Source organism: Castanea sativa, chromosome 7, assembly GCF_040712315.1.
Source record: "Castanea sativa cultivar Marrone di Chiusa Pesio chromosome 7, ASM4071231v1".
NCBI classification, from domain to species: domain Eukaryota; kingdom Viridiplantae; phylum Streptophyta; class Magnoliopsida; order Fagales; family Fagaceae; genus Castanea; species Castanea sativa.
Genome location: NC_134019.1, coordinates 5,367,858 through 5,427,922, shown reverse-complemented (window position 1 = coordinate 5,427,922; position 60,065 = coordinate 5,367,858). Strand labels below are relative to the sequence as shown.

General features: G+C 33.2%; 3 protein-coding genes and 1 pseudogene across 3 annotated transcripts; 2 read left to right on the top strand and 2 right to left on the bottom strand.

Moving 5' to 3' along the window:
• Positions 1-23,638: 23,638 nt before the first annotated feature.
• On the bottom strand, positions 23,639-34,923 carry LOC142642412 (putative disease resistance protein RGA4; annotated as a pseudogene).
• Positions 34,924-37,225: 2,302 nt separating this feature from the next.
• LOC142642062 (2-methoxy-6-polyprenyl-1,4-benzoquinol methylase, mitochondrial-like) lies at positions 37,226-44,836 on the top strand. Its single transcript, XM_075816414.1, has 9 exons — positions 37,226-37,380; positions 38,197-38,292; positions 40,095-40,221; positions 40,321-40,382; positions 41,242-41,400; positions 41,521-41,665; positions 42,629-42,700; positions 43,154-43,262; positions 44,376-44,836. The coding sequence occupies exons 2-9, from the start codon at positions 38,199-38,201 to the stop codon at positions 44,475-44,477; spliced, it is 870 nt and encodes a 289-aa protein (XP_075672529.1). The 5' UTR covers positions 37,226-37,380; positions 38,197-38,198; the 3' UTR covers positions 44,478-44,836.
• A 1,819-nt stretch (positions 44,837-46,655) lies between these two features.
• Positions 46,656-48,314, top strand: LOC142642690 (large ribosomal subunit protein P3). The gene is made up of 2 exons (XM_075817102.1): positions 46,656-47,035; positions 47,958-48,314. Exons 1-2 carry the CDS (start codon positions 46,838-46,840, stop codon positions 48,120-48,122), a joined length of 363 nt encoding a protein of 120 aa, XP_075673217.1. The 5' UTR covers positions 46,656-46,837; the 3' UTR covers positions 48,123-48,314.
• Positions 48,315-50,795: 2,481 nt separating this feature from the next.
• On the bottom strand, positions 50,796-51,734 carry LOC142642069 (zinc finger protein ZAT10-like). The gene has a single exon (XM_075816420.1). The coding sequence runs from the start codon at positions 51,702-51,704 to the stop codon at positions 51,156-51,158; it is 549 nt and encodes a 182-aa protein (XP_075672535.1). The 5' UTR covers positions 51,705-51,734; the 3' UTR covers positions 50,796-51,155.
• Between the last annotated feature and the right edge of the window lie 8,331 nt (positions 51,735-60,065).

The following is a 60,065-nucleotide window of genomic DNA, read 5'->3' as shown; positions in this document are numbered from 1 at the left end:
CTTAAGTGGGTTGGCACCTTATCCAGGCCATGTGCCACTAGGTTTCATGAGATCTCTAGAGACCTACCCAAAAAGTCTCATAGGAAGTGGCACAACTTCCACTGACACATAAGTGGCATCCATCAAGAATGCGTGCAGGACACCCCATCCCAACAGGTAGGGAGTATGGATCCATTAAGAACCTAAAGCTTAACCTCCAATAATCTGCAACTTAGTTAGTGGCATCCATCAAGAGTGCGTGCAGATACACCCCATCCCAAAACATAGGGATATGGATCCATTAAGGGCATAAAGCTCAACCTCCAACAATCTGCAACTTAATTGGTAGCATCCGTCAGGAGTGCGTGCAAATACACCCCATCCCAACAAGTAGGAATATGGATCCATTTAGAGCCTAAAGCCCAACCTCCAACAATCTGCAACTTAGTCAGTGGTATCCATCAGGAGTGCATGCAAATATACCCCATCGCAACAGGTAAGGATATGGATCCATTAAGAGCCTAAAGCTCAACCTCACCAAGTTCTGCAACTTAGTACTGTCTCACACCATAGGGATGGACTCATCACTAATCTCCTTACCGAGATAACGAAAAACACATAACAAACGACAGTGTCCACATGGACCACTAATGACCTTTACCCATTTAACTTCTTGTGTGGAATCACCCATCATAGAGGTTGGGCATTAGCCATAGTGTCACAACTTGGGTATCAATTGAATCCCCCTAGATGCCTCACTCACCAGCCTTCTTACTAGTGGTTTGGTCAAAAATTTGGCCTTTTGTTAGGTTCTAAGGATTTAGGATCTAAATGTTTTAGAACTTCAATGTGTATATGTTGGCAAACCATGATCAAAACGTTTAGTCTAGATTTGGGCTACTTAAAGTATATTTAATGTAAAGTTAGAATCGAGTAATTGCAAAAAATTACTATTCACTTTCTGCAAGGCTCAATCGATCGAAAATTAGACTCAATCTATCGAAGCTCGTGCAGATTGTTTTTCTGTAGAATTTTCCAACTCAGCCCAAGCCCGTTTGACGTGTAGGGTTTTATGTTTTGCCTTAAGTATAAAAAGAAAAACCCTAGCCACGTTTTTAGGTTGTTGTTTATGCTATATGTGTGAATCTCTTGTGAGATCTAGAGGTGTTTGCCTTTATACATACTTAGGGTTATCAAGATCAAGATTGATGTTGAGAGCTTGGTGATCATTTCAGTTGCTGTATAAAGAACTTAAAGAAATACAAGTGGTATAGTTGTGGATGCTATGGATTTGAGAAAGAAGTAGTCTATGGACTCGGAGCTATCACGTGGCAGTAAGTTTTCTACTCGAGGTAGCAATAGGATGTTAGTGGTCTAAGTTGCTATTGTAAAACTTCAATTCTTTCATAGTGGATCTGTTTTACATTAAGGATAGCTAGGTTAAATCCTCTCCAGGACCGGTTTGGTTTTCCTAGGTTATCATATCGTGTGTTATTTACTTTTCCGCACTGCTTTGCATGATATAATTTACTTGTGTTAACCTAAATTTGAATAATTTACCTAAGTTAATCACTTGGCTAAATAACTAAGTTAAACAACTTGTGTTTTAAGGGTATTAAAGCAGGTTAGCTCTAGTGTTTAGATCATTTGATCTAAGAGTTGATCCTTGCCACCTACTGTCATTAAACACAATCACTCTCTTGTGATTCCACCTCACTTTGATGGGAATAACTATGCCTACTGAAAAGTAAGTATGAAAGCATTCCTAAAATCTATTGATGAAAGAGTCTGGAATTCTGTTGAGTACGAATAGGAGAAGCCCACTACTCCAGTTAGTGAGTGGTAAACTTTTCAGAAAGAAACAGCCGTTTTTAATAGCAAAGCCATGAATGCTATTTTTAATGCTGTTTCTATGGAAAAATTCAAGAAAATCTCTAATGTTGAGGTTGCTCATACTGCTTGAAATATTTTCCAACCTGTGCATGAAGGTACAAAAGCAGTTAAAATCAATAAGTTGCAGTAGTTAATATCTAGATTTGAAAGTATTAGGATGTCTAATGATGAAAGTTTTGATGAATTATATGCTAAGCTTAATGACATTGTTAATTCTGCTTACAATTTGGGTGAAATCTATGATCAACCCATGATTGATAAGAAGATACTTAGATCTTTGACTGAGGACTTTAGAGCCAAAGTGACTGCCATTACTGAAAGCAAGGATGCAGACTCCATCCTTGTTGATGAACTTATAGGATCTTTCCAGTCCTATGAGTTAGACCTACTTAAGACAAACAAATCCAAATCAATGGCTCTTAAGTCAGTTGATGATGTTGAAGGGAATGGATTTGATGATGAACTCTTTGCAACAGAGATTGCATATCTTGCCAAGAACTTTAGAAACTTTCTTAGAAACAACAACAGAATGGCAAGAGGTAAAAACAATGTTGAACCTAGAAATTTTAGAAGGAATGATCCCACTAAAGTGAACAATACTGAAAAACCTAAAGAAAAAGTAGGTCAAACCTCTAATAATTCTATGGGTCAACAATGTTTTGGTTGTCAATGGTATGGTCATGTGAAATTAGAATGTCCTACATTCTTGAGATCAAAGGGTAAGACTATAGCTGTAACCCTTAGTGATGATGAAGTTTCTGATAATGAGTCTGGTAGTGATGAGGATGGAAACTTCATTACTTTCATAGCTACTGCTATAGTTGATGAAAGTGTTGTGGTTGATGAGAACCCTTCTAATGGGGAACTCTTTGAGAATGCTGATTTGCAAGAAGCCTATAATAAGCTTTGCAAGGTTTCTACAAAGAATTCTATGAATGTTGATTTAGGCTTACAGAAAATTATTTCTCTTGAACTTGATAAGAAAGCTCTTGAAATTATTTGATGCTAATGAATTGCTTGATAAGGTGAAGACTGAGAACATGTTGTTGCTTGACAAAGTTAAGAACTTGGAACTAAAATTATCTGTTGCTAGAGAACAAACAAATAGGTCTGCTAGTTCTAAACTGAATCACATGTTGAGCGTTCAAAAGTCTCCTTTAGAAAAAAGTGGTCTAAGTTTTGTAGAAAGCATCACTTTGTCTGAAACTCAATCCACAAATTTTGTTCCTTCTTCTGAACCTCCCGTGAGCGAGATTATCAAACCAATAGAAGTTACACCTCCTAGGAAGATTAGGGTTGATCTCAAAGAGTCTAGGCCTAAGACTCCTAACCCTCCTAAGGATAAGTTGCATGATAGACCTGCATGGGTTTGTCATTTTTGTGGAAAGTCTGGGCACATTCGTCCAAACTGTTTCAAGTTGCAAGCTACTAAGTGAGTAAATAAGTAAAAAGTACCTAAGCCTCAAGCACAAGATCCTATGGTACTTATTGGTGAATTGGTAAAGGTTTTAAGCCTTTATTCCAATCTTGGAGTTGCTCATTATTCTAATCAGAATAATAACTCCAATGCTAGAGTTGCATCTAAAAAGTTTTGGATGCAAAAGGCTCAATCTAATTGAGTCTTTCTGACATGGTCCTTGTGTTTCATCTCTCTATTCTTTGTGACCCTTCTTCTTTGTTATTCTTGTTTTCTTTGTTTTTCTAGGATTTGTATTTCATATCATTCATGCATTTCATGCTAGGTTTTTTTTTTTTTTCAAATTAAAAAAAAAAAAAGTGTTTTGCATTATTTTTCTTGGATTTGAAATCAAGGCTGGCCATATTATCTTTACATAACTTGTTTATGTAATTTGTTTAACTTGGATGAGCTTATTTTATTGCACTTTACTAGTTTGAACTTTGTAGTGCATGTTGTGTGGGAAAGGTTTATAATTTTTGATAATTTGATCTTAATCTTGAAGTCACATGCTTTTAATTGTTGAACTTGAACTTAATGAGAAGAGCATAAATAATCATCTCACCACTGTTTACTGGCCAATCATGAACACCTTAGTGCATATCATAAGATTTTGTATTCAAGAAAGTGTAGCACATGCACAAAAAGAACATAAGGTGTAGCCTCGAATTAATGATAAAATTGGTGTGTACATTATTGGGCTAATCAATTCACAATGAAATAAAATTTGTGTGTACATTATCTTGACTATTCTAATAATTTCAAAATCAAATAAAATTGGTGTGTATATTATGAATCAAAATAAGAAACTTACATGATTGCAAGCTTATTTTCTAGAAGATATGGGAATTATATGATGTAACTCATTAAGTGATAGTCTCTTTCAACTTCATGTGATGAATTTTGTAGAAATTGAGATTGATTACTATCTACATATCACTTCACATGTATCTCAAGCTTTTGCTAGATACACACACTACACAAGTTACTCTTTGTTAAACTTAATACATGATATTGTGTGTGATCTTGTTGTGACCATCCAAGTTTAAAAAATCATTGATTTTAATGCAAAATGTGTTTTAAAGTTTGAGATTTGAGGAAAATTGATTGAAAATCTTGTTTTTGGAAGATTTGGGTTAAATTCAAGGGTTTTTGAAAAACTTTTCATCTCATACTCATGCATTTCATTCATAAAACAATGTGCTTTAAGGTGTTTCTGCATTTAAATGCTCTGTTTTTCAAAAAATTGAATTTTTGAGATTTTCGATTGATCGAAAGTGTTATTCGACCGATCGAAAATGCGATAAAAAATTAGGTTTGGATCTGCCTGGCTCGATCGCTGCTCAATTGATGCTGGATCGATCGAATATGTTTTTCAATCGATCGAAGGTATTTTTCGACCGATCGAAAATCGTTCTGAGTGTTTTTTTTAAAGGGATTGTTTCTCACGTGTTCTTCACTTATTCCAAAAAAAAAAATTCAAACACTCCTCACTCTATTTTTCTCGACCAATCCAACCTAAAGCAATTTTTGTCGTTTTCTGCCTCAAATCTTCAAGGGTGTTTGTCTTCAAGTGATTGTAAGTCTCTTTTACCCTTTGTTTTTTATTCAAATCACATCTTTCATGCCTTTTAGTTGGAAATTTCGAACCTAGGGATTTTGGGATTTTTGTTCAAATCAGTTGTTTTTAATCAAGTTTGTTTGATGGGTTTTTGTCCTTGCATGTTATTAACATGATTCCCATGCATGAATTTGATTACTTTTGTGATTTGGAAAAAATTTGAAATTCTAGGGCTTGAAAGTTTAAGAAATTGGGGATTTTGTTCAATTGGACTCAATTTGATTAAATTGACTTGTGAAATTGATTGATTATATCATTATATGATGATTTCTATCTAGTGTAATGATTAATCAATCAATTTGGTTATTTTTTTAAAAAAGTGGGTTTTCAAAATTTGGGGTTTTTGTACTAAAACTCTATGTTCAAGTCAATTGTTGGTTTTTCAAGTATAATTGGACCTTTCTCAATGCATTAGAGCATGCATCATGTGTTTATTCTGTTCATGCATCGTATAGATTGTTCATTTCTATATTTTTGTGCTCTAACTCTGTCTGATGCATTCTGCCCTTGGTTTTTCTTTGTTTTTGCTCTTTTTTGGTTCTTCTATGTCTATCATTTCCTATCTCTTAGCATCATGGTTAGGAAGACCACCACCTCTTCTTCTCCAGCCTTTAAGAGTGATAGGTTTTTAATTGAGAAAAAACCAAGAAACCTTTGAGAAGCTGAATATATATAAGAAGGTGTGGACTAAGAGGAAAGTAAATTTTAGATGAGCTAGATTCTGAGATTCGTAGGGACTTTGATCGAAGGGGTTGGTTGCCTCTCTTAGATGTAGATTATCCTCCTTCGGCAGTTCTGATCAGAGAGTTCTATTCGAACCTCTCTATTTACTCCACTTCATCCAACATTCAATTCGTGAAGGATTGGATAAGAGGAGAAGAGTATACCATTACTCCTTAGGTAGTGACCTCTGCTTTTGATGTCCCTTTGGTACAACAGTTAGTTTATCCCTATTCTGAGTCTCCTCCTCTGGACGACATCATGTTCCTCATCACTGGTAATACCATTCAGTGGAGTACTGATCCTCGTGTCACCTCTCATGAGCTTACTGAGCTCAATTATCTATTTTTCCAGATTTCTTGTCATTCCATCTGGCCTATTTCTTATTTGCACACCATTCCTATTGAGTGTTGTGCGTTTTTGTATGCCCTTGTGACAGATGCCCCTATAAGTTTTCCTACTCTTTTCATTCAATCCTTGGTTAAGGTTCATAGGAGTAGTTCTAGGTCACATGGTCTTTTCTTCCCTGTTTTCATACATTGGATTTTATTACACTTAGGATTAGAGGGTTTTCCTACATCTAAGCCCATACACATTATAGCTTCCACAGGTACCACCTTTCTTTAGCAGAGAGCTACTCAGATGAGAGAGAGCTCTAAATGCCCTAGAGTTGAGTCTTATTCAAGTGTTGCCCCTCCTCCTCCTTCTTCAGGTGATCCCACTACTGAGGAGTTTTTTGATTCGACTACTGTTGCTGATCCTCCACCTTCTACTTCGGATGATTCTAGCATTCGTCGTATGCTAGACACTGTCGTGACCGTTCAGGCGGCTCATGGTCAGCTTTTAGTGAATGTACTCACAGAGCTTCAGGCTTTATGTGCAGAGTTGGCGAGTATTCGGCAGTCGCCTCCACCGCCTCCTTTTGATGATGAGTCTTGATTGCCTTTTGGCAATTCGTTACAAAAAGGGGGGGGGGGGGGAGTACATATGGATGGAGATAGGGGACTTTTTTTTTTTTTTGGAGCTTTAGATTGTATCTAGGTGCTTCATCTTGTATTTTTTTTTTTTTTTGGCTGGTGATATTTTTATGTGATGTATATGTTAGGGGGAGACATTTTATTTATTATTTTTGTTTCTTGTTTCACACTGTGCTATATTGGCTATTGATTTATATTATGAGGTTATTCATGATATATGTCTTTTATTTTATGTTATGTGAAATCAAGAGATTATTGTTTAACTTGTATTTTCCACACATGCGTTTATGTGTTTATTGGGTGTTGCAGGAATATACAGGTTGATTCAGTCGTGCTGCTATCTATACTTGCAACTGATAGATAGTGGTTAGGTTGAATTGTTTTTGGTTGGGCAATTTTAATGTAATGGGCTTTTTTTGTAACTTTGAGCATTTTGTTTTATTATGTGTTTTGTCACAGATTGCCAAATGGGGAGTTTGTTAGGTTCTAAAGATTTAGGATCTAAATATTTTAGAACTTCAATATGTGTATGTTGGCAAACCATGATCAAAACGTTTAGTCTAGATTTAGACTGCTCAAAGTATGTTTAATGTAAAGTTGGAATAAAGTAATTGTAGAAAATTACTATTCACTTTCTGCAAGGCTCGATCGATCGAAAATTAAACTAGATCGATCGAAACTCATGCAGATTGTTTTTCTACAAAGTTTTCCAACTCAGCCCAAGCTTGTTTGACGTGTAGGGTTTTATGTTTTGCCTTAAGTATAAAAGGAAAAACCCTAGCCACGTTTTTAGATTGTTGTTTATGTTGTATGTGTGAATCTCTTGTGAGATCTAGATGTGTTTGCCTTTATACATACTTAGGGTTATCAAGATCAAGATTGATGTCGAGAGCTTGGTAATTGTTTTAGTTGCTGCATAAAGAGCTTAAAGAAATACAAGTGGTATACTTGTGGATGCTGTGGATCTGAGAAAGAAGTAGTCCGTGAACTCAGAGTTGTCACCTAGTTGTGGTAGTAAGTTTTCTACTCGAGGTAGCAATAGGATGTTAGTAGTCTAAGTCACTATTGTAAAACTTCAATTCTTTCATAGTAGATCTGTTTTACCTTGAGGATAGCTAGGTTAAATCCTTCCCAGGTTTTTTACCGGTTTGGTTTTCCTGAGTTATCATATCAAGTGTTATTTAATTTTTCGCATTGCTTTGCATGATATGATTTACTTGTGTTAACCTAGATTTGAATAATTTACTTAAGTTAATCACTTGGCTAAATAACTAGGTTAAACAACTTGTGTTTTAAAGGGTCTAAATATAAGTAAGTCATCAACATATAAACAAATAATGACACCTTCATTATTATTTAACTTATTATATATGCATTTATCCTCATGACCATAAATCACAAATCCATGTGAAAGTACCATATATCAAAATTTTCAAGTCATTGTATAGGTGCTTATTTTAATCCATACAAGGATCTAACCAATTTACAGACTTTAAGTTTTAAGTTATTGTCCAAGGACAACACAACCCTTGGGTTACTCCATATAAATTTTTTTTTTTCTAATTTACCTATTAGAAAAAAAGTTTTAATATCCATATGATGTAAATAGATTTGTAAATAGATACAATGACAGACAACATTCTTATAGATGCAATTCTAATAACCAAAGAATAAGTATCAAATAATCAATATGATACTTTTGCTTATAGCCCTTAGCTACCGAGTATGCCTTATACCATCTCATTTAGTTGTAATTTTCTTTTAAACACCCACTTGAAACCAATAGGCTTAATCTTGGATGGAAGCTCAACTCATTCCAAGTATGATTAGACATAATCTAATAATTTATTAAAAGCTTCCAACCAAAATGGTGCATCAACAAATTTAATTGCATCATAATAACTTACATGTTCATCTTCAACAATATAGGTAAGAAAATTATTAGCGTAAAACTTTTTCTCCCTAGTTCACTTACTTCTTCTCAATTCTTGCACATCACAACAAGATCATTAGAAGTATCAAAAGGTTCATGAAACATTTTCAATGGAAACTCATACTGAAAGAGTATTTTTAAGATTCAACAACAGTATTAAATTCTAAATACATCACTATTGCTTAAAATAATTCTATATCATGAACTATAGCAAACATAACCAATAAAGACACAATCACATATTTAAGTATCAAGTTTCCTCCTTTTAAGTTCATATAACAAGATCTTAGGCAAGTACCCCCACCCTTTGAGGTATTCTCCTTTTAGATTTGAGTAACATCTTAGGCAACCACTTCCACAATTCGAGGTATACCAAGTTAGGCTTACGTCATTCTCAACTTCTTTATATTTTATAAAAATTTCCAATATCTCATCTTTGGTTCCTAATACACAAAGTTAAGTAAATATAGAATGGTCATCAACAAAGATTACATAAAATCTTTTACCACTACTAGTCATTGTCTGTTTTAAACCATCCAAATTACTATGTACCAAACTAAGGAGTTTGGTTCCTCTTGTTATAGATTTGCAAGGTCTTTTTATTTCAAATTCACGAAAACATATCCACCATCTCAAAACAACACACTAAATCTTATCCACTAGCCCAAAATATTAGTTGGATCATTTTATATATATATATATATAAAGAAAATTTTAATTATTTTCCATAATTTCTCATTTCATATATTTATATCAAGAGAAGTAATAATAATAGCATTTGTACATTGAGCCAATAGCCTCTAGCTACTAGAAACTACTTAGGAATGTCCATAAATTCACAAGAATAAGACACTCAATATTTTTGTAAAACTTGATATTTAATACAAATATTTAATCATTCACAATTTCTTTTTCATACAACTGTAAATTATTACTTGAAAACTTTGGCAAGGAAGATAATATTTAATTAAATTATTGTATCATTGTGTCTTCATCATACAAAATGAGTGCCAAGTTCACATGGCATTATTTTTCCCACTTAACAATAGGAATGCCTTCCCCATAAGTCTACACCATTTTTTTCTCTTTCAAAATTGTACCAAAAATAAATTTTTATCTCACTTCTCATAAAAATTATTGCTATTTTTTTTTAATGAATTCCAAAAACATTTCTCAAGACACATTTTTCTTCAATCTCATATTCCTTAGATTTCAATAGGCATAAAACAATTTCACAAAATATAATAAACCTATAGTATCACATAATTTATCACACAAATTGCAAATGCAATGAGTTAGTATATATCCACATTTCAAGACAACGTTGCATAATATTATTCACATATTAATGAATCAAAATCACGTTTGGAGGGACATCATTATTTTTCTTTTCAAATTCTTTAGTCCACCAACTCATTTAAAAGATATAAGTAATTATATCTATAAATATAAATACTAATATTTTTTCTTTACAAACATAATATCATACCACAATATAAAATATCATGATCAATAACTTGTTTATCCATTTTGAAGCATGAAATTCAATCTTTAAGATTGATGGAAATATTTTAGTGAATAAACAGGTTTTGATACAAAATTAATATCTCAGATAATTAGCAATAACATAAAATAAAAAGGAGTTTAGAACGATATCATAGTGCTATCGAATTACGTTGCTAAAGCGTTGTCTTTAAAAATAAATGCGTGCAACTAGAGTAAAACTCAGTGCAACTGGTTCTCTCGGCCAAACAATCCCCCATGATTAGACTATAGTGTCAACCATTGTGGTAGATGAACTTCCACTCACGAAGGTTCAAGAACAACCCTCTATTGCCTTTCCTTAGAATAAATATAAATTGTAAAAAAAAAAAAAAAAAGTGGGAGAGACATAGAATAGGATGTGTATATCTAAATATAGAGTAGTAAAATATGACTTATAAGAAAGGGTGTGATGATGGGTATTATATAGGCTATTTATGACGATAATAACACATAGTTATTGGTAACTAAAACCCATAAAAACCCAACGGCTATATTATCCATTATTACCCAATGTCTATTTCTCTCATAATTGCCAACAGCTATTTTACTCATAAATTCTCAATGGCTAGAAAATAAATAATAATCAAAGTATTTGACACACACACCCACACCAACATATCTCGTATAAAATCATACAATTCTTATGTGTAGTTCTACCCATGTTGCTTCTGCTAATGAATTCGTATTTGCTTGCCAAAGGAGTATTATTGAATAATATTTTGCTTCCTCCCCTAGCGGTTTATGATTAGTTTTGATCATCACCTAATAATTGTTCTTACTTTTCCACAGCTACAAGTCAAAATTTATTCAACACATTGTGGAAGTGATATCACAAAAAAAATGAGTTCAAGGTCCTCAAGCAATGATGAAGGCTTGGTAGGAATAGAGGTTTCAGTTGATAAATTGATCCCCTCATACTTAAGCTTTGGGAACAATGTTTTTATGATAGGGATTTGTGGTATGGGGGGATTGGGAAAAACAACTCTTAGTAGAACTGTTTATAACAGGTACTCTAGTCATTTTGAAGGTGCCTACTTTATTGCAAATGTTAGGGAATCTTCAAAAAACGGTGGTTTGCCTAAATTACAAAAGCATCTGCTCTCTCAAATTTTGAAGGAGAGACAATTTGTTATACACGATGTTTTAGATGGAGTTAAGATGATCATAACTAGTTTGTATGATAAAAAAAAGTTCTGCTTGTATTAGATAATGTAAAATAAGTAGAGCAATTAAAAATTTTGGCTGAAGAGCATTACTAGTTTGGATTGGGGAGCTTGATCATGCATAAAATATATAAGCATAATGTACTAAACCCTGATGATGCCTTAAAACTTTTTTGCTTGAATGCCTTCAAAAATGAGCAACCCAAAGAAGGTTCTTACAACTCTCTAAAGATAATTTGGGCTCCTTTTTTTGTTGGAACAACAATAGATGGATGGAAGCGGGCATTGGATGGTTTTGAAAAAATTCCTAAAAGTGAAATTTTTTATATACTTAAAGTAAGCTATGATGGCCTAGAGAAAATGTCGAAGGTGATACTCTTGGATATTGCATGTTTCTTAAGAGGAGAGATGAAAGATCATGCATTAGAAATATTAGAGTATTGTGGTTTTAATGCAAAAACTAGAATAAAAAAAACTTGTGAATGGATCTCTCCTAACCATAGGAGAAAAAATATTTCGTTGCAATAGAGGTTTATTGCAACAATTTGAAGTTCATTACAACAAAAACCTCCAAATGCAATATTAAGAGATTTTGATGATTATCTAATGGATGATGCATGTCATATGACTTCTAATAATGATGATAATTTTGCTTATAATGATCAATCATACTATTACAGTAACCAATCGCAACAAAAAATTTGTTGCAATAAATTGTAGCAAAAATATTTTTTGTTGCAATAAAGTATTTTTAATAATAATACAAATATTTTATTGCAACAGAACTCTATTGCAACGAATCTTTTGCTGCAATAGTCTATTGCCACAAACTTCATCACAACAGTGGGCAACAAAAAAAATTTCGTTGCAATAGAGGTTTATTGCAACAATTTGAAGTTAATTATAACAAAAAATTTCGTTGCAATAAGGTTTTTTTTTTTTTCTTGTAGTGATTTTTAATTTGATATTTTATTAGTAATTTCACAAATTTGTATCAAAAATTTCTTTTTCTTTTTTCAATGTTTCTTTAATATATATTATGAATTATAATTATGGGGATTTTTAGTTTTTTTTTTTAATTGGAAAGTAGGATCTTACGATTCTCATATCGATCCTATGATCTAATCCCCGAACCCTCTTACCAATCTTGTGTAGGGTCTCGATCCTGATAACCTTGGAAGTATTGACTAATTTTTCAAATCCTTTGACTAGTTAAAGTTGGATTTACACAGAACAACATATTGTGTTGATGCAAACACAATAATAATTAAAATAACATAAAGAGAAACCAAATGATACTTCTGAATATTATTAATTTGAAAATAAAAATGCACAACACTATTTGGATTGAGGCGTGACACTCACTTTATTTAAGGAAATTCAAACCCTTGGTTGGCTGAACTTTGTAATTAATGCAGACCTTCTCTAACTTGTCTTCCCTAGGATACAACAGTTCAACAAATGTCGTATAGCTAGAACAACCTATGCACGAAGTGTTCAAGCTCAAACTCCACCAAAAAGAACACCATTCCTTGCCCAGTACCTCTTATTTTTTAGTGTATAAGAATGCTTGTAATTGCTTGATTTTTTTTTTTTATGTAACGTTGTAACTTGTATAGGATATGAGTGAAACTATTTATAGGCTCAATGAGCCACACGAAATTATTACTCAAATTAATCTAATTAATTAGATCCATAATCTTGATGTAGTGGGAGTTACAAGATTAATTGCTAGACATAAATCTGATGTGTTGGAGTTACACAATTAAATGGATCAAATAAGGAGTTTCTCAAGAATAAATAGGCCCAACAGCTAATCCATTAAGTGGGTGAATGACTCTTCATTTTCCATAATAAAAATGACACTTACTCACCAATGAATAAGGAAATTATCTCTAATTGTATCTAGCCTAATATTTGCTCCAATAAATACTAAACCATTAATCACCACAATTAAAAAGAATAAAAAAATCTCTCTCCTTTTCAATGTAAGATTAAACATTTCATCAACTCTTTATCTTCCATATTAACTTGCATATCATTATAATTATATATATTATCATATTTTTTCATTTAATTAAATAATTTTAAAATGCTCCAACACATTATTTTAACTTTTAAATAAGTCATTTATTACCGTAGTTATTATTCCATTTCCATTTTTTGAAACCGGAAAGGAAAATTTACTCCCCCATACATATTTACTCATTTTACTTAAATGCTATTAAAAATGCTCCAACAAATTGTTTTAACTCTTCACTAAGCCATTTATTATTGTAGTTATTATTATTCCATTTCCATTATTTGAAATAGGAAAGGCAAATTTACTCCCCCAAATAATTCTTGGTATTGACTAGTGGATCACAAATTCCACCCTAAATTTTTCGCTCTTTAAGTATCAGTGCATAGCAATCACTACGAACACACCCAAAAAAACACACACACACATTAATTTGAAATCTTGAGAAGATGGGCAAGCACTCGCCAGTTTATTGTATTCTCACCCTTCTTGCCTTTGCTTCAGGTACAATTATCTTTTCTATACTCTATTTATGTTGATCTGCACATCAAGTATCATTTGATTTTCACTTGGTTTTCCAAAATAAATTAAAATTTACAATAATTCATATAAAACATAATGGGGTTTGATAAGCGCAGGCGTATTCCCCTTACGCTTTACATGAGAAAACCTAACATTACAAATATCATGACAAGAATCAAGGATCTCATATATTATTGGAGCAACCACAGCAGTAGCATGAGATAGACCAACTAGAGGCTTGAACACATTATGTGCATCCCCTTCCAAAATGAAGTTGTATTCCAAGATCTTTTGCAAACTGCAGACCAGCCTCAAAAGCTTTTGCCTCAACTTCCAAAGGACCCAACGGAGCACTCACTTTCATGGACATTGCAGCCATCACCAATCTGTGACAATCCCTAACAACAATTCCAATCCCTGCTTCCCTCTTTGCCGAAAAAACAGCCCCATCAACATTCACTTTATACATATTCTGCGGAGGTGGACACCAATGGTCAATCTGAATCTGATCCGCCTTAACTAACATTTTTTTGGCACCAACATACTCCTGCAAATACTGACATGACCATTGCAATAGCTCTAGTTCCCCTTTCCTTTTTCCTCCATTGTGAACTTCATTACTATTTGTCCAAATACTCCAAGCAATTGCAACCACCAGCGCTAAAATATTTTCCTCACAATCATCCAACATCATCATTTTCCATAACAAGTCAAGAAATGAAGGGAATAAACCAATAAAACCAGGTTGGAAAATCCCAGAGCATTTCCAAATATTTTGAGCTCTAGGACAAGACCAAAACACATGTCCCGTGGTTTCTGAATCCAAGTTACATTCAGCACAGATATCCTCAGCTATAATCTGTCGGTTTTTCAGAATCCTCTTTCTAGGTAATATGCCCCGACATGCCCTCCACACGAAATGTCGAATCTTATGAGGCACATCTAATTTCCAAACACACTTCCAAAACCTCTTCATATTACTCTGATCCAAACTAGAACCCGAAAAACCCAAAGGAGAAACAGCCAAGATATCAACAGCCACCTTATAAGCACTTTTGACAGTGAACAGCCCATTGTTAGTCTCTGCCCAAATCAGCTTATCTGCAGGTAAGCGCGTGCTCAATGGTATACACTTAACCGTATCCACTTCCCAAAGTAAGAGGAGTTGTTCAATTAAGTCTAAATTCCATCAAGATTTATTGTTCAACACTTTGATTGTTCAATAATTAACAATAATAGTATCACGTCCCAAGCATGATTTAAAGAACTGTTTTTATATCAAGTTACAAATTTACCCATATATCTATGGCATCTATTAATATTAATACTTCTTTATTCCTTGTCATAACCTAGTATGTGAACTGTTGTCAATGGTGGATGGCAAGCTATGCTCTGAAGAATTTGATCAATCTGATGCTGACTGCAAATCGAAGAGTGTATCCAACAATCCAAATAATTTTAAATTATGCTTTGAGGACATAGGAAATCCCAGTCCCAAATGCGATCCATTCATGTGTGATACCAAGTGTGTAGCAAAATATGGTGTAAGTAAGGGAAGCCATGCACTTTGTATTCCAGTCGGACCAGCAAGTCCTAATCAAATTTATGTTTGTCATTGCGTCTATAATTGTTTCTAGGCATGTAAAACTACATATATCAAATAATAAAATAGAGTTAAATCTCGATAATTATGGTTGTCTCATTTGGTTATCTTCTACCGCAAATTGATACACTATACAATTTAGATCTTGAAAATTATTTTTGCCTCAAGTGGCTATCTTTACTCACAGAAAAATGTTTCTTCATTAAATATGAGCTTCGAACTATCATTTTCATCGTCACAAAGTATCACCCTGCATAAGTCTAAGGACATAGCAAAATCTTATAACATTTTAAGAACACCATTGCTTTAAAATTGGGTAGGTCCCAAAATGCTCCCTTTTTATTTGTTTCATTTTATTTTAATCTATAGTGGGTTGGTATCTCATTTGTTGTGAAAATGTTGTGAGATTTTATTGTGGTCATAGAAAAATTCTTTGGCATTTAAATTTCATGATGCAGCTTAGTATTGAGGCTAATATATATTACCAATTAATACTAAGAATATTAAAAAAATTTACAATATAAAACTAACAAGCTCACATCCCGGCAATCTCAAAAAAAAATTTAATTAATATCTATTTATGATGTTGTTGAAAGAAAACCAAACAGGCAATCACATTATTGTCACGTTAGTGTATAAGTATTTTTTAAAAAAATAAATTTGTAGTAAAGGGAGCAATTAAAAAATTTGTATTAGATGATGTTAATAAAGGGAGCAATTAAAAAATTTGGCTGAAGATCATTGCTGGTTTGGATCAGAGAGTTGATCATCATAACAACAAGAGATGAACATTTGTTGGTCCAACATGGAGCGCATAAAATATATAAGCATAATGTACTAAACCCTGATGATGCCTTAAAACTTTTTTGCTTGAATGCCTTCAAAAATTAGCAGCCCAAAAAAGGTTGCATGCAACTCTCTAAAGATGTTTTGGGCTCCTTTTTTGTTGGAATAACAATGGATGAATGGAAAAGGGCATTGGATGGTTTTGAAAAAATTTCTAAAAGTGAATTTTTTGATATGCTTTAAGTAAGTTATGATGGCCTCAAGGAAAGGTCAAAGGTGATACTCTTTAGAGGAGAAATGAAAGATTGTGCATTAGAAGTATTAGAGTATTGTGGTTTTGATGCGGATACAAGAATGAGAAATCTTGTGAATAGATCTCTCCTAACCATAGGAGAAAAAATATTTCATTGCAATAGAGGTTTATTGCAACAATTTGAAGTTTATTGCAACAAACACCCCCAAATGCAATATTAAGAGATTTTGATGATTATCTAAGGGATGATGTGGGTCATGTGGCTGCTAACAATGACGATAATGTTGTTTATAATGATCAATTGTACTGTTTCGTTAACCTATCGCAACAAAAAATTTGTTGAAACAATATTTTTTGTTGCAATAAAGTATTTTTAATAATAATACAAATATTTTATTGCAACAAAACTCTATTGCAATGTTTTTTTTTTTTTTTTGGCAATAGTCTATTGCCACAGACTTTATCACAACAATAGGCAACAACAAAAATTTTGTTGCAATAGAGGTTTATTGCAACAATTTGAAGTTAATTACAACAAAAAATTTCATTGCAATAAGGTTTTTCTCTTGTAGTGATTTTTAATTTGGTACTTTATTAGTAATTTCACTAATTTGTATCAAAAATTACTTTTTTTCAATATTTGTTTAATATAAATTTATGAATTATGATTATCGGTATTTTTAGTATTTTTTTTAATTGGAAAGTAGGATCTTATAATTCTCGTACTGATCCTATGATCTAATCCCTAAACCCTCTCACCAATCTCGTGTAGGATCTCGATCTTGATAACCTTGGAAGTATTAACTAATTTTACAAATCCTTTGACTAGTTAAAGTTGGATTTACATAGAACAACACATTGTGTTGGTGCAAACACAATAATAATTGAAATAATACAAAAAGAAATTGAATAATACTTTTAAGTATTATTAATTTGAAGATAAAAATACACAACACTATTTGGTTGGCTGAACTTTGTAACTGGTGCAGACATTCTCTAACTTGTCTCTCCCAGGATACAACAGCCCAACAAATGTCGTATAATTAGAACAACTTATGCACAAAGTGTTCAACTCAAAACTCCACCAGAAAGAACATCATTGTTTACCCAATACCTCTTTATTTTTTTTAGTGTATAAGAATGCTAGTAATTGCTTGATTTTTTTTTTTTTTTATGTAACGCTATTACTTGTATCGGATATGAGTGAACCTATTTATAGGCTAATTGGGCCTCACGAAATTATTACCCAAATTAATCTAATTAATTATATCAATAATCTTGATGTAGTAGGTGTTACAAGATTAATTGCTGGACATAAATCTGATGTGTTGGAGTTACCCAATTAAATGGATCAGATAAAGAGTTTCTGAAGAATAATTAGGACATAAGTGGATGAATGACTCTTCATTTTTTATAATAAAAATGGCATTTACTCACCAATAAATATGGAAATGATTTTTGAACGTATCTAGCTCAATATTTGCTTCAAGAAATATCAGACCATTAATCACCACAATTAAAAAGAATAAAAGAATTTCTCTTCAATGTCAGATTAAATATTTTATTAACTCTTTATCTTCCATATTAACTCCCACATCATTATAATTATATATATTATCATATTTACTCATTTTAATTAAATAATATTATAATGCTCCAACACATTATATTAACTTTTAATTAAGCCATTTATTACCGTAGTTATTATTTCATTTCCATTTTTTGAAACTGGAAAGGCAAATTTACTCCTCATACATATTTACTCATTTTACTTAAATAATATTAAGCGAAAACACTATTTTGGTCCCTACGTTTTAGAGTCACAGTCAATTTGGTCCCTATTATTTTCAACTTATAATCAATTTAATCTCTACCGTTAATTCATTAATGAAAAATGTTTATGTGACAAACGATATGCATTGTTGGCACACTAGACATCTACACGACAAATGAAATAATAATAAAAAATTTATTTATCATTTAAAAATGCCACGTGAACGTGAAAAAAAAACAAATTATTTCTCAAATTTACGTATAGAATTTTTTTTTAATCTCAAATTATTTCTTAGCCTCTATTTGGTTGCCAAGAAAATGGAGGAAAACAATTTGTGACAGCACCATTGAAGTTTGGTCACATACACCTACATATACAACACACGATTTGCAAGACCCACAAGTTCCAAAATGAAAATTCCACGGCCCCAAATAAACCTCAATCGAAACCCACCAGCCACCAACACATTTTGTGGATCCAAAACCAACCGAGGAACCCATTTGTTGAGAGGAACTCGGTCAAGTACGAACCATCTTCGCCGTTGATTGTAGATCCGAATCTGGAATTTTTGTTCTCGTACAACATTGTCGTTAAGATCGATTGATCTCGGGTCTGAAGGAAAAATGTCTGTGAGAGAGGGGGAAAGAGGGGCCCTTGTGAATTGAAGGTGGTAATATGGGAGATTTAACAATGGCTTGAAGAGTGGCTGAATGGTTCCTTAGTTGCTTGAGGTTTCTAATTGCAAATGTTATTAAACTTGAATCAGCAAGTCTTTGAAGGTTTGAGAATTGGGTTTAAAAAAATAAAATTAAAAAACCTCAATCTAAACCAGGCGGAAGCAACAAAGTAGAACCAGGCAACCAGCCCTGCATATGTTTTCATCGGTTTTTTATTATTATTATTATTTTTTTTCTATAAATTAAAGAAATTATTATTTTTTCATTTAAATGCTTTTTTAATTATTTAAATGCTTCTTTAAAAATGCTGACGTGGCATTTTAAAAATGATAAATAAATTTTTTATTATTATTTCAGTTGCTACATCGATGTGTGGTGTGCCAATAGCACACCGTTTGCCACGTAAGCGTTTTCCATTAGTGAGTTAATGGTAGAAACTAAATTGATTGCAGGTTGAAAATAAGAGAGACCAAATTAATTGTTACCAAAATGTAAAGACCAAATTAACTGTAATCCCAAAATATAGGAAATGAAAATAATGTTTTCGCCATAATATTAAAAACGCTCCAACAAATTGTTTTAACTTTTAATTAAGTCATTTATTACTGTAGTTATTATTATTCCAATAATTCATATAGAACATAATGGGGTTTGATAAGAATCAACACTGTGATTGTTCAATAATTAATAATAATAATAATAATATCACGTCCCATTCCCAAGCATGATTTAAAGAACCGTTTTTATATCAAGTTATAAATTTACCCATTTATATATCAATGGCATCTATTAATATTAATACTTCTCTCTATTTCTTGTCATAACCTAGTATGTGAACTGTTGTCAATGGTGGATGGCAAGCTATGCTCTGAAGAATTTGATCGATCTGATGCTGACCGCAAATCGAAGAGTGTATCCAACAAACCAAATAATTATAAAATATGCTATGTGGACATAGGAAATCCCAGTCCCGACTGCAATCCGTTTTTGTGTGATACCAAGTGTGTAGCAACATACGGTGTAGGTTGGGGAAGTAATGCACTTTGTATTCAAGTCGGACCAGCAAATCCTATTCAAAATTATGTTTGTCATTGCAACTATAATTGCTAGGCATGTAAAACGACATATATCAAATAATAAAATAAAACAGAGTTAGATCTCGGTAATTATGGTTGTCTCGTGTGGTTATCTTCTACCGCAAATTGATACAATATACAAGTTAGAACTTGAAAATTATTTTTGCCTCAAGTGGCTATCTTCACTTACAAAAAAATATAATTTCATTAAATATGAGCTTCGAACTGTCATTTTCATTGTCACAAGGTATCACCCTGCATGTCTAAGGACAAGCAAAATCTCATAACATTTTAACAACATCATTGCTTTGAAATTGGGTAGGTCCCAAAATGCTCTCTTTGTATTTGTTTCATTTTATTTTAATCTATAGTGGGTTGATATCTCATTTGTTGTGAAAATGTTGTAAGATTTTATTGTGCCCATAGAAAAAAATTTTGGCATTTAAATTTCACGATGCAACTTAGTATTGAGGCTAATTTATATTACCATATATGTTGGGAATATTAAAAATTTTACAATATAAAACTAACAAGCTCACATCCCGGCACTCAAAAAAAAAAATCTATTTATGATGTTGTTGAAAGAAAACCAAGCAGGCAATAACATTATTGTCACATTAGTATATAAGTATTTTTAAAAATAAAATAAAATTTGTAGTACCTTTAGCATTTTTCTAATCAATTTTACAATAAAATATTTAAAAACTGTAATTAAAATGAACGACCTTGATACCGCAAATAACATAATATATGAATTTTCTAATTAATTATTTTGTATGTAAAAACTTTCATATCAATTTATAAAATTTATATAGAAAAATTTGTAGGATCCCTTGTTACTTGTAGAAGAATGATCTCTAGTACTCAAAAGTCAATTGTGACCTATAATTAATTGGTACTTTAGAAGTAATGTTTCTTACTCTCAAATAATAATGGGTTCTTATAATTTAAATTGGAAAAGTTAACAAATTCTCTAAAGACATATATTAGTAAACCATTTTAGGAAAAATTTTATGGAAAAAGGAAAATAAAAAAAAAATTAATATTTTAACAGCTTTTTCATTTTCCCATAAAAGTGGTATAAAAAATTTATTAAAGTAGTTTATTAACAATTGTCCTAAGGGCACTCATTAATTAATATGACCCTAATTAAATTTATGACGAGACATAGCATTTATGTCAAAGAATGAAAAATTAGTATGAAAGTATTGAATAATGACTAATAAATGCCCAAAGTATAGGGGATAGGATGTATTTAATGCGTCATTAAATAATGTTTTATACTTAGCATTTTTCTTATTAATTTACTATAAAATATTTAAAAATTGGAATAACAATGAATATAAATATAATTGACATCGCAAATAACATAATATATGATTTTTCTAATTAATTATTTTGTATGTGATAACTTGCACGTTAATTTATAAGATTTATATAGAAAAGTTTGTAGTGTTTTTAGTATCTCTTGTACGAGTATGACCTCAATACTCACAAAGTCAATTGTGGCTTGATGTAGCTTTAATTACTTCCTAGTGAATAGAAATGTTAAGGTTTCTTTATTAAAACAAAACAAAACATTTAAAAAAAAAAAAAATCAATGTTATACTTATTCCTCTCACATTATGGTGAGTCCCATTAAGTAGATTCACGATGGGATCCACACCTACCACTCATGTGAAAGAGCAAAATACCACATAATTGTACTTTGAGAATGCTAATAATTTTTCTTCTCTTGATTATACCACTTAAATCTCAATCCATGTAAAATGATTGAAACATCTTTCTAGAACACTCAAATGTCACACCCTTTCTTGATCATACAATAAAAATTACATCTTTTTGTTGTATAGCTGATGGGTTTTATAGGCCAAATTAGGATGGTTGTGATTCATACCTTTTTTTTTTTTTTTTTGCAGAAATTGTGATTCATACTTATTTGTTCACCGTTGCTCGGAAATATTTGTAGAATTATGTAAATGAAGCTATTTTTTTCATTTTATATTTTTTTGTTGAACTTAAATACATTATTTTAAATGAAGTACATTAAGTTTTTCAATTAAATTTAAATACCCAGTTGTATTGACTACTAAATCCTAACACTTATCTTTTTTAAGGATAATGAAATTCAATAAACTATATTTCTATATTTTATTTTCAAAGAAACAAAAAATCACAATTTCAGATATTGTACTCAAGTTTTATGTTCAAGAAATTTTCCGTGTAAATTTTTTTACTATTATTCAAATTTAGCAACTCTTTTGGGGGCAATTTGCCTATTACCCATGATTCATGTATTCAATGCTCAATTTTGTACTAAAAAAGAAAATTCCGACTGAACCCATAATTTGAGAGAAGAGTGCAATTAAACCATCAAGAAAGACGTTTCATTCAGCTGCCGCAAATGATGTATGCTATGCAGTTTGCCAAAATGAGAATTTCATGAGTGCTATGGCGTTGAGGCTAGCTACACGAAACCTCATGTGTCCAGCCTACAGCTACCATATTCATAAGCTTTCATTATCAGCAACCAACAGAACCCGTCAAGTCAAGTCTCCTATTCTGTTTGAAATTGGAGAGTGTAAGAGATGTGAGTGGAAGAGAAGAATTTGTGTGAGGGGCCGATAACTAATGAGTAATGTTATATTTTGCCTTTACATATATACGGCGATTTCAACTTTAACATATATTTTGCCTTTACACATTTATATACTTTAATTTAGACGTCTACAACTGAAAAAATTAAAAAATAAAATGCAATGAATTATTCAGTTACTTAAGTTATCAAAGTTCCATTTGGTAATTGCCTCACGGCAATAAGCCACAATATAGTAATGGTAAACATAGTTCATCTCGCTTTTGACAATAAGATTCGGGAATAAGCCGCAATGTACTGTATGAAATGAGTTTTGCAATTCCTTTGGACAATTCTTAAAAATCTTTTGTTCTACAACTTATACAATAATTTGTAAATTTTGTTCTTGTACGAGGACAAGAACAGTAGAAAAGACCTCCATAAAGAAAATAAGGACTTACTCTATCAAGATTGAGATGAGCTTCCCACGATAAAATATTGTTATCCAATACATGCCCTCATCGATAAAATATTATAATAATAATAATAATAAATAACACCACCTTCAATTTGAACCAAAGTTGGATTTATTTATTTTTTTCCTGGGTTCTAAATAACTTCTTATAGAGAACATTGGAGAAAGAAAGTTTTGGTCTCCATTGTTAAATAGGTACATTTTAGTTAAAAATCTAGTGGCATAAACTAATCATAGCCAAGCAATCAAGTGAACATAATTCATTTTACTCCTATATCACATGGGTCTACTTGCAATTCCATAAAGTATTCCATGTATTTTAGCTGTAGCCGTTAACCAAGTCATTCTTACTGTTCTTCACTGATATTCTTCTAAAAAAGGAGCATCATCATAGATAATTAGATTCTTGTAAGGCACGAATAATCCAGGAACCTGCAGAATTTTGTGCTTCCTTTACTCTTGACTTTTCATCTCCCTCTATATATAAAATACCATCTACTGCTGGTATCTGAACTGATGAAACATATTTCTTGTTGTGTGGTGGACCCTCATGCTTCTCAAGGCTGCAAGTTATAGCAAAAGTACATTCAGATTCAATATCTTACAATATAGATATGAAAGTGAGAATTTGGAAAAACAGTGAATACTTGAGAAGAAGAAAAGCATGAAAATTTTATATCCAACATAGGTGGTGGTTTAACGGTACACACATGGAGGAGATAAAAAACAAGAAAGATGTGAAATAGTTATTCAAGAATGGAAGATGTGAAATAGTTCATGCTAGTCTCAGCCATAAATAAATAGAGTTAAGAAAATATCTTGAATTAAGAAAAAGCACAAATTCAACCATCATACAAGTACTTAAAAAATAAATGGTAGGCACTGATCCAAGTTGAAAAAATTTGTACAAGTAAATTCAATATCATCCGAACAATAAGCCTTTTGATAACATAATAGAAAGGACTACCACCTTTCAAAAAAAAAAATCCAATGAGGTTTATAATCCAATATAGTTCAGAAAATTGAGAAACACAAAATCCTAGCTACGAACAAGGAGAACAATCAAGCTCATCAACCAAAAAGACAAAGAAAAAGAGCCTCGACAGTTGAATAGTAGCTTTGATAAATCTCAATAAGGATCTGGTAACATTTAAAAATAAAATAAGTGTTACTAATTTCAGTCAAAGTTTATCAGATTGTATAATTGTATTTGTATCCAACTTATAAAGGAATAATTCTTGATTTCATATTCAGATTCCCCTTTTACGTTTGCATATGGTAGTTGTAATGTTAGGAATCAGAGGTATCCATTGTCAAGAACTAAAACCAAAATCAAAATCTCTAAAAGTTTCACATTTATACATTTGCTAAAGGATATTTTAGTGGGCAAATTTCAAATGGGTTACATTATACTTTTGCTGTGCTGTAGTATTATCCTGTTCTGCAATATTTAAATCTGCATCCACTAAAACCGAAATCCATGAACTTCCAAGAAATTTAACTCTGTACAGGTGGGTGGCCTATCACTCCGTGATAGAGTGTACTGAGGCCTCAATGTGTATCTGACGTGGCAGCTCCTGATTGGTGGCGTAAATAGCCCCTTTTCTGCCAGCTCCGGACTGAGCGTTTTCTCCTATTTTTAACTTGCGAATTTATTTTCTCAAGGCAATAATATTTTCTGCAGGGGCACTCCAGATTTCATGACACTGATGGACATAAAAACAAGAAATTCATAGAAAAGAAGGGACTTGTTTATGATATAACTAAACTAGGTAACACATATCTTTAGTACCATTTGTTTTCCCCCAACTGCAAGGTATTGTTATTTTCTTTGCTTTTATGAGGTATTCAATTATAAAACTCTTTAATCAGAAAAATGAATTCCTGTACTTGTGCATAAAAAGCTCCAAATTTATAGTATTTTTAATTTATTTTTTCAACAGATATAAAACATCTAATTGTCCAAGGAGGCATTACGATTTAATGATATGCTAACTATCCTTAAGCGGTCAAGACTACACCAAAGGCGAATAAAAATCCATGTTATGTAAGTGCCACATGCCAAAAAAGACTTATTAATTAATTCAACCTGATACCTTCTTTGTCTTGGGTGCATTTGTCACCACTAATGGCATGCAGTGAGATACCTGGTGTTTCTTGCTCATCCATTTGCTCTAAATCCATAACCACCTCTCTATCTTCTTCTACAGTACATGCCATGATCACAGTGATTTCCCCCTTGCTGCCCTCTTCCCTCTGAGTGCTTCCTAGAAGCGGCAAAGTGTGCTTCCCCATCCTTTCGTGTGGAAGAGAGTGCCTCAATCTTGGATTAAATCTCTGTGATTCTCTCAAGCATTTGTTGCTGACTTAGTCATGAGAGAACTGACATTCTGTTAAGCTATACTCTTTTGTCCATCCTCACACTCTGATACCACTTTTGTTCATATAGGACCGCATCCTTGCTAATGGTGGCTAGCTTTGGATAGATTACAAAGATCAAAATAAGATAAGATTAATTTGAGAAAATCCTGACCTTCAACTACTCAAAAACTAATTATTTATCTATTTGACAATTATTAAAAAGTATCACAACTCGTTTTTATATTAGATGCTACAATGTTCAAATTCAAAAAATATGCTCATAAGTAATAACAACCACATTACAGTTTAAGATAGAGAGTTTAGGATGGATGTATGGGGTAGGAAAGATGGGTCAAAAAAAGTTTGGACTGTTTGAAAGAAAATAAAGTTTTTGCCTGGTAAATTTTTAGCCGAACTGAAATGGGGTTGCTATTTTGATTCCTTAAATTTTGCTATTTTGCTGGCCATGGGTTCATATCACCAATTCTTAATGTCCATGATATATACAATGTCATGTGTTCGGCTACGAATCCATCAGTTATTAAACTAATGAACGTAAAAAATATCTTTTTTTTTTTTTGAGAAACACACACACATATATAGGGGAAGGGGATGACATAAGGGAATAAACTCACATGCCAACACCAAAACTACATGCAGCTAGTATCGCAGAGTAAGTGATAAACTCCTTCTCAATATTACACCTTACCGATATGGGACTACTCAACAACATTGAGTATCTTTTTTTTTTTAGAAACACACACACACATATATAGAGGGGAAGGGGATGAGATAAGAGAATATATTTAAGTTATTAAACTAATGAATGTAAATAATAAATCTATCTCTACTCCAAGTTACGGTCACATGGTGGACCTAATGCATGACCTCGACCCCCCACCTCTTTTTGCTGCAGCTTCCCTTATCTTATGAGGAAGAGGCAAAGAGATTATTTCTTATTAAAACAAAAGAAGGAATTTATTAAAATAATATTTTTATGTTACCGACCATTGCACTCCTGTCATGCATATCCAAAATGCATGACAATAGAAATCAAATCCGCACCAATACATGTTCTATTACACAATATTATTTAAATACAATTACTATAGAGAAAAGAAACTGCAAGAATAAAATGAACAAGGTGTACTGTACATAATCAACAGTATGCAACAAGCCAAAATGAAGTGCAAAAAGCTTCAAGCAAGAGCTTAATAACCTCACCTTATATAGCAAAGTCCACAGCAAAAACAAAATGAAGTGCAGAAGCCTGTCCAAACCAGAAGCCTGGTTTCCAGTATATAATTCAACACACCCTTGCTTTCAAACATGGTAGCAATCATGAGGGTTGTCTTCTGTTTAAATCCCATCATCTTTGACCCAATTCTCCTCCTATACCACAAGCTTGCCTCATCAATATCATGAAATTCTTCTTCCATAGAACTTTTGAAACCAATTAAATCATCAGAGCCCAGTAATTCAAGAAAATTTGAAATGATGTCGCTGTCTTGTTTCTCAAATTCATTGCCCATGATGAAACCTGTAGGAAGGTTTCCACTTGGAACCACTGCACATGGAAATCACACTTCTTAGACCTTCACACAGTCTCAAATGCTGCTCCTGAATTTACAAAAAGAGCAAAGAGCATATTAGAAAGAAAAAATGCACACATAGAAAATTACACAGAAACACACAGACAAAGAAAGAGCTCCACTCTGATAAGCATCTATAAAATATACTAACATATAAACAAATATTCAAGTGTTAGCTACATATTCATAAAACTATCACCCAAATTCAAACCAATATTATTAGGATCGTAAATGCAAACCAGTGCTCTGAAAACCTTAAAGTGTTAGGAAGAGGCACATCAAAGACTTTATCCAATGGCAGCAGAGCAAAGCCCCACGTCTATACGTGTTGCAGGCAGGCATGAGGGGCTTTGCAATGCATTCATAGACTTGCATCAGTTGGCTGGGCTATAAAGCACCGATGCCATGTGATCCCCCATAAGGCCACATCACAACAAACATGACCAGACATTTTCTCATTGGTACCAAAGATACTAAGCATATCAACAAAACCATGAGATTCAAAACATAAATTACATCCTTCTCTTACATTTTGTTAGCAACCAACCAAGATGCTTTAAGCATTCATAAATTAAAATGGAAAGCCCCATATCCAATTGCTCTATTCCCCATTCATTAATTCATTCGTTCATTATTTATTTTTTCTTATATGTTTTAACAGACACAAAATGATATTTAAAAAAGAATCATACTCTAAATAACATATCAACCGATTAATGACACCAAATGCGGTAGAGAGATTCAAAAAATAACTTCAAAACTCCCACACCATCAGAAACAATAGGAAATCAACCATGTATTTATACATTTACTTAAAGAAAACACAACAAAGCACAATTCATGTAATGTAAATGCCATGGCAGTACGATGTTCATAACCCATATAATGAAAAGCACAACCAATAATCTAGCCAAGCCTGACAATTTTAAACTAAAAAGCAAACAAGTTAAACATATTTGACAATATTAAAGTAGAATGAATCAAGCCAAATAATGTAATGCGTGTGATTGTCACTCCCATTAACCTTAAGCAGACCTACACCCAACATAAAATCAAATGCTGGAAGCATAGTTTTTTTCACTCGCTACATAACACAACAATGCAACTTTCTTTCAAAAAATCCACATGAAAATAAATTGATAAACCATGTTAAGCCATGGCCGTTAAGTCAAATCAACGTTGTGATGTTTGAAAATGGGTTGTCGGGTTTACTAGGTCATGGGAGACAGAGAATGGAAAAGTGAGAAAGAAGGAAAAAAGTATGATCATTACCATTACGTACAGTAGAAATAACCTGTTAAATGATTTTTTTAATTCTCCTTTTCAACCTTTTTTTGGGCAAATTAAGAAGTCATTCTGCCGAATGACTCTTTATTTTTTATTGATAAAGGATCCAAACTCCCTGCTTTAGATGTAAAAAAAAGAAAAACAAATATATATATATACACACACACACTTCTTTTATGACGAGTAAAAAAGTTAATTAAAAAATCATGAGATCAAGCCCAGTTTTAAGTTTAGAAATCAAGAATTGAACTTATGATTTCAAAACTACCAAAGAATGCCACATTGTTAGGAAAGGATGACAATTTTAGGAATTTTTATTTTATTTTAAAAATATATATTGGCAAAAAGACTCCCTCCTCAACCCTGGTTGCAGTGCTTGTAACTTGGAAGAATAAAGGGATTTTTATATCTCACATTCTTGATTCCTACATAAGCACAATTTAGTCCATGTATTTTCAATTTGAATAATTGACTCCTTGGAAATTATGATGTGATTCAAATTAGTCCCTGTAATTTCAATTTGAACACTTAACCCCTTAGACATTATTTTGTGCATTGGTATAGTTTGTACATCTTACCATGATTTTTTTTTTTAATTTAATTTCCTTAGGTGAAATCAGATCATTTTTTGAATCTTAAGAAAAAATAAGAGATTTGTGGGAATAGGTCCTACTTATTAATTGAGACAAAGTCACTACCTCACTACGAATTCAAATGGAAACATAAAATTTTTCCACTTTTGCATTTGTATCTATATAACGCAAGTCAATTTTGTTTCTCAATTGAAGTAGTACCTTCTCCTCACTGAAGAACAGGATGGAGAGATCTCTTATACACACCATTCGTTTGTGTTAATTATAAAGCCAACCAAGACGAAATAAATGAATGCATTGCCTAATCATAAATTGAGTAAGAAATTGTAATTCAGGCTTACATGTTTGTAACATAATATGCATACCTTGCACTCGAATGCATGGCAAGGAACTCCCAGCCATTTATAGCATTGGCCCATGTCTATGCAGTTTCATGCTAGTGATGTTATGTTTCTTCTTCAATTTCTTGGACACAATATTCATGGCAGCAACTCCAGAAGATTTCACTGTAATCTCTTCTGTAAAGCTGAAATTACCTACAATATTTGGAGATACCTGTATCGGTGTTAAAATTACTAACTGTAGACTAAAGCTCAAGATGATCTCGAACTGGAGGACTTTAGAGCATAAGGAGGAAAACTGGCCACAAAATAAAAACATATGATAATGAACAAATACAGTCGAAAGATACGTGACAGCCTATAGCATCAGAACATACGGAAAAAATCTTTCCAACATAATGTCTAAATAGACATAACAGGCCAAAGCAAAGGAACATGTTGGAACAAACAGAGACAAAAGTGAAGGACCACAAACCTAAGTCATAAGTTCCATATATGCAATCTCTTTCTCCATATATGAAATGCTCTCTCTCTCTCCCCCCCACACACACATATATATTTTGCTTCACACTGCAGAATTTTAACCACACAAATATATTCCTTAAGTCTAATTCAATTTTAAAATTCCTAACACTTTTGATTATTACTGCAGAACAATGGCTGCTGCCATTCTAGACCAACTGACATACCTTTCTACTGAAAGTATAATCACTATTATGAGACCCAAATTAATTGGAAAAGGATGCTTAAGGATCTTTAACGCAACACCAGACCAAGAAGAAATCCCCAAAGTTTTGAACATTAAGGATGACAGAAAAGGTCTACCCCTGGATGGAGCCTAAAAGACACTATAACCTTGCTTTTGTCCTGTATAAACTTCATTGTTCATTACTTCTATAAAACCTAGATTTCCCTATGCTTCATTAGCTGACTTGCTTCACAATTACAGAGCCCTCAATTGGTTTTGCATATGAGATTAACTGAGATGTTTCTCATCATAAGAAAAAGATAAAACAAAAAGTTAAGCACATACCTAGGATGTGAGATGTTTTTACCAATTGTCCCTTGTTTCCTGCTAGCACCCTTTCAAAAATTAGCTTTGCACTTCAAAATATCTCTGCATAAAGATAGAGTAAAGAAATTTTCCAAAACATCAGTAGCAAAAAAATATAATAAAATAAAACACTATGCAGATGTCATCTCCATTTAAGCAAGTTATGGACAAACAACTAAAAACATCAATAATTAGAATTTTAAGTGGTTGCACACTTGCACCCAACTGACAGTAAAGATTCTAGTAATTATTTTCTAGCTGAAACTCCAAAAAAGGCCTCCTTATGATTTTGAGGCAATCTCGTCTCATCCCTCTCTCACCCTCTCTATTTTTTTCTTCTTCCTTTTCTTGCTTACTATCCTTTGTGCATTTGTTCTCCAGAGTTTATAACCATATTTAGCTATTCTTTAAGCCTAATCTCAACCTAGAAATCCTTAAACATAATTATTAGTGCAGTATATCAGTATCGACCAACTCGCAATCTCTTCTTCAAACAGCACAATCAAGTTCATGACACCCCAAAATCATTGGAAATGGTTTGTGGATTTATAGTGCAACACATAAGCAAGAAGAAATAAGCAAGTTTAGAACAATAGGAACATTAAAAAAGGAAATACCTTTGGATGCTACCTAAAAGACACTGTAACATTAATCTTGCCTTAGATAGTATGCCCCTCCTTAATTCATTAGTTCAATAATTCAAAATATTTTCTTATACTTGTATGAACCAAGCTAATATTGTAAACTATAAAATTTTAGTATTGCCGATAGACACAATAGCTCATTATTTTTCTTCACATGCCAACTCTTGTTTACGAAGAGAAGGTTGAATCAACAGTGGTTCTAGCACAATGAGAGAGTAAAAAACCTATGCTTGTTTTAATAGAACCCAACAAGTAAAAAAATGTATATTTTAAAAGAAACCCAGAAAATATTTATCTAAAATTTCAAATTTTTACATAAAAACAACTAAAATCAAAACAAATGAATGAAATCCCAATTTCAAAGAAAATAAACAAAATTTAGAGTTTTCGCTTTTATAACACTTACGCTGTCTTCTTCCCTCCTTTCTTTCCATTTGAAATCCTTTTGTTCTTTCTGCAATTTCAGCACCAATCACACATTCAGAAACCCAGATAATGAGACCCAGGCTATATCTAGGCGAAGAAAAAGAAGAGGAAAACGTAAAGTTCTGTTATTTACTTATTTGTAGATTTTTTTTTTTAAGTTTGGTTTTGCATGTGCTTTGGAATTACTGAAATTATAAAAGAAGTTTTTAAAATTTTAAAAATAAAATAAAATCAGAGAAGAGTGAACAACATACCAAGGAAGTGTATGCAGTACTTCAACTTATTTTAAGAGTTGGGATGTGAGAAATCTTATCCCAATCCTCTCCATTTTCCTTCTCGCATCTTTGCTTTAATTTGGGACATTTGTCAATACACAGGGTCTGTAAAGAGGTGAGGTGACTCATCCCTTCGGGAAGTGACGTCAGATTGGAACACCGCTCAATATGTAATCTCTCAAGAGAAGTTAGGTTTTTAATCCACTCCTCTGGCAGAGAGTCCAACTCGTCAAGCCCATCCAAATTCAATAGCTTTAATTTGGAGAGAGGAGGGGAAATGGAGGAGGAAGAGGAAGAGGAAGAGGAAGAGGACGGAAATGAAGAAGCCCTTCCTCCCCTATTATTCATCTCTATTGTCTCTTCCAATGCCTTCCAACTGCTCTTCCACAAATGAAGCCCGTTTTCAAGATTTGGAAATAGTGGCATGCAAGTCATCTTAGGGCAATACCAGAACTCAAAAAAAGAAAGACGCGGAAAGTATGGCATGTGTTGGTGATAGTGATTAGTTGATGATGATGATGATATTGTTGATGTCGTTGTTGCCTCATTCCCCTTATCCACACTCCTCCACCATCCCTTTAGATTGAGGCAAATAACGAGTTGGAGTGTCTCAAGGGATGGGAAAAATGTTGATGGTGATGCCAGTGAAGCAGATATCTCATCATTCATATCCCCATTTGTCATGTACTCCAGACCATCCATTTGCCAAATATCTAGTACTCAGAGAGTTGAGAGTTGATACAACGGTGGCAAATATTGGCACTTCTTACACTTGTATATATGTAAATTAACGAGATTTGTTAAGAATGAAGGCCAACTTGAAACTCTCACACCCATGTACCCGTTCACTCTCAAAGATTTTAAACTTTCGTGTGGTTGGAGGCTATCCATGGAATTTTCATCATCACTGGCATCTACACCATCATCACCCTCGAAATCCCAATTTAACATCAACTCACTGAGACGTTGCTTCTCCTTCAAATTTACAGCCTTGAATTCTAGAGTGGCATCTTTCAGTCGTGCCAAAATTTTTATCTCTAATTTTCCTCTCAAGTCATTTAGCTCGTTTAATTCTGCTAGCCCACTGCAATGCTTATTAGAAGAACCTACAGGACCCTTACTCACAACAAATAAGTTCAATCTTTGAAGAGAAGTCAATTGCCCTAATCCAAGTGGCATATGAGTCAAATTCTCACAATATTCTAGGTCAAGGTACTTGAGACTGACCAAATTTTGAATATCTACTGGTAACTCTCTAAGCTTTTTACACTTACAAAGCTTTAACGTTTGCAAATTCACCAATTTTGTAATAGAACTAGGGAGAACTTCCATATCATTAGAGGAAAGATCAAGGTACTTTAGAAGCATCAAAGTATCTATAGTATTTGGAAACATCTTCATATTTAAACCATGTAGGTCTAATGCACGCAAGTATTTAAAAGTAGAAATAAGTTTTTTGAGAGTTGATTCTTCAATTGTTCCCCGACTATAATTCGACTTATCGGATGCCAATATAAATGTTCGTATCTTGTTTGCTTTAACCAACGTGCTTAAATTCTCCTCAAAGAATGAAATATTGTAAAATGGAAACGATAGGTGGTGTCCTTTTTCATTCACTTTTTTTGCATTGGAATCAACCAATGTACAATCAATCCTTGATACATATTGTGCAAGATCATGGATTAAATCATGCATTTTAAACCCCCTATTCATGCCTCCATCTTCTTCTGCTTCTTGGAAAAAGGATCTCCAAAGTAACTCCATGAAGTACTCATTGGCAACATCCTCCTGTTGAATGTTCTCCTTGGGTGATTGGATAAACCCTTGTGCTATCCATAATTGTATCAACGTTAACTTATTAATCAAATAATCTTTGGGAAACAATGAACAATAGGCAAAACAACATTTTAAATGTGATGGGAGATAATCGTAACTCAATTTTAAAACTGGCATAATACTATCTCTTAATTGAGTGACATCTGTGAGTTTAGTATTCTTGATGTGTAACCACTCATCTTCAGTTTTTTTGAAGAATAAGACTTTTCCTATTGTCCTTATAGCAAGAGGCACTCCTTGACATGTTTTTACTATGTCCATCCCAATTTCTTTGTGCTTAGAATTGATGGTCTCCTGGCCTTTTTTAAATGCCATTTTCTTCAATAATAACCAAGATTGATCCCTTGACAAGCCTTTCAGAAAATACGGTGAGATAGTACTAGTAATCTCCGCAACCACCTTGGTTCGGGTAGTTATCACCACCTTACTTTCCTTTGCACCACCCATCAAAAGTCTTTTCAAATTACACCAATTTTCATTATCCTCATTCCAGACATCATCCAATATAAGTAAGTACTTCTTTTGATTGAGAGTTCTACGAAGTTCATTTTGCAATGGATCCATGTCTAGGTTTTCAGGTTTTCTACCGGTTGCAGATCCAATTATCATTTCAACAATTGTTTTAATGTCAAAGACATCAGAGACACACACCCATATCTTCAACTCAAACTTAGTTTGGACCTTCTCATCATTGAATACATATTGGGCCAGTGTGGTTTTTCCTAACCCACCAATTCCCACTATTGATATGAATGAAACATTAGCTTCCACATCATAGTCCAACAACAGATCTATGATGGCTTGCTTATCCTTTTCTCTCCCGATAACTTCTTCATCAGGTACAAAAGAGTGAGTTTGATCCCTCCCCCTTGTCACAACTCGCGTCTCTAAAGGACAACCTACCAACTTCAACTGAAATTGGTCCCTATCATTTGATATATCATTAAACCTCTCCCTCATAGCCTTTAGTTTGCGAGCCATCTCAAGACCAAAAACAAGTGGATTTGAACTAGAAAAGAAAATGCGTACCTTCTTTACAATTTTATCACCATCCATCACCTGTTGCTGCAACACATGAGTGGTGAACTCGCTCAACAAGTCATCCGCATCATAAACTGCATCTCTGAGATTCATAAGCCAGTGCTTGACTTGGTGATTCTCGACCTGTTGCTCCTCCGCATCCTGAAGTACAGCTTGAATAGCAAGAACAGTGTTCTTCATTTTTTCGAGATTATCTTTGACACCCCAAATTGATCCGATCGGTTGGAGAGTGGAGGAGCCCAAGCTTTCAATGATCGTCTGCACAACGCCATACAGAATTGCATCAGCCATCTCTTCTTGTTGAAAGAAAGAAAACGTAGCAAACTTAGCTGATAGAAAGTAGTTTGAAATATTGGAGGAGGAAGATTAAAGTGACTGTGAAGAAGGAAGACTTGGTAGTCAGTAGTTATATAAAGTCAACTTAGAAATTAACAGATAAATGTGAACAGTGACTCTTTTTTTCTTTTTAGCTGAGAATGTGAACAATGGCCCCACTGCTCAATAATTACTACTTTAATAACATCCCCACTCCTCAAATATAGTTGTTTATTCTTCACACGAATTAAACATACATGTGCAATGCTCGCGAATCCACGCAACAATTGTGAGTGTTAGTTCCACAATCAAAGCTGTATCGAGTTTTTTTTTAACGTTTAAGATAGAATTTTTTTCATAAATTATTTGTACAGTTGTTACAAACTCATCCACCAGGACATGCCAGTGGGAGGTACGTGGGCCTATGCATGTCTCTGCATATGTCGTCATTCCAAACGAATACAACATACTCCTATGCAACCTTAAGAAGAAAAAGCACTCTAGCCTTACAATACGAATCTCGGACTGTTTGTGAGAAGAATTGGTTAAATTTTGCAAATTTAATAAATAGTTTCCTTCTCGATAATCGATATTGGTTTCGCGTGAAGATTAAAGAACCATAATTGAGTTTTACAAGTGACTTTGCATGTGAACGTATGACTGTTAGTAAGAGATTTTACTGACAACTTGCAAATATAATAACGATTCCAATGTGGTCGCGCTTGAAAAACTCAAAAGATACCCCACTACTCGATAATGGTTCCAAAGGGTCGACAAAAGACATCCATAAAGAAAATATTGTTATCCAATATTCTAACCAATATATATATATATATATATATATATATATATTGTTAAGATTGAGATGAGCTTCCCACGATTTAAAAAAAAAAAAAAAAGAGAGAGATGAGCTTCCCACGATAAAATATTGTTATCCAATATTTTAACCCAAAAAAAATAAAAAAATTGTTATCCAATACATCGCCCTCATCGAAGTTTTGTATGTATTTCAATGTGTTTATATGATTCTCTAAATGAAATGGGAAGATTTGCATATTGGGCCAGATAAAAAGGTTTGGGCCAATACTTGGGTCATTTAGGGTCATTAGTTAGGCTTTGTGAGTCATTGGGTTTTACACGATTCTAATAATCTTAGTAGCGGTTAAGTTTTTCCTCATTGGATTTGTGTCTATAATGTTTACAATAATCTCGATTTTCCCTCTAATTTGTTACTCTTTTGCCACATCATACTCCTTTTTGTCCTTCATATGTCTCTCTATTTTTTTATTTGTAAACAAATATATATATATATATATATATATATATATATATATATATATATATATATAATGTTCAGTTGACCACCTAAATCCACTTCTTTCAAAGTCAATTACATTGTGTCAATGGCAGCACTGGTAAATTTTGTAGGGACTCATCAAGAAACTTAAATTAAACAAAATTCAAATATCTATCTCTCTTTTATTTTTCTTTTTACTATTCTTTTAGTTTTCCTAATTAATCTTACTACACACTCTTGACATGAATGATCACTCTATAAGTATAAATTTTTGTAAGGTGAAGGCAATGACCAGAGTTTAAATTTTCAAGAAAAAACGTTACATATATGCACAAGTATAAATTCTTATGAGATGTGGGGGACAAGTGTCGGAGTTTAAATTTGTAAGAGAGAAATTAGGCTATAGTAGGATTTCTTTCTCAGATTTTAAGGCCTTCAACCCTCATTTCCTTCCCTAAGTTGGCTATTCTAAATTTTAAGGTTAGAGTAGGATTTCTCTTTAGGTTTAAGATGGAATGTCATTCCCAAACATCAAGGGAGGAATGTATAATGAACTAATTACTCTTTTTTGGCCAAAGTAATATACGACCAAGTAAAACAAAAGAAAAAAGTATCTTATGTTTTAGACTTGTGAGTTGGCAAGTTCATATTGGTTTTCATTTGAATCCATTACTAACGTTATTTTTTTACTTACCACTAACAATTTACCATATTAACAAGTGTCAAATTTGTTATCAATTTGTTTTGAAAAAAAAAAAAATCTAAAACTACAATTAATTCCACATCAATTTTTACGGCTATCTAACAGTGACTGAGTGGGAATTGGGAATTGGGAATTGGTTGTAGTCAAGAACTTATTATTATTTTTTTTTTATTCTGTCCTTTCTCTACCTTATCAACATTGATGGTACAAAAAATTTAGCAATTTAACATTATAAAAAGCTACTTCTATCTATTATACCACTTCATTTCACAATAAAATAATACTAGCCTCATGCACTCCATTGCTACAAAATTTAGCAGTCGCACCACCATTATAGCTCAATTTTTGGTGTGTGAGTTGTCAAATTATTTAGCTATATTGCTTTTTAGTTTTTAACTCACCAATACTAATGGTCACGTGATATCTTCTCCAACAAAAAGAGCCATAATTGAAAAACTGTGGATTGAAATTGCGGTTTCAGCTCCACTTTGCTCTTGCAAGTTTCGCTCTCTCCTCCGACAAGACCGCAGCTCCGCACTGCCGCCGCCGCCGCCACCACCCTTATCGGTGAATTTCTTTTTCTTCTCCTAATTTTTTTTTTGGTAGGCATTTTCCCATACACTGGAATTCGAAATTGATGCTCTTTGCAATGCAAAATTTTGGGATTTTAAATGCTTTCTTGATGGAAAATGCGATGCCCAGGAATTTATCTCATTAGATCAAAAAAATTCACCGTTGTTTTGTCAAATTCAATTTACATTTACATGCTCAATTTGATTTATCAGTGCCCATGTTTTTTAAGCTTGAAGTGCAAAAAAATAAAAATAAAAATAAAACATTGGAGCTTGAGTCATTTTGATTGAAGTCTGTGCTTAAAAAAAAAAAAAAACCCACATTCAAAAAAATATTCTTTGATTTATCTTTGGTTTAAAAAAAATTAAATTAAATTAGAAGTTAGAAATTAAACTATAAAAATAAAAATTGGAGCTTGAGTAATTTTGATTGAAGTCTGAGCTTAAAAATAAAAAATAAGAAAAGCCCACATACAAAAAAATATTCTTTGATTTATCTTTGGTTTTAAAAAAATTAAATTAAATTAGAAGTTAGAAATTTTATGTGTTGTGTTGAATACATACACTGTTTGTCTCATAGAATCCTTAATTCTTTGAGTTTGCTGAATCTGATAATATGTCTCTTAGAAACCTTAATCTTTGTTTGTTTTTTTTTTTTTTTGGGACAAATGGTAGTTTATCGTGGTATCAGAGTAGGTGGTTCTGAGTTCAAACTCTGTGTCCACTCTACCTCCCAAATTTAAAAGTTAAAATTCTCAGCTCCACTTATTGTGATGTGACTCTTCCTTTTTTTTTTTTCTTTGGTTAACAGCCATGGCCTTGAGAATGGCGACCAGGAGGTTAGGGAGTAAACTGTTGCCCAGGTTCTCTTCTACATCTGTACTGCATTCACATGCCACCAGTTTTGGTTCGTCCATCTCCTTCTCTTCTGTGTGTGTGCGTGTGTGTCTTATTTTTTTTCATTCAGACAATAAATCTACGCTGCACATTGAGGAAAATGGATTTTGAGAATATTAAGGTGACTTGGTTCTTGAATACTTCCTTACAATGCTGATAAAAATTGTTGACCATTGGATTCCAAAATTTTCATTTGAAGGTTTTAATATTAGAATCCCATCCCTTTCTTGAGTAGTACTTCAAATGAAAACCATGATAAGGAATAAGCTTAGGCTGCAATTAGGATTACAGATGATCACAAATGGAGCTGATAAAATTTGTTGAACGTTGGTTTCCAAAATTTTCATTTGAAGGTTTTAATGTTAGAATCCCATCCCTTTCTTGAGTAGTACTTCAAATGAAAACCATGATAAAGAATAAGCTTAGGCTGCAATTAGGATTACAGATGATCACAAGTGGAGCTGATTTGATTCACTGGTCGTTCATAAGTGCAAAATGCCACATTTTTTGCTCTTGAGGCAACCTAAGGGCATGGGGCATTAGACTTTTCATTAGGATTGTCTGCGTTTTATAAAAGTTCCCAACACATTTATGGAGAAATGGGGGGAAAAAGAGTTAAATTATAGAGGAACGTTAAAAAGTAAATTAACTTTTCCTCAGACAATATAGTTTAATGCTAGCATAAAGAACAATCATAGTTATTGAATTAATAGTCAGTGTAATTGAAATTTATGCATGGAAAGTCCAAAAGTCGAGAAAAAAACATTATTTTGAGAAACATAAATAACTATACAAAGGTATATGTAAACATTTATTTCAAAAACTTCTTATCAAAATTTTTTTTAAAAACAAAAAACTTTTGAGAACAACTAAGTAATGAGATATGTGGCTACACTCTATTTACATAAGTTTTCATCTCATAAGGCATTAAGGTCTTGACATATGACTTGGCTCATGAGTTGTAAGTGCACTAACTTCTAATGGTTTTCTAGTGCTTTTTTTTAATACTTTTTTTATAGGAAAAATCAAAAACTTCTAATGGTTGTCTAGTATTGTGCCATTTTAGAATCAACAAATAAAATAGGACCTACATTTAAAAAAAAAATGGTATTGCAGATTAGCATTATTAATTGTTACTTTAGTTCAAAGGCATGGGTAAATATTTTATTATAGATGATTAAGATCAGAATTTTGTAAGTGAAAGAACTAACAATCTTCCTTTGAATCAGATTCCTTTTCCTGCAATTTTTTTAGCAAGGATTTTCTGTAGATCATGCAAGTAACTTTAAGTTTACCACAAAAGGGGGGAACTTTCTGCACCCCTCAATTTCTCATGCTAACAAAATGGAACCTTGGTAAATTCGGAAAGCTAATAAGTTCCTTATCTTTTATTAGGGTATTGATAGATCAAGTAACAAATACAACTTTCGTTAACTGTTCTTTGTAACCTATTGGTACCTCTGCCCATTTATATACTTTTTGATTGGTAATCAGTACAAACAGAAATTGAGCCACTTATAAGGCAGGGATTTTTGAGGGTTAAGGCTATGTCCATTGTTTAGCAAAAATAACTTTTTCCATTGAAATGGAAACTGATCTAGTAGCTTTCTTCTTCAATTGGAGTGCATTGCATGATATATCGTTAATTCAAAAGCATATGTGTGCAATCTTGGCCGCTTAGAATGTATAGAAATTTATTGTAATTGCTATCTGCTGCTTAATTTAATTTTTTTTATATAAGTTTTGTGCTGCTTAATCTTACCTTGCGTCGCAGACAAATGTTATGTCAATTTTGCCATACTTTCTTTTCAGGATTCAAAGAAATACCCGAAGAAGAGAAAAGTCGCATGGTTGGTAATGTCTTCAGCAATGTTGCTTCAAATTATGATTTGATGAATGATTTGATGAGTGCTGGATTACATAGATTATGGAAGGATAGGTAAGACCTTTAAAAAGTGCAAAAGTGATTTTATTTTGTGTTTGAAATCTATAGCTCTTTGCCTTCACATTGTTGCATATTGTCTTGCCAATATTTCAGACTGGTATCCAAACTGAATCCATTTCCTGGAATGAAGCATCTTGATGTGGCTGGTGGGACAGGTCAGCATACCATGTGCAACGATAAATCTGAGGTTGCCGATGAGCTCTAGCTCAAATAGCACTTCCTCCTTTCATAATAATGGGACAGGGTTTGAGATCATGGGTTCAAGATCCATTGAGTACGAGAATGACTTATCAATAAAAAAAATGATTAAATATAAGATTTGCTTATGTACGTAGGCTGAAAAGAGTGTGAGGGAAACCTTAAAAAAAGAGATAGAGAGAAAAAAAGGGGTAAATTACAAATTACCGCATTGTTGTTTTGAGGTTTATCACTTTGGCTCTCTGACTTTTCAAAACCTACACTAAAGAGAGTAAAGGGTACTTTATAATTTTATTTGGTTTCTTTGGTAATATAATGAGATTTTAATGGCCTCTTTGTTAATGTTAGGGAACTTCATTTTCTTTTAAAATACTAATGCTAACACGTGAAGAATGTCTATTATTTGATTATGAAAAATAGATTACATTAGCCTACTGTATTATGTGATGAGAAATATAAATGTGTGATGTGTATATTAATGTATGATTATGTAGGATAAATTAAGGAATTTGTCTAAGTGGGCTTGTGTGGGGTTAAGATTTAGGAGAACTCTAGATGCTTCACCATAGAGCTGTTAAAGATACACCAAAGAAGATAGTTTGTCATTTTGGAAGGTCAAGAGGTTAGTAAATTCCTGACCTTCATCATAGAGCAGTTGAAGTATACTGTTAAATTCCTTGGCTACCACATAAAAGTCCTTATCTAGTATAAACTGTATTTTATTTGTTATGGTGCAATCCAGATTTATTCTTGTCTTAATATCTTGCATGAATAATATTTGTTTATCTTGAGTTTTAATTTTTTGAAGTTTCACAGGGGATGTAGCTTTTCGGATCCTGGAAACCTTAAACAGTGTGAAAAGCAGAGCTACACAAGATAGCCTTGATGATAATTTACATGAAGAAACTCAGATATTCGTGTGTGATATCAACCCTAAAATGTTAAATGTTGGTCAAAAGCGAGCCTTGGAGAGAGGTAAAATAAAAGGAGCTAGTAAACTATCACTGAACGAAAAATATGTTTCCCATAGAGGATTTTTCTCATAAATCCTCATTCTTTTATTTAGAAATTAACAATTTTTCCCAACCTTTTTAGGTCTTGGAGAGGACAAATCCCTTATATGGGTGGAGGGAGATGCAGAAGCCTTGAACTACAAAGATAATTCAATGGATGGTTACACAATTGCCTTTGGGATTAGGAATGTTACACACATAGAGAAAGTTCTTGCTGAAGCTTATAGGTAAGCTTACATCTTAGCAAGGTTGTTGTACACCTTTACAACCTTTAATAGTCAGTATAGATCATGCAGTACAAAGTACCATTATGCCAAACTTGTTAATAATGTTGTTCAATAGGTTATAGTTCCCTTTAGGTGGATGTGTTTTTTTTTTTTGGCATTCATTCAGACTTTAAATTATCTCATAGTCATAGTGATCAATTATGTTCTTGATTTTGAAACGTGTTTATATAAACTTATTAAAATGCTTGTCTTCTTGCGGATTATGAGATGAAGAAGTTAGGAAACTAGTGATGACTTGAAAATAGTTTAGTTGTTCAATAATATGACCATCATTATAATTTTTTATTTCAATCATATGCCTGTGTTATTCTAGTGTGGTGGGATTGCTTGAGACTTACCCAATTGATGGGTCAAATCTTTTTTTCTTTTTCTTTTTTGATAATGGTGTGATTGCTGACTTGGTAAGGAACAAATCATTGAACATATACTCTCTTTGGCTTGTATTAAAGAAAAACAAGTTATAATCAGACATGAAATTTTTTTTTAATTAAAAAAAAAAAAAAACCCACAGGCTAGATCAGATGGTTGTTGCTGGATTAGATCTTCTAGGAATTTTTCCATAGACCTAAACAATTAATTTGTATAGTGAAACTGAGGTGGAGAATGAGAATGAAACCCCAACATCAGTGGCAATTTCTGATTGCTACCAGGCCCTTTAGGTCTCTAGAATGTGTGTGTGTATATATATGTATGTATGAATTTAACAAGAGAATTTTCCGTATATTGATGGGAGGAAAGTATTGAGAGGTTTGCCACCTATTTTGTCTCAGACTTGATGATTATTAGTAAATAAACTACAATGCTGTACTGAAGAAAGCATGACATACCTTTTTTTGGCTTTTAAATAAGTTTATTGCTCTGATATTTATCTGGCATGTTGGCTTTTATGACTTTGTTTATCAGGGTACTAAAACGGGGAGGAAGATTCCTTTGCCTTGAACTCAGCCATGTGGAAGTTCCTGTATTTAAGGAATTGTGAGTATCCGATTAATGCCTTTACTTGGGACAAAATCTGTATTTGATCCACTGTGTTTGTAGCTTGGAAAATCTCATATATTCTAATTAGTGTCATTGACATCATGCCCTGTAACAATTTCGTTTTTCATGAATTTTTTCTAACTTGAAATTTGACTTTTTTAAACACACCTTGGAGGGCTTTAATTTTCACATGATCCTAGTAACATGTTTATTTCATAAAGAACATAATATATTTCCATGTTACATCTTTCCGGATAGATTTCTCACTTTAGAGAAAACTGTGTTCATTTTGTATGAAGAACAAAGTGCCACTACAGCATTTACAGTTTTCAGATGACAAATTGCTCAGGCTTTACTGGAACCTTTTTGTTTTAATGCTCTCTCTGCTATATTTTTCTTTGCTGCTGTGTGCTTTCTCCTTATTTTAGTGCTGCTCATTTTCTTATGCAGGTATGATTATTATTCATTCTCCATCATCCCAGCCGTGGGAGAGGTAGTTGCAGGTGATCGGGATTCATATCAGTACTTGGTTGAGAGTATTCGCCGTTTTCCCTCCCAGGTTATTATTCTTCTATCTTCCATACTACATTTTACTATCCACTGCAGTTTGATCAATGTCTAGTAGTACTAAGACAACTAAGGCTGTCTGATGGAAATATGGTCTGGGTGCTGTCATGTAACAACTATGAGCCACAACAAACTTTTTTTTTTCGTTAATTTTTTCCCAATTTATTTACTTGGTTACTTTCCTTAAACGTTGTCCTTCAACTTGTCAAGAGCTTTGTTGCTCTATTGGCACCTCCTAGTATTTCCAATGAGAACGTCTAGGGTCCTAATCCCTTTATCCCCAACTATTTAAAAAGAAAAAGGCCGTTGTCTTTTTACTTACTCAAAGTTGCTAGGTCTGTGTATGCATGTCATAATATTGGGAGTAAAAATTAAAGAGATTTTTTAGAACAAACCGAATAAAGTGGGTTGTTTACATTGACATGTTATTTCTTTCTTGTAACTTCTGATCCTAATTTATGCTGTGTGTGTTTGTATGCATCATTATATTTCTAGTCTATCTAACCTTGCTCATTAGTAGTTTGTATCAACATGGCTTCTTTATGCTTTTAAGTTATTTATTAACTCTCTGTCTGTGGCTTATCAGCTGCCAGTGAAATAAGCAATTTTTTTTTTCATTAATGGAATCTTCTATTATAAGTAATAGAAGAAGGATTTTTATTCACTAAGGATATTTTGATAAGTTGGGGAGAGTTATATACACCTTTATGATTGCTTCTAGGACTTGCTTTGACCCAAATGCATGCTTTCAGTAACCTGACTTTGTAATGTTACTCAGGCCATGCTTTGACTGCATTGGTTCGCATCTCAATGCACTGAAGAAATTGATGTAGGAAGATAGATGTACATACATATACCTATTATGTGAAATTTTTTGAACTTGGGTCTGTGAGGAGAGTGGAGAAGTGTACCACATGACCAAGGGCTCTTGGGAAATATAGTCCTATTACAATTTTAAGGAAATGGTTTCAATTGGTAAAGCTTATAAAACCTAGTTGAACCATAATTGACTGAAATCTATAATTTGAGAAGAGTTGCCACTTTTTCCATTTGGATGATGCTGGTATCTTTCTTATATATAATTTGTCATTACTGATGAATGCAGGAGACATTTGCTTCAATGATAGCAGCTGCAGGATTTCAGAAGGTTGAGTATGAAAATCTTGTTGGTGGGGTAGTTGCCATCCATTCTGGGTTGAAAATTTAAGTGTATCGATTCTGCATTGAAATTCAAAGAATTTTTGGATTGAAGTTCTGTGGTGACCAGCATGAAATCCTACATAAAATTCTTTAGTTCGTGAAATCTGAAAAATAGCTAGCTTTCAAGTTTTTCTACTATATTTTGTTTGTTTCATAATAGGGTTTTTCCATTCAAGGAGTGAAAGTCTTTTTACTTGTAATGTAGCAGACAGAGAAAAATAATTGGTATTCTTTGATAAGAATTTTGATTTTGTGAAGGTTGTCCTCCAATTAAAAGCACGAAGAAAGATGATGTATTTCTAAATATTGTTCATTCTCTCCTAGTAATAAATTCAAGCCCAAGAAAGATCCTTGACTATGTTATTCAATACCCACCAAATATGAAGCAAAGAAAGAGAATTTATCCTATTCCTTACCATCTCCCAATCTCACACACTCACTACTGGCTTCTAGTTATTCAACTGGTCAAATGATCTACAACTGGGCTGTGGCATTATGTTTCTTGCAGCAGTGAACGATAGGGGCCAGTTCTAGGCCTGGTTTATGGGCCACAAACCAAAGTCAACCTCGCCTATGCCATTAACAAACTCAAAAGAACAGCTCAACTGATCAAATGTGTAGTATTATTGTATGTTTGGTATTGTGGAAAACATTTCCTCTTGTTAATTTAAAAAAAAAAAACACTAGTCCAACAGATTAGAAAACATTTTTTTCTTTTTCGGAATTTTTTTTTAAATACTAAATATTTTAATCCACACACAAGGGGACAGAGGAGAAGGTTTTAATTTTTTTTTTTTTTTTTCTTTTTTTTGTGAATTTTTATACTCTAGACTGCTGTGAATATACTCTACACCATAAAAAGCCGCTTTTCCCAATGGGCTCTCTCCATGTATCGATTATTGATCAATTGTTGACATATCATTGACTAGTTTTAGAATGAGTTCTTTTACTTAACAGCTGCTTTCTCATTTGAAGTTCCTAAATGGTGAAAAAATGGAAAATTTTTTCCTATTTGTGATATGTTTTTGAGAGTTAAAGTTTTTGTTTATATAATTATTTGAATTTACAAAATATATTTGTAATTTTTTGTGAGAGTCAAATATTATAAAATGTTTTTTGACTCATTTTTGTATTGTATCAAAAAAAAAAAAAAAAGGTCAGTTTTTTAGAAAATACTTTTCACAACAAATGGAGGCTAGATCTTATCCCCCTCCCCCACTTCAAAAATAGAAGCACCCTCTGAAACTCCCAACCTTGAAAGAAATGATGGGTTTTCAATCTTTCTCCAAGCTACATGATCCCAAACCCATTTTTATAGCTATGGTCATCTTTGCCAGGATGTTCTTAGGATAAGTATAACTTTATGTTGAAAACAGCCTGTGGGGAGAGCTCCTAATCGAGGCAATAAGTAAGACTGTAATGTTAGAGAATCACATCAAAGTTTTGAAACTTTACAGAGCAAAATCAAAATTAGTCTAAAGGTTAAGGGTGTAATTTACAATTTAGTCAAATAAAAAATATCAAACTTAAGATACTAAAATAAAAACAACTTCAAATTTGAAGAATCAAAGTGTAATTTTATCATTTCTTTATTTAGAATAGATGGTAGGACCTACTATTCATGTATTAATTGCACTCTTAGAATATTTTACAATTTTCCGAAAAACCTAAAAAAATAAGGAACAGAAAATGATTTTTGGGTTATTTAGTTAGGGTGAAAACATGAAAGAAAGAAAATTGAAAAAAAAAAATGAAAAAACATAATTTTGGGTGAGAGGTAAATGAAAAAACACCAAATCTACCCTTCCCTCCATTGTATATGTGTGCTTAACCGTTTTTTTTTTCTCTCTCTCTTTTAATCATACCGTGGGTTTTTGGTGATTTTCACCTCTAATTGTTATATATATCAAATATAAATGATGTGTTAATTTTTATAAGATGTTATCCGATTAATTTTAATTAATAATAAATAATATTTTTTAACAATTATTATAAAAAATGATTTTTTATTATATTTTGCACTAAAGATATAAAAATAAATTTATACAAACTAAATATTTTATCCTATTTTTTCATTAAAATTTCTTCTATTCCTTCACTTTTTCACCTCTACCTTTTCTAATTTTTTATTCTCTGGTTAGGATAATGGCAGGCTAGTACTAATATTTATTCTCAATAGTGGCCCGGCCCGGCCCGGCCCATGGACACCGAACAAACCTAAATCCTCTCTATATAAAAACCAGTCCTAGGGTTTTTGAGCAAGCGAAGCCGTCAGATACATATATACACAGACAGAGTCTGTCTCTCTCTCTCTCTCTTTCTCTGTGAAAAATCGAATTGTTTGTTTGATTGATTGGTTGATTAGAGATGGGAGTGTTCACATTCGTGTGCAGAAACTCGGGAGACGAATGGACAGGTAAATCTCTATCGGGAGATCTGGAGGCTTCAGCCGGATCCACCTTCGACCTCCAGAGAAAGCTCGTTCAGACCGCTCTCTCCTCCGACTCCTCCGGCGGTGTCCAGTCCTCTTTCTCTTTCGTCACTCCCTCCTCCGCCGTCTTCCAGGTCTCTCTTCTTTTCCTATCGCTTTTTTTTGCTTTTCGATTCTTTTAAGGTTGTTTCTTTACTTTTCGATTTTTTTAAGGTTATCACTTAGTTTTAGATCCTAAGAAGTTTAAGCTATTAGGAACAGTGAAACTGTTTATGCAACCAAAACCCATGATTTTTATGTGTTTGCAAATGTTTGTTTGATTATTAAGGAACTTGTACTGTGATTTTTCAATATGTAAAGTAGGTTAATAAAACCCAAATTACTACATGCTTTGCGAGTTTGATTGAATTTTCACATATCTGAATGATTTCAACTTCACAAATGACACTTGATGAGAGAACCGACTTGATAAGAATATTAAGGTTTATAATTTCTTTAAGCGGCGTTTGGTTCGCAGTGACATTACATTACACTGTAATGTAATCTTAATACAAGAATACAACATTATATTTTTTAGGAATGCAATGAGATTAAGTTGATCTGATATATTTTGTAATTTTAGATTATAGTAATGTTAAGAAAAAAAAACTAAAATTTTTAATATCACATCATAATGTGCATCACATTCAGGGCACATCACAGCGAACTAAATGCCTCCTCAGGGAGATAGCTACACTTTCTGCCCACAACTCAAAATGTAGTATTATCATAATTTTTAAGGACGAAAATGTGAAAAATTAAACTCTAGAATGAAAATAAGAATTTGCCACAACTTAAAGACTGTAATTTTGATTTTAACCTGTTTTACTGTATAATATAACTACATCTCTTGACTCTGTTCTGTTGAGTTTTTTTCTTGTTCGGTTATGAATATTTGGTGAAAGGAAATGTGTTTGTGTGTGTGTGTGTGTGTTGGGGTTTTGTTAAGGCTGCCTTGGAAGTATGTTACTTTGTTGTGTGTGAGAGATCTGAGTAGAATTTGTATGTGTGGTGTAGGTGATTGTTGGTGCTCCGGCTGCCGCTGCTTTTGTTGGAGGCGGTGCTGCATCAGCTCCTTCAGGAGGTGCTGCACCCGCTGCTGAAGAGAAGAAGGAAGAGAAGAAAGAGGAGAAGAAAGAGGAGAGTGAGGATGAAGATATGGGATTCTCCCTCTTTGATTAGTGCATTTCTTCAGTTACTCTCTTTATGTCGTGGGTTTACTTCTATCAATCTTTTTTGTTCGGTCCTTTCGACTTATTAGACCTTAATTGGTATTATAATTAGAGAATGGGGTTGTCTGTTTTTAGGAACAAGGTGAAATTTTGTGCTGAGATGTCCTGTGTTGGACAAATATATTCTATCTGCCTGTTTTAAGTTTGTGTTGAAATTGCTCAAATTCATTTGTTTTCCTTTGCCTGCATAGCGTGATAGGTTTTGCATATTCACTTGATTTAGATTGAATTATTTGAAAACAAGATTCAGATTTCTGTTTTCAGTTTAATATGCTTTAATAGTACTAATTATCTCATCAAAAAGATGTGTGAAAAGAAAATTTTTTTCTACTGAATGCTATGGATGAATACACTTGATTTGACTAAATGTAATATGTAATTTTGCATATTCATGACAAGAAATTGTCTTAATAATCTTTAAAGAATCATGTAATAGTAATATATAAACTACGGTTGTTCTTTGGATTCCATTATTTCTAATTCTCTTGGAGTGGTCTCGTTGGGGTTTTACTAATTGTTGTTCTCTCTCTGAGTTTTTGTCCTCCCATAGCTTAGTTTCCTGACTACTCCCTGTTTATTGTACTGATTGTTCCTTTTATTTCTTGTTGTTCATTTCTTGTATTTCTCTTTTTTCTATCATTTGTAAAAGTTTTTTGATTACCTATCAAAAAAAAAAAAATCTAATTCTCAAAATCCTATAACAACTTTGGTAAATGCGTATGTACAGAGGCCCCTATGGAGAGGGGAAAGGTGAAGGAGAGGTTCTAATGCATTGGATGAGAGCTGTAATCATAGGTCCAAAGGAAAGGCAAGGAAGGATTTTAAAACCCTTCCCAGCTGTTCTTATTTTTCATCATTTTCTACAAGAAGTGAGGTTTTCAATTCAATTTAATGCGCTTAGGTTTAGGATACTGGCATATAGAAATGAGTTTTAAATGGAATAGTTAGGGTATGTTTGGTAATTATTATTTTTCTTTATTTTTTGTTTTTAAAAATAATTTTTTATTTTTGAGACTGGAAAACTTGTTTGGCTACCCAAAATAGACTAAAAACAAAAATTGTTTTTAAAACTCAAATGGTAGAGGAAACTAAAAACATGCAAAAGTTTATTTTCAGTTTTTAATTTTCAAAAGTCAATAAAAACACACATTTAATTTAATGTATTCATCTTATTTAATGAGTTAACATTAGAGTTCAAATTCTAGTAACAACATATTCTAGGATTTTTTATTTTTTTCTTCAAAAAATTATGTTTTTAATTTCAACTAACCAAACATGTTTTTTATTTCAAAAATGTAAGATTTTTTTCTTCTTTATATTCCTAAAAATAAGTTTTTGAAAATAGAAAAACAAAAACGATTACTAAACATAATCTTATTTTCTTGAAATATTATTCTGTTGTTTTTGCCTAGTCTAATACGAGGGTTACAGTTCCTTAGGTGCAGGTGCAATATAATGGGTTCCCGTGTCTAAAACTAATAAATTAATTATGTTATTTGGGTTGTAAAGGGAGATTTAAACCCTTTATACTTTTGGTGAAAATATGAAGAGATATCGAGTTAAGTTACATTAGACACATGAGCGTTTTAGGCTTTATTGCCATTAAATTTCAATTAAAAAAAAAATCTTAAATTGTTCAGGATTGTTCGAGCTTCAAGTTCAAGCTTTATTATTTATTTATTTATTTATTTTTAGTCCAATTTCTGCTCATTCCTAAGTCTAACGGAGTGTTCTCACTATTAGCAAACATGCCTATACACGCATTAATATGTTTGAGAATAGATAAGTTTTGACATTAATTGTTAAAACTAATATTAGTCTTATTACATGCATATTGCGAGCATTTAGGGAAGAAAAGATTGGTTTGATTATGAATACTTGCAAACTTCAAGAGCATTGTTTTATAATTAATATTTTTCACAATTGGTGAGCTGTTAAGTTAGTATTACTTTGCATTTAAGTCCACCATTAAATAAATAAATAAATAATAAAAAAAAATTTTTTTAAAAACCTGACTTTATAGACTTTAAGGGAGCTTCGGAATTGGTCGAAGTTGTTTATTTTTTAATCTGAAATAAAATAATGCCAGAATTTTATTGGAGGGGAGGACCAGGAGGCAGAGGCACGCACTACTCACGTGATCTTCATGTTGTATTGAATAATTCTTTCTCATCAGCACCGGTTAACAAAAGCCAAAAGTTTATAGTAGGTGTATTGCTTGCTATAGGTACGTAGTTGCGTTGCCGTTACAACGATCGATGTACTGAAAAATAAAACGTTTTCCAGAAGAAAAAATATTTATAGGTGCAGTGCTTTAGATGGTTGTGTTGTGTTGTGCTGTCCTTTACACATCCATGTATTTCTTAAATTATAATCAATGGCTAGCAGCCTAGCGCATTGTGAGGTTGACGCTTAGTAAGGGTATAATTCTATAAGTTAAAAACTTTTAAGAGACTTTAATTGGGTTTCACTTATATTGGGAGTAATAAAAAATAAAAAATAAAAAATAAATACATTTTATATTGAAAACTTTTAAGAGATTTAAATTGGGTTTCACCGGGAGTAACAAAAACTAATAAACAAATACCTTTTAAATTGAAAGTGACTCGACTCCTTATAAAAAGTCAATATACTGCATTATAAAATTCAATCTTAACGAATAACTTAAGGCATCCGTTAATAACTTAAATTAGTACTTTATTTTCTACCTTTTTTATTTTTTATTTTTAAATAATTCTTTATTTATTCAATAATGTGCAAATAATAAGAATATATATCCATACATATCGGTAACTTACAACTAAACAAATACATGTGGGATAGAAGTCCACGAATCTAGTAAAAATTAAGGCAAACCATTCTCTTTTCCTTGAAATTCTAGGCTAACAGTACTACTCAACGGAACTGGGACTGGAGACTTATTTTTCAGAGGATCAAAGGTCACCTTTTAGCACAAATTCAATGCCAGTTGACAAAAACCTGGCTAGAACTCTGGCAAGGCCGGGAAATTCAAGTCAAAGTTACGATGATTACGGTTCACATTGATCACACCATCATAATGACACCGCTTGTGTCCTCCTAAGGCCTGTCCGGTCGGAAAAGTCTTGTTGCATATAGCACATTTGTGAGTCTTACCACTTGGGTTCGAGGGTGTGTTGGAATTGTAATTGGTTCTTGTTACAATGTTGGTGAGGGAGTCTTGGTTTCCAATAGGCTTTCGATGACTAGCTTTGTGTCCACCTAGAGCTTGGTATGACAAGAAGGCTTTGTTACATAAGGTGCATTTGTAAGTGAGATCAGTTTGTGCTATTGGCAATGGAGGTGGAGGTGAATTTGTGATTGTGGTTGTGGCTGAATTGGTGTCACCTTGGCCTAGCATGAGAAGGCAAAGAGCAAGATATTCTTCTTCCGTTGGTGGGTTTTCATTGTCAAAACGAGGACGCTTAGGCCTCTTACTCTTTGTCCATGGCTCAAGAACATTTTCATCATGCAACAATGTGGCAGCAGCTGAAATTGGAGCTTCCAAAGCCATTTGATTAAAAATGTATGAGAAAATAGAGAGAGGAAGAGATTGAGAGTGAGTGTTTATTATGTCAAGAATAAGGTATGTATTTATAATGGTTAGAATGTGTGTAATACGTGGTAAAAAAAGAAAGAGTGAAGTGTGAAAACTTAGGAGATTGGGCTGGGAATTGAAGGTGTTGGGAGTGAAGTGTTGGCAATGCAAAAGATTGGAAGATGTGGCCAAAGAAGATGGTGTGGGCAAGAGGAGATTGGTTAGTTTCAAAAAAGTTGCTTCCATGTCAACATTTTACGTGTAATTTCTTCATTATAAAAATAAATCCAAAAATCAAATTATTTATTACATTTGACACCAAAGTTTGAACCTATATATCCCATCGACGACATTGAAAAATTATATTTAGCATACTTGTTTATCAGTCAAGCATATTCTCATTATTGACATGTAATTCTAATTGGATATAAACCAAATAAAATGGAGGCAGAAATTAATTTTTTCTAATTATTTTTATAATAATATCCAACTTTATATTATTTATTGGGAAGGTTGCTTTTACGCATATATGCCTTGTAAACAGCTTTTGGCTACACATCTAGGCCAAATAATTGGTCACGCCAGCACTATTTTGCCTTTTGCTATGAGCATGTATTATCCTTTGTAATTCGGCTTCTTGTTTTGATGTAATTAATTTAATTAATATGAGAAAAAAATAAATAAAATAAAGGGCTTTTCATCATCTAGCAAGAATCAATAGAAACACACCATCTTAGAACGCAACATTCAATCTTCTAATCATATTGCTTCAATCAGAAAATTTTCGAAAATTCATGCATGGTCATTGGTTGGGTGACAATTAATGTTGCAACACCAATCATTACCAAGATCCATATTTAAATCCATTTTGAAAAGATTAATAATACTAACTAATACCAAAAGAGTTATATATATATATATATATATATATATATATATTGTAAGGGCTCAAATTGACCCAAAGCCCAACGATTAAGAACAGTGACCCAACAAGCCCACGACAATAAATTTGTTAGAGAGTGGGGTTAATAGATGAAAACTTAATGAATTAAATATGGATCAGAATGAGTTAATCTGATGTTGTTATGACTGAAGGATACAATTTGAAGAGAAAAATATTCCTCGATCAGGTATGTTCTTATATAAGTTTTAGACTTGTACAAATGTTCAAGGTTCTTAGTTACATTGAGTTCTTAGCTTCCCTCTCTCTTTTCCTAGATGCCCCCTTCATGTAAAGGAATCCTTTCCCTTTTATACTTCTCCTCCTTCTCTCATTTTAGTCTTCCACTTGTTAATCAAATAACTAATCTTCTAGATGCCTGTCCCATCAGAACCTTCTTGAAGTCTTTGTGTGTAACTGTAAGGCTGAAAATCACTATTTAGGTATTACCTCCACATTAATGCGGTCAATTGGTTAGGTGCAGAGCATTTAATGTGGTGGTAGCAGCTTTCTTTCTAGATATTTCTCAGTTCTCTGTTGACTCACCTCTTTGAAACTTATCCTCTTAAGCATGGTTTCCCCTTGCTCAGTATTTGTTGGGTGGTCGGGATTTAGACTTCCGTTCTAATTTTCGAGGAAGTTTAGCTCCTAGGGCAACATCGCTTGTTTGCTACTACCGGCCCTCATCCTTGCCCCAATAACCTAATTGCCCTTATTAATACTTGGTTGTCCTCGGGCTCTTTGTCATCCTCAGATGTGGCCTTTGGCCCAACACCCTTATCCAATTCTCTTATCCCCACAATAGCCCCTCAAAACTCCAGTCTTTCTCTCTTCTGAGAAAAATAGGGTTTCGATTTTATGTTACTGTATCCCTCATGCTTATGGCACCTTCCTACATGTGAGTGTCTTTTCACTTGCAATGAGCGCACTCTTGACGCTTCGGCATCTGGGACACTTCAACAATTACTTTACACAGCGCCCTATCCCCCATGTTCTATGGTGTGATGAAAATCTTACAGTGGAGGTTTTTCATAGGGATTCGAGCAAGAACTTTCCCGTTCATCCTCTCATCTTATATAAAACGTTCGAAGAATCCAAATCCCTCATTTTTTGAATCTTCAACTCTCAAGAAACAGTCTGAGGTTCTCTTTTCTTATACTTTTGTAAGTAACCTTTAGCCCACCTACTGATTACTAGGACCTTTTCTTCCTCGACCATTTATTTTTCACTTTATTCTTCTAACACCCCTTGCTCACTTCCTAAATGGGTAGATTTGCTAGCTTGGTAGATACGCCTGAGGGCATAGAAAACTTTAAGGCCCAATATAACATACCACCTAGGGTTTCTATTCGGTATTGCTTTCGAGGAGAATGACATGCTTTAAGATCAGAGAGAGAAGTGGCGAAACCTATGATTTCCTTTATAGAGGGAGGGATGAGGATCCCTATGGGTAGAGTAACTAAGGATTTCTTAATTGCCCACAGACTTTGCCCGACCCAGTGTTCCCTAAACGTATTTAGGATACTAGGTAGTGTAGACGCCCTCAACAAAAGATGGGTGAAAACCTTTCCCATCACGATGTTAATTGAGTGTATAACTGCTAGCTCCTTAGGATTACAGGGTACTATCTTAAAACTAAGGTCCTTGAAGTTAGACTTATCTCATGTCTTCCTGAATCTAACAAGGGCATGGACCAAGATTTTCTAATTATCTCGGGAGAATGGCATGATGGACTTCATTGCCCAACATGAGAGGGGAAATCAAGTGGGGTACTTAGGTTTAGGTTCCCTATTCTAACCATGCATATTTTAAACTCATAATCTCCTATTCTTCTTCTTATAATTCGAAAACTAATTTTTCTCTATTTAACAAATTAACTTTCTAACAACACTTTTGTTTTTGTAGTATTTGCAGATAAGAACTCCACAGCCCCCAATCTCAATTTCGTCAACGAACCTAATCTGACGAGGATTCTCAAGTCCAAGATCTTTCTTCACACATACAGAAAATTACGAGCCGCTCACGTTATCCTTAGGTACAAGCCGATATCCACAAGCTTACAATCCCCTATACGTCAAAAAGGCGAAAGATCCTCGGCAACATCAAATCAATATTGCAGGACCTGGCTTCCTCAGTGGTCTTTCCCCCGCGAGCACTCATCTAGTTGAACTACCCATTCAACGAGCTTCCAAGGAAGAAGCGATCTCTTCAAATCCAGTTCCCAAGAAAGAAGCAAGCAAAGTAATAGAGGTCGTAGACTCCGACGAGGACTTTGGAGTTTTTGATCTTTCCCTACAGAGTCCCTACTTGCTACCTTCTCTCACTTACCCTCTGCACAAGTAAGTAGCAGTCAAGAGCCATCTAGTATCCCCGAAGCCATGGTGCTCCAGCATAAGCAAAAAACTAGCCTCCTCGAGCTTCTAGAGTCACATGCTCGGGGATCTACCCCCGAAGTGGCCGTTCAAACCCGACCCCCAACTCCCCTCCCTGTCCATACTTCCCCTTCTGATCTTGTAGATAAGAAGAGGAAACGTGATAAAAAAGGTTAGGAGGTGTCCGAGGAGGGTGAAATAGTGTTAGTCAAAGAGCTCGAGCCCCAAAAAGGGGCAACTCCAAAGGGGCACAAAAGAAAACCTCGGCTAAAGGCACAATCTCGAAGAGGGCGTCCGAGCGTCGCCCTAGGAATCAAATTTGGAACCCACCCCCCCCCCCCTTTGGAACTGGATAGAGCCCCACTCCCTTTAGATTTATCTATTAGGGATTTTCAAAAAGGCAAAGTTGGCTATGTGGCCAATGCGCTTGAACAACCTTTGCTCCTACCTCAAGATATGGATGACTAGAGGACTTTAAAGAAGCATGAAATGTTTCTGACTTTGAAGAGAGATCTGGCTATGGTAAGCCCTTCAATCCCTCATTTGTATTAAACCGGCACATTTTTCTTCTACTTGAGGAATTTATCTTGGTGTTTTCTTACAGGCAATCCATACAACAAACATTGCCGAGGAATGGGTAGATGCTCAGCACCAATTTAAGGATGAGGAGGCACGGTGCATAGCTGCCATTCAAACTCTTGCTATGGCCGAAAAAAGGATCAAGGACCTCAACACAAAACTGACTGAGGCGGATAGAGATAGAAAGAATGCTGAAGTTGCACTATTTAGTGCTGAGAAGCAAGCCGAGGACCAACGTCAACAACTGCGTAGGGCCGAGGATTAACTTGCGAAATTGCTAAGGAGCAAATAGAGGCTCAGAAGAAAAAAATGGAAAAGGCAAAGGAGGCTATAGCTCAGGCTAAGCAAGATGGCCATGACATTGGGGTAAAAAAGACTAAAGAAGACCTAAGAGCTCAAGTTACTGGTGTCTGTCGAGGTTACTTCCTCCAGGTATGGACCGAGGCATTAAACCGAGCTGGGGTAGGTGCTTCTTTAGAGCTAAGAAAGACATAAAACATCTTTTACCCTCCAGCCTTGTGCATAGCAACTACTTCCAGCTCCCAAGCAGACTCTTCTTCTAAAGCGCTTGAGTCTGGCCAGGCCGGCCACGCTGACACCCTTCCAGCCACTTCGGAGACTTCTAAAGAACCTAATAGGGCAGGCACTAAGGGTAAGGAGAAGGAGGCAGCCCAAGCAAAAGTGCTTGAGCCAGTTAAACTTCTACCACCGCCTAAGGAAACTTACAAAGAGAAGGAGGCAACCTAGGGCAAAATACTTGAACAAGCCAAACCTCCTTCAATGACCAAGGAGGTTCCCAAAGAGAAAGAAGTAGCTCAAGGCAAAGTGTCTAAATCTTCTGCCCAGCCAGCAGTTAAAGCTGACCCCCCTCCATCTGTTACCAATTAGGGCATTACCCTTTTAATATATATATTTACATATGTATTTCCCTTGCCTTTCCAAGGCTTTACTTAATGAGAAATGTCAGTTATCTTTACGTTACCATTATATATACATGACTTATGATACTATCTATTTACTATTAAACATGGCCTAATTAATTATTTAAATGCAAAGTTATAGAACATTGTTCAAAATTATAGCCACTTCATTTCACAATCTTAGAAAAGTCAAATATTTTAGCAAAACTATATAAAGGGGTGTGAGAACCATGACTTGAAGGGACTCAGATTTTTTAAGCTTCGTTTGGGAGTTCATAAGAGAATAGAATGTAATGATCATAATGGAATGGAAATGAATGGGCTGGAATGAGATGTATTTAAACTAGGAAAATGAAAGGAAAATAAATGAATGGAATAGAATTAAGTACCATTGTTTGAATGTTTTAAAATAAAAGAATGGAAAGGAATGCAAATGAATAGAATGTAAGTAATCTTGTTTGGGAATAGCATGATATAAGGAATAGAATGGAATCATTTTATGAAAATATTACTATTAGACCCCTATTTTTTTTTTAAAAATGGTTGAATATATAGCCATATAGGGGTATTTTGGGAGTTTCAGAAAAAAAATCATTAGATCTAATTTCATTCCCTTTCATTCATTCCAATTTTTTGGGGAATGAAAATTTGAGGTTTTAAAGGAATAAAGATAAATGAGTGTTCCCTCCTACTCATTCCATTCCCTTCCACTTAAACTCCCAAATAAGGAATGAACTTTTCATTCCCTCCATTAAAATTCTCAAACAAAGGAAATGAAGAATATTTTAAAATTATTCTTTTCATTCCTTTCCATTTCATTACATTCTCTCCTTCCAAACGAGAGCTTAATCCCCGGAAGAAAATCTCTAGATGGAGATTTAACTGTGGATATGTCACCCTAACCTAAGGAACTTACAATAAATTTATTTCTTGATTTGATTTATAAATAAAGAAAATAAATAAATACCCAAAAATATTAAAGAAAATGTTTTTAAAATGATAAGATTACATGACTTTGTCTCCTAGAAACAAGCTAAAAGAAAAAATTATACAAAACTTATTTTCATAGTTAAAGATTCCAATGAAGGAAATTTATTACAGATAACTCCAATAATTAATCTATGCCCCTTAGACCAAATTTGAAGGCTATGTTATGGGGTGAGAAGTTGTGAACACCCACCTCATCCAATCCAAACTTCAAAGACCAATCCCCTAGAGTACGATGGCCAATATAAATTAATAGTACAATAATCTACCATACAATTAATTTACCAAAAAAAATAAAACAAAATAAAAGTAAATAACACAATATACTTTACCATTCACTACAGCGGAAGAAAAATAGGAAAAAGTACAACAATTTAAAATAAAATAAAATAAAATAAAAAGAAAAAAAAGAAGAAGAAGTAAAAACCACGTAAAGATACATGGATTGGATCACAAACAACAATCAAAATTAAAATGCATGCATAAAACTCAACTAACCTTAGGGACGCACATATGGTACAGTTGTCACTATGATGCATGAGAATGCATGCAAATGTGGGAATTTTGAGATGTAAATGCTATATGAGATCCCTTCATGATGCATGAAATCATTTTCATGGGTGATTTTAAAGGAGAAAAAAAAATTCATATTACATCATTTATTCATTTAGATGTTGTAATTTTGATCTTATGACAATATCTTTGTTATTTCATGTATATTACTTCATATTTCATATAAAGAAAATGAATGAATCTAATCTATATAACATGTGTACAACATTAAATAAATAATAACTATATTCTATTTTCATTATTATCCTCAAAGCACAAGATGCTACTCAAACCCATGTTTAAATTAGAATTGATATACCGTTGCAAGTTCTTCCTCTTTGAATCAAATAAATTCATATCTGAAAGAGGTTTACAATAATTCCTTTCAAAATTAAATATGTAAAATACATTCAAGGGGAAGTTACAGTCTATCATTGGCATTTATGGTAGAATCCATCTAGGGCTTGAAAGGGGATGGTTTACCTTATGGCAGAGATTAGTGATTCAAGTCCGCTTATCTCCAACTAGTGAATTTAGCCAAGAAAAAAATGGACTATTGGTCAGAGCAAGCTGCCTCACTCTATAACTATACATAATTGGGAGAAGCTCATTTGAAACTAGAGATAGAAATGCCTCATTTTGTTTCCCTCTAGACCTCCGGTTCTTGATTTTCTTCTTCTTGAATCCAAGGGGGACTCCTCATATTTAGAATTGTTTTTGCAATGTACTATGTTTAGCTTGTATTCTTTTCATACTCTCATCTCTTTACCACGTGATAGGCTAGGGAAGCATGAACAGGCATAGAGAAGCATGAATATACTAGGAGGTGGTGGTTGAGTTACAAGGCTCTAGGCTACTAATGCGACACCTAACAATCCACATTATGAATTATTCAATGATAAGGGAAAAATAATTTTGATTATGTATTTGTTTGGTAAAACTAATGACGAAAGCATAATTAATTTGTGACCTTTAATTAGTTGGTACTTTAGAAACAATGTTTCTTTCTCTCAAATAATAATGTGTTCTTATAATTAAACTTATGATGAGACTCATCATTTATGTAACAAAGTGAAAAATTACTCTGAGTGTATTGAATAATGACTTTTGTTAATGAATGGCCAAAGTACAAGAAGGTATGGTATCAAATGATACCATGTCAGCAATATCAAAATTCAATATAAGTGTGAGACATGTTGGCAAAAAATAACTAATTTATCAACAATTAAAAGACATGTGTCAGACTGTCAGTGCGTAGTTATTTTTGTACACACGTCTCTCGTTTATCGGATTTTGATACGGATGACACAATATTATTTGATACAAAATACTTTTTTTCCTAAACACAGGGATTGGGATGTATTTAATGCTTCATTAAATAATGCTTTTATACATTTTCAAAATCCTTTGACTGGTTTAAGTTGGACTTGCATGACATATTGTTTTAACTTTTAATCCACAGCACACCCTTGGTGCGATAGTCACTCCACAAGTATAAGTACTTGTGAGGGATTCAGATCCTCTAGATTTCTTAGGGTACTCTACTAAATAGATTTCCTTAAATCTTAACCATTCTTTAATGATTTAATGTTTAGATTTTGCCATATCAGCATTCCACTAACAATAATCTTAAATATTTTATTTGTAAAATTATTTTATTATTTTAAGAATATTATTAGTAGAATGCTGACATGGCAGAATCAAGACTATTAAATCATTAAAGAATGGTTAGGATTTATGGAATTCTATTGATAGAGTACCCTAGAAAATCTAGAGAATCTGAATTCAGAGTAGAATTCTATCTTGTATCAAAAAATAAACTTTTAAGCCATTTATTACTATAGTTATCGTTTCATTTCCATTTATAGAAACTTCACAGGCAAATTTACTCCCCAACAAAATTCTTGGTATTGACTATTGACGAGTGGATCATAAATGTGCCACCCGAAATTTGCCTTTCTTTAAATTTAAATGCATAGCAATCACC

Excerpts from the sequence above, each read along its gene's own strand:
- LOC142642062 (XM_075816414.1), top strand. The coding sequence starts at position 38,199 with ATGGCCTTGAGAATGGCGACCAGGAGGTTAGGGAGTAAACTGTTGCCC. Across the intron at positions 41,666-42,628 it reads GTTCTTGCTGAAGCTTATAG|GGTACTAAAACGGGGAGGAA; the intron begins GTAAGCTTACAT and ends TTTGTTTATCAG. Across the intron at positions 43,263-44,375 it reads TTCGCCGTTTTCCCTCCCAG|GAGACATTTGCTTCAATGAT; the intron begins GTTATTATTCTT and ends TGATGAATGCAG.
- LOC142642690 (XM_075817102.1), top strand. The coding sequence starts at position 46,838 with ATGGGAGTGTTCACATTCGTGTGCAGAAACTCGGGAGACGAATGGACA. Across the intron at positions 47,036-47,957 it reads CCTCCTCCGCCGTCTTCCAG|GTGATTGTTGGTGCTCCGGC; the intron begins GTCTCTCTTCTT and ends TGTGTGGTGTAG.
- LOC142642069 (XM_075816420.1), bottom strand. The coding sequence starts at position 51,704 with ATGGCTTTGGAAGCTCCAATTTCAGCTGCTGCCACATTGTTGCATGAT.